The following is a 65,280-nucleotide window of genomic DNA, read 5'->3' as shown; positions in this document are numbered from 1 at the left end:
ACTTACTGAATTGTGGTCACTGTTACCAAAATGCTCCCCTACTGAAACATCTGGTTGCGATACTTTCTCCAGGACCCTCACGTAGTGGCTCCCCAGGACATCACAGAACGCCCTGAAGAACTCCATGGTCAGCCTGTCCAACCCTGGGGTTTTGTACCTGAACAGGCTGTCGAGGGCACTGGTCAGCTCCTCCAGACTTATAGGGACGTCAAGCCTCCGGGCCGACCTGTGAGAGATCCTCCCACAAAACTCTATAAGCATCCTCGCTGAACTGATCCAGGGAGAAAAGGGTGCTATTGAAGCTTTGGATTTGGGCCCTGACCTCCTCCGGACGAGTGACCTGTCATCAGCAGGCAGCGTAAGGAGCTGCTGACGGACCCCATGCCTTTTTTCCAGAGTTGAAGAAGGGGGAGCCATGGTCCATGTCCGTGAGGATCTGGATCCGCGACATGTACGTGCCGCGGGACCCGACAAGTTGCAGGTCCAGCAGCCCGCCTTTCTCTCTGTACACCAGCCGCATGGCCGGGCCCTCATCGAGCTGACCGAGGTGTGACTCTAGGTCGAGCACCTCCTACAATTCCTCGACCCTAGATTTCTGCCTCTTTGTCGACCTCTTGCATACACCTGACAGAAGGTACGCACATCAGTCTTGTCCAGATTCGACTATAGCCTGAAGGAGGTGAAGCCTCCCTGCTTCCTTCTCCAGCCGATCCAGAAGTGACAAAACAAGCCCAGGAACCGCTCGTCCTCCAGCAGCAGGTTGATAAAGTGCCAGTACAGGGCAGCACTGTGGCGCAGTGGTTAGTACTGCTGCCTCATTGCGCCGAGGTCCCAGGTTCGATCCCGGCTCTGGGTCACTGTGTGGAGTTGGCACATTCTCTCCGTGTCTGCGTGGGTTACGCCCCCACAACCCAAAGATGTGTAGGGTAGGTGGATTGGCCACGCTAAATTGCCCCTGAATTGGAAAAAATGAATTGGGTACTCTAAATTTATTTTTTGTAAAGTGCCAGTACGAGGATCACGACTGAGCACAAGACAGGGCAAGCCTCACCCACACCAGACGGTGGTCCGAGCACGGAGGCCGTCAGGACGCGGGGCAGGTATGCCCTGGAAATGTAGAGGCAGTCAATTCTGGACACTCCGGCCCCAGGCCTCACAAAGGTGAAGACACTGAGTCAGGATGGTGAGTCCGCCAGACATCCAGCAAATCAAAGAACCCGACCAGGTTCCTTAATTTCACCACTGGTTTTTGGTTTAAATTTTAGAGTACCCAATTAATTTTTTACAATTAAGGGGCAATTTAGCGTGGCCAATCTACCTAGCCTGCACATTTTTGGGTTGTGGGGGCGAAATCCACGCAAACACGGGGAGAATGTGCAAACTCCACACGGACAGTGACCCAGAGCCGTGATCGAACCTGGGACCTTGGCGCCGTGAGGCAGCAGGGCTAACCCACTGCACCACCGTGCTCCAACTGCACCTCAGTTTTAAAGAATCGTCCCTTTAGACTGAGATAGTGTCCTCTGGTTCTAGTTTTTCCTACAATCCTTTCCACATCCACTCTATCCAGGCCTCGCAGTATCCTGTAAGTTTCAATAAGATCCCCCCTCATCCTTCTAAATTCCGAGTACAGACTCAGAGTCCTCAAACGTTCCTCATACGACAAGTTCTTCATTCCAGGGATCATTCTTGTGAACCTCCTCTGGACCCTTTCCAAGGCCAGCACATCCTTCCTTCGATACGGGGCCCAAAACTGCTCACAATACTCCAAATGGGGTCTGACCAGAGCCTTATACAGCCTCAGAAGTATCACAATATGCACTCATGTTCATAATAAGATACAGACAGGCAGTGATGGACACACACAGGAACCAATCACCACACAGAATACAGAACAACCAATCACCAGGCAGGACACTACAGGGTACATTACCAGTATAAAACACACGAGGCAGGAAGGCTCGGCCTCTTTGTACTGGTGATAGCTGTAGCAGCAGTCAGAGTGCAATGTACAGTCAGCACCTACTACAGATGGCACAGGGCAAGTCTGGGCAAGCCAGATCAAGGTTAGCAAGCTTAGATTGATAGAGTGTCGACTCACAGCGAACTATGTGCATTACTCAGCAAGTTCAATAAAACAGTGTTGAACCATCAACAGCGTTGGAAGCCTGTTTTCAAGTGATACTGCATCGAGTTGCAGTCTGTGTTAATCCAACACAGATAACACATCATGGTACCAGGAAACTATCAACTCTAACGGACCTACCTCGAGTAAATCTGAAACGACCGGAAAAGCAAGCAGCAACCAGCCAGCGGTACGGAAAAGATCCAGGCCCCCCCGGATCTCCGGCAACCTCGGCGCCAACTGGAAAGTCTTCATAGAGAAGTTCCTCCTACACCTCGCAGCATCCGACCTTGAAGAAGCATCAGATGCCAGGAAAATCGCGCTGCTCCTGGCGACGGCGATGGATCACGCCATCCACATCTTTAACTCGCTCATGTTTGCCCAAGGAGAAGATAAAGCAAAGTTCCAGATCATTCTGTAAAAATTCAACAGCCACTGTGAAGTCGAGGTGAATGAGAGCTTTGAACGGTACATCTTCCAACAGAGGCTTCAGGGTAAGGACAAACCTTTTCACTCCTTTTTGACCCATCTCCGCATCTTAGCGCAGTCATGTAACTATGACTCGACCTTTGACTCCATGATACGGGATCAGATGGTTTTCGGGGTTCATTCCGACTCCCTGTGGGAGCAGCTCCTTAAAATCAAACGTATGACCCTCCCAATCGCCATCGAAACGTGCGTTGCCCATGAACATGCCAGAAATCGATACTCCCACATCAAGGCGACAGAAACAGCAAAACTAACCTCCCACGAGGCAGAAACTGTACAGGCCATCGCTAGGCTGCAGGGCCTGAACATTGAAGAGAGTGGCCGTTTCGCAGGCTTCAGTCACCGTTTTGTGGGCTTTCCACGGGGCCCCGCGCAGGCGCACCGCGACTGGGAGGACAATGCGGCCGAAAACCCTACTGCGCATGTGCGAACGTCGGCTGACCGCACTGCGAATGCGTGAAGGCGCATGGAATGCACTGACGTCAGCGTCATGATGTGCTGAAATTGTGGCTCCGCCCACTTAAAGCGGCAATGCCCAGCCAAAGGAAGGCGATGTCTCCAGTGTGGAAAGCCTGGCCATTATGCGGCCTTATGCAGGTCCGCTTCACCGGTCAAAACCCAGCGATCCCAGCAGCAACGCAGACCTGTCCACTGCATACAGCAAGGCATACAGGACTTCGATCCCGAAAGCCCAACGGACCCAAATGATGACTGCCTCGAGTCTCCATATCAGGTGGGCATTATCACCACACATGAGAATGTCACCTCCACTAATGCAAAGTGCCTCTCAATCCAAAGTGTGGATTCTGATGACAAATGGCGCGCTGTCGTTAAAGTGAATCAGTGCAGAATCCAATTCAAGCTGGACACTGGCACGTCTGCAAACCTCACATCCCGGGCAGACCTCGACAGCATCTGAGACCAACCCAAAATTCTTCCACCAGCCTGCCAGCTCTTTGATTACAATGGCAATGCCATAGCTGCTCGTGGATCAAGTCATCTAGTTGTATCCCACAAGGCAATCACGGCGACAAGATTCGAGATTGTCAGGCCTGACAAGGCATCCCTGCTCGGTGCCCGTGCATGTAAACTCCTTAATCTGGTACAGCGAATCCATGCCATGTCCTCTGCACCTGCGACTGCCTCATCTCATGTTAATCTACAAGCTGACATAGACGACATCCTCACGCAATATCCCGATGTGTTCGATGGGATGGGCACGCTCCCGTATCGCTACGAAATACTACTCAAGCCAGATGCCACCCCAGTCATTCACGCACCACGCCGGGTGCTGGCTCCTCTAAAGGATCACTTAAAAGCGCTGCTACAAGAGCTCCAAAGCCAGGGCATCATCTCAAGGGTCACAGAACCAACAGACTGGGTCAGCTCCATGGTCTGCGTGAAGAAGCCCTCAGGCGAAATATGAATCTGTTTCAATCCCAAAGATCTCAATCGCAACATCATGAGGGAGCTCTACCCGATCCCGAAGCGGGAAGAATTAACCTCTGAGATGGCACACTCCAAATTCTTTACCAAGCTGGACGCCTCACGTGGATTCTGGCAAATACAACTGGATGACTCCAGCAGGAAGCTCTGCACGTTTAACACTCTGTTCGGCAGATACTGTTACAACCGCATGCCTTTCAGTATCATTTCAGCCTCCGAGGTCTTTCACCGCGTAATGGAGCAAATGATGGAGGGCATTGAGGGTGTGCGAGTCTATGTGGATGACGTGATAATCTGGTCCACGGCCCCCGAGGAGCACATAGATCGGCTCAAACAGGTCTTTAAAAGGGTCCACGAGAATGGCTTCAAGCTAAACAGGGCCAAGTGTTCATTTGGTCTGTCTTCAATCAAATTCTTGGGCGACCAAATATCCCAGCAGGGTGTGCAACCTGATTCCGACAAAGTTAAGGCAATCAGTGCCATGAAGACCCCAGAGGACAAAAAGGCAGTACTACGCTTCCTGGGGATGGGCACACAGCAGCCCTCCGGCATCTAGTAAAAAAGACAACAGTATTCCAGTGGACACCAACACATCAAGCGGAGTGGATGGAGCTCGGGGCAAAGCTCACCACGGCCCCAGTCCTGACGTCCTTTGACCCGACCAAGGAAATGAAAATATCCACGGACGCAAGCCAGGACGGCATTGGAGTGGTGCTCCTCCAGAAAGATGACTCCTCGTCCTGGGCTCCAGTGGCATACGCATCTAGGGCCATGACTCCGATCGAGCAAAGGTACCCACAGATTGAGAAGTCTCCTAACAGGAATCGTTAAATTCCACGATTATGTATACGGGCTGCCAAAGTTGACGGTGGAAACAGACCACAGACTCTTAGTCCACATCATCCAGAAGGACTTAAACGACATGACGCCCCGGCTACAGCGCATTCTCCTGCGACTCCGCCTATATGATTTCGACCTCGTCTACACACCGGGCAAGGAGCTGATAATCGCGAATGCCCTATCCAGATCCATCACCACGCCCTGCGAACATGTAGACTTCATTCGCCAAATCGAGACACAGGTGCAGATGTGCGCCAGCAACTTCCCGGCCACTGATGAACGTGTCGTCCAGATACAAGCAGAAACTGCCAAAGACCCTCTGCTGCAAAGGGTAATGCACCACCTCGCAAATGGGTGGCGCAAGGGGCAATGCCCCCAGTTTTTTAATGTCAAGGACGATTTGACGGTTGTTGAAGGGATCATTCTGAAACTGGATCGAATTGTTATCCCCCACAGCATGCAGGGCATGGTGCTCAAGCAGATCCATGAGGGTCACCTTGGAGTTGAGAAATGCCAACGCAGAGCTCGACAGGCAGTTTACTGGTCTGGGATCAGCCAGGACATCTCCAATATGGTCCTCAATTGCACCACGTGCCAGAGATTCCAATCATCTCAGCCCAAGGAGACGCTCCAACAACATGAGCTCGAGACCTCTCCGTGGTCCAAGGTGGGAATAGACCTCTTTCACGCAAATGGGCGTGACTATGTACTTCTGATCGATTACTTTTTGAACTACCCAGACGGTGTGAAGCTGTCGGACCTCACGTCAAAATCAGTCATCAAAGGCCTGCAAGGAGACTTTTGCCAGGCACAGTATACCACTCACAGTGACAACGGTCCATGTTTCCACAGCCAAGAATGGTCCAACTTTGCACAATCCTACCACTTCAAACATGTCACATCCATTCCCCACTACCCGCAGTCAAACGGGAAGGTGGAAAAAGGGGTCCACATTGTCAAGCAGCTGCTCCGCAAGGTTGCAGACTCTGCATCTGATTTCAACCTTGCACTGTTGGCATACAGGGCAACCCCCCTGTCGACTGGTCTGTCTCCGGCTCAACTACTCATGAATCGCAACCTGCGGACAACCATTCCAGCCATCCACTTCCAGACCTTGATCACCTCCCGGTGCTAAGAAAAGTGCAGCGACTCAGGGACCAGCAGAAGATCACATATGATGCTCATGCCACTGATTTGCCTGTGTTGGCTCCAGAAGATGTTGTTCGCATCAAACTGCCTGAGGGAGGTTGATCAGCCCCAGCTGTTGTTCTACAACAGGCACACACATTTATACGCCATCCTCAGCAGGCAGGGATTTACCCATGTACCTCTAGTACAGAAGTCTTACTGGACTACATCTAATATACATCTAATACAGTTAGTGGCGACTACCATACATTTCAAACTAGGAGCCCGCCTATCTGGCAGCAATCCCGCCTGTCGAGACGCCGGCGGCCACCTCTGAGGCGGTCGACACAAATCCGCCGCCCACCACAAAGACTGGACTTATCGACTTTAACTGTGTAAATTTTGTTCGCCTTGTTCTGTATATGCACGATAGACACCTTCCCATGTATATATGTTCACTCACTCACCATTTTGCACATAAGTCACACATGTAAATACAAGCACACAGCCACAAGCATCCAAAATTTATTTAAAAAGGGGAGATGTCATAATATGCACCCATGTTCATAATGAGATACAGACAGGCAGTGATGGACACACACAGGAACCAATCACCACACAGAATACAGAACAACCAATCACCAGGCAGGACACTACAGGGTACATTACCAGTATAAAACACACGGGGCAGGAAGGCTCGGCCTCTTCGTACTGGTGATAGCTGTAGCAGCAGTCAGGGTGCAATGTACAGTCAGCACCGACTACAGGTGGCACAGGGCAAGTCTGGGCAAGCCAGACCAAGCTTAGATTGATAGAGTGTCGACTCACAGCGAACTATGTGCATTACTCAGCAAGTTCAATAAAACAGTGTTGAACCATCTACAGCGTTGGAAGCCTGTTTTCAAGTGATACTGCATCGAGTTGCAGTCTGTGTTAATCCAATTAAGATAATATATCAAGAAGTACATCCCTGGCCTTGTATTCTAGCCCTCTCGACATGAATGCTAACATTGCATTTGCCTTCCTAACTGCGACTGAACCTGCACGTTAACCTTAAGAGAATCTTGAAAAAGCACTCCCAAGCCCCTTTGTGCTTCTGATTTCCTAAGCATTTCCCCATTTAGAAAATAGTCTATGCCTAAATTCCTCCTTCCAAAGTGCATAACCTCACACTTTTCCTCATTGTATTCAATCTACCACTTCTTTGCCCACTCTCTTAGCCTGTCCAACTCCTTCTGCAGCCCCACTGCTTCCTCAAAGCTACCTGTCCCTCTACAGATCTTTGTACCATCTGAAAACTGAGCAACAGTGCCTTCAGTTCCTTCTCCCAGATCATTATTGTATATTGTGAAGAGTTGTGATCCCAGCACAGACCCCTGAGGCACACCACTAGTCACCAGCTGCCATCCTGAAAAAGACCCCTTTATCCCCACTCTCGGCCTTCTGCCAGTCAGCCAATCCTCTATCCATGCCAGGATCTTATCCTTAACACCATGGGCTCTTATCTTATTTAACAGTCTCCTATGCGGCACCTTGTCAGAGGCCTTCTGGAAATCTAAATAAATCACGTCCACTGGTTCTCCTTTGTCTAACCTCCTTGTTACCTCCTCAAAGAACTCTTAACGGATTTGTCAGACTTAAAAAAAAAAAATTTAGAGTACCCAATTCATTTTCTTTCAATTAAGGGGCAATTTAGTGTGGCCAATCAACCTACCCTGCACATCTTTGGGTTGTGGGGTCGAAACCCATGCAGACACGGGGAGAATGTGCAAACTCCACACGGACAGTGACCCAGGGCCGGGATCGAACCTGGGACCTCGGTGCCGTGAGGCAGCAGTGCTACCACTGTGCCACCGTGCTGCCCCAGATTTGTCAGACAGGATCTCCCCTTGACGAAGCCGTGCTGACTCAGTCCTATTTTATCATGCACTTCCAAGTACTCCGCATTCTCATCTTTAATACTGGACTCTAAAACCATTGACCGAAGTCAGGCTAACCAGCCTATAATTTCCCGTCTTCTGCCTCCTTCCCTTCTGAAAGAGCGGTGTTACATTAGCCACTTTCCAGTCCTCTGGGACCCTCCCTGCCTCCAGTGATTCCTGAAAGATCACCACTAATGCCTCCACAATCTCCTCAGCTTTTAGAACCCTGGGGTGTAGTCCATCCGGCCCAGGTGATTTATCCACCTTCAGATCTTTCAGTTTCCCCAGAACCTTTTCCTTAGTGATGGCCACTACACTTACCTGTGCCCCCTGATACTCTTAGAGCTCTGGCATCCCACTGGTGTCTTCCATTGTGAATACTGATGCAAGGTAACTATTCAGTTCCTCTGCCATTTCTTTGTTTCCTATTATAACTCTCCAGTCACATTTTCCAGTGGCCCAATGTCTATTTTTGCCTCTCTCTTACCTTTTATGTATTGAAAAAAACACTTCCTATCTTCTTTTATATTACTAGCCAGCTTGCAGTCATATTTTATCTTCTCCTCCCTCATTGCCTTTTTAATTGTCCTCTGCTCGCTTTTAAAGGCTTCCCAATCCTCTGGTTTCCCATTAATCCATTAATTCCACTTTGAATTATTTTTCTTTTGCTTTAATGCTATTCTTGACTTCCCTCGTCAGCCATGGGTGCCTTGACCTCCCCTTCGCATGTTTCCTCCTTGGGATGATGCACTCAGCCGCGGCGGCGGTGTCAAGATGAGTGAACACTTGCTCGAAGAAAGCCGTCTGCTCCTGGCCAGCCTGGGGAGCGTAGACATTCACAAAGTGAAGTACCTCGCCGCCCTCGTGGACCGTCAGGTGCAGCAACCGGTCTGGCACTGGCTCCTTGACCCCCAAGGTCTCCGGCTGAAAATGTGGGGCCAATAAGATAGCCAACCCGCCTAAACGTCAGGTTAGGTGACTCATGTAGACACCCCTCCTCGCCCCTCCAGGAGCCACGTGGCTTCGTCTCCCGGAGCGGTGTGGGTTTCTTGCAGGAAGCACGCCGCATACTTTCCGTTCCGGAGGACCGAGAAGTTCTGGAATCTGTCGAGCGTGTCCCTACTGCTGTTGATGTTGAGGCTTGCTATGGTCACCTCCATGTCAGCAGTAAAGTGCCACCTTCACAGTCATCTTTTTAGTGCTCGGAGGGAGCAGAGGAGTGCGTGCCCCTCCTCTCCCACTGGAGTCCGGCGAGGAAAGATTTCAGCCAGCACTGCTCAGTCGCTTCAGCCTCTTTAACGTAGGTGCGGGAAGACAATGAGCAGCGCCATGTCACCACAGGTCGAGGGCTACTCGGTAGTCTAGCACAATTGTGTCCACTGCCTCACTACAGGTGGACTGAAAATCAACCCCGTGCCCCCCACTGAGCAGCTGTCCTCCAGGCAGCTTTCTGGGACCGAGTCCCTTGCCACATTGAGTGTGGCGGACGGCACGGACCCACCAACCATCCCTGGGTCTGGCTTGACCCCAACCCCCCGGATCATTGGCAGACGGGCTCTTCGCAGGCTCCTCTCGGGGAGCTGGGTCAGAGGGAGGTGGTGGCTCAGACCCCCGCTCCTCTTGTGACGCCCGGTCACTAGCCAGATCCAGGAATAATTCTGGAAAAGCTCTGCAATGCTGATGGAAGCACGGCTTCGGAGGCTGGGGCCTGAGGTCAGGGCGCTACTGCAGACCTCTGGCGTCGTGAAAATGAACGCCTCCTAGGTGCAAAATTGCACCCGGTGGAACGAGCCCGAGGCGTCCTGCTCGGTGGGACTGCGATAGCTCTTTCCATCTTCTTGCAGGGGCAAGGTGTGACATTGAGGAGCAGAGGTCGGGGCACCACCCTCTCCGCACCTGGGGGGTGGGGGGAGTCATGATGTTCTTATCCCCTCCCACCTCCAAGGAGTGGTGCCGCTTACAGGTGGACGGCTTGTGCTGAGGAAACCTTCATCCTCAAATCGACCCCCCCTTCCCTCGACAGCTTAGCACTTAACCCTCAGTTTCCGGGTTAGCAACCTGAAAGGTGGCGGGATTGTGGGAGCATTGGAGCTGAAGAGGACCCGCATAGGTGACTCTGGACTGCCAAGGGAAGAGCGAGGTGGAACAATATACCACCAGAAAGATATGCGAAGGAACAAGGGAAGGAAGGGAAGAGAAGAGACAGCAAGGAACACGGCGGGAGGAGGATTGCAGCACAGGAGAGTTGGGCTCCGTGGTTGGATTGGAGCCTGAGGTGGGAGACTCCTGTGAAGCTGGAGGATGGGAGGATAGTTGACCATAAGCAGATCTTCAGCCCGCAAGGGGGCTCAGCAAAAACACAGCCTGTGCTCCAACCCTAGGACGACCACACTGATGTAAGTAGGTGTAGGTTTGCGAGGTCTTCAGCCCAAGTAGGGCTCAGCAAAAACAAATGACCGTGCTCCGACCCTGGAACGGCCACACCGATGGAATCCGACTTCCTCCCTGCCAAAAGATGCTGCTGGTGTCTGGTGTCTTCAGCCCGAGAGGGGCTCAGCAAACACACTGTCCACTGGATCCCCAGTCCTGGAACAAGCACATCTGATGGAAGAAGGAAGGCTTCGTCCTTGCTGAAGGCTGATGTTAATTGGGAGAACCGGGTTGGGCAGGGCCCTCAGCTCGGGAGGGGCCCAGTAAACAAGCAGCCCAAAGAGCTCTGCTCCCACCTTGGTGTTGGAGTCGCCTTCTTGTCTTCCTCTCCTTCCTTCCTCACCTCCTTCCAGTCAGCTCAGCAGCAACAAACCCTGGGATCAGGCAGCAAACTGAGCAGCAGCAACACAGAGCGAGAGAGAGAGCAGCAACAGCAGCAGCCATTCTCCAACACAACAACTCTAAAGTCTGTACTGGGAGTGCCTGCTTCGGATTGGCCACGCTAAATTGTCCCTTGATGTCAAAAGTGATTGTGTGGGATTACGGGGATAAGGTCGGGGTGTGGACCGAGGTAGGATACTCTTTCCGAGGATCGGTGCAGACTCGATGGGGTGAATGGCCTTCCTCAGCACTGTAGAGATTCTACAATGCTATAATTTGGGTGAAGGGACTGATGGTATGGTTGCTAAATTTGCTGAAGATACAAAGATAGGTAGGAAAGCAAATTGTGAACAGGATGTAAGGAGGCTAAAAGGGACAGATAGGTTAAGAACATAGAACATAGAACATACAGCACAGAACAGGCCCTTCGGCCCACGATGTTGTGCCGAACCTTTGTCCTAGATTAATCATAGATTATCATCGAATTTGCAGTGCAGAAGGAGGCCATTCGGCCCTTTGAGTCTGCACCGGCTCCTGGAAAGAGCACCCTACCCAAACTCAACACCTCCACCCAACACCAAGGGCAATTTTGGACATTAAGGGCAATTTATCATTGGCCAATTCACCTAACCTGCACATCTTTGGACTGTGGGAGGAAACCGGAGCACCCGGAGGAAACCCACGCAGACACGGGGAGGACGTGCAGACTCCGCACAGACAGTGACCCAAGCCGGAATCGAACCTGGGACCCTGGAGCTGTGAAGCAATGGTGCTATCCACAATGCTACCGTGCTGCCCACGGTTAAGGCTCTAACTGAAAACTGGCATGTAGCCCTCCAGTTGCATGGCCCAGTTTTCACTCCAGATCTTGAGTCTTAATCAGTGGGTGGGGCTATGATATAAGTCTGGCAGGCCAGAGATTGCTTGCCGGATCCACAGATTCTGTTAGGAACCAAAGATCAACTCCCCCCACCATTGAGCATCCACACAATCATCGGGGCTCTCCTCACCCCCGCCCCCCACTGCAGAGGTTTTGCCGCTGTTCCCCCTCCATTAGTTTCCGCTCCCCCCACAGTGCCTTCAAGTTCCGTACTCACTGGCGGCTCCCCCATCCTGTGCCTGCAGCTTCCCTCCTTAATGACCTTGGCACTCACCACACATAACAGTACCCCCCCCCCCCCCCCCCCGACCCCATGTGGCTCCCAAGAGGGACTGTCCCTGGCACTGCCCTATAGTGCTGCCCCTTTGGCACAGGTTGGCACTACCAGCATGTGCTAAGGGGCACTGCCCAGTCATATCCCTCTCCCTGGGGGGCTATACTTAACTTTGTGACCCCGGGGAGGGATCCTCTCGACTGAATCTTGTTTATCAAAACCTTTGTAAATCTCGCCAACCAGATATCACATCGGAATGGTATGAATACTCAGTGAGGGGGGTCATTTGGCAGGGGGCTGGGTAATTACAATCAAATATATTCATAAACATTAAAATTAGGTTCTTGCCCTTTGTGGGTGTGAACATTGTGACATCACCGGCGAGGTGTGTGGAAAATCGGGAAACGCATCTCTTCCGAGAGAATCACATTTCCTGATTCTCTAATGAAGGCTCAAACCGGCCGTCGTAATGTGGGCAAATGTGAAATTGTCTGTTTTGGCAGGAAAATAAAAAATCATCTTAATGAACCGGTCAGTGATTGCCGAGCTCTGAGGTGCAGAGGGATCTGAGTGCCCGAGTGCATGAATCACAAAGGGTACAGCGAGAGGAAAGTTAATATAATGTTATCATTTGCTGTGAGGGGAAAGTTTGGAGAGGTTAGGTTTGTATCCATTAGAGTTTAGAAGAGTAAGAGACGACTTGATCAAAACCTTTAAGACCCCTTGTCGGAGAATCTTGAACTAGAGGGCACTTTTTAAAAATAAGGGGTCCCACATTTAAGATACAAATGAGGAAAAATCCTTTCTCTGAGGGTCATGAGTCTCTGGAATTCTTTTCCTCAAAATGCAGTGGAAGCAGCGTCTTTGAATATTCTTAAGGCCAAGCTAGAAAGGTTATCAGGGGCTGGCAGGAACGTTGGGTAAGGTTACAATAAGATCAGCCATCTTATTGAATGACGGAGCAAGTTCAAGGGGCTGAGTGGCCTACTCCTAATTCGTATGTTTGTAAGTAGTTTTGAAGCATAGTTACTATTGTAATACAGAAATTGTGGCAGCTCATTTGGACACAGCAAGCTCGCAGAAACAGCAGTGTGATCATGACCAGATCACCTGTTTTAGTTATATCGGTTGAGGGAATCCATATTGGCCAGGACATCAGGAGGAACCCCTTTGCTCTTCTTCAAAATAATGTCATGAGATAATTTACAAAAGCAGATGGGGCGAATTCATCATCCAGGTTCAACCCACAGGTGAGAGAACCGGCGGGAGAGCCATGCTATCTCTAAGAGAACCCCAACCCTATTTAGGTCTAAGCAGATAATGTGGGGAGTGACGGGTCTCCCACAGAATTTATTCCTCAGTTGATCAGAAATCCCACCCCTGAGAGCTGCTGGCCAATCAGAGGCCAGTAACTCTACATTACAGATAGCGCCTTTGGTTCAGTGGCTGTTGCCAATAATTCAACTGAGGCCTTTGCTGAGGATCATCAGTGGATCCTTGAGAACAGTGTTGGGCGGGTTGAGGTCGTGGGGAGGGTCTCATCAGAGAAATTGGCGGGGGGGGGGCGCGGTGGACTGGATGAAAGAGCAGGAGGTGTCTCTTAGCAGGTGTTCCCCTCTCGATGCCAGGTCCCTCGATCAGGCATTAACTGCCTTCGAAAGAGCGACCCCTGGGAGGCTACTGACAGAATGGCCTTCAGGAGAGCATGGGAAATTTGCATGAGTTTGGGAGAATCCCTCAGCCACAGTTAAATCTGGTGTGCTCAGGGATAATGACCTTTAAGTGGCTCGATAATGAGACTAATTAGCTAGCGGGTGGGTTCCCCACATTGGTCCATTCCCCGTTGCTGACCAAATGGAGGTCAGTTTCCTTTCTGGCGGGAATGGGACTCACGCCATCCCCGAACGGGTCCACCTGCCACTTTGTCCATCCTGGCAGACTCCATTAAATCCAGTCTCGACTTTTAACATCTCATCTGAAAGATAGTCCACCTGATGGTGCCACACTCCCTCAGTAGTGCACGATTGTCAGCCTAGATTTGTGTTCAAGCCTATGGAATTGGATGTACTTTTCATCAGACTGAAACGGCATGTCCATTTCTCTCCACAGATGCTGCCATGGACTGGCTAGGATATTTCCAAAGGACAGTTAGCACAGATATAATGGGTAACTTGATTCTCCATTGCACTTTCTGAACTACTACTTGGATCCCACAATATATTAAGTCTCAATTATTGCTTAAATAAAATCACAACTGTTACCAGTATGGAGTACTGAATCATTGATCATGCAATTAGGGATTTGAAATTTTTCTTACATACCTGATGTCGAACAAACAATCGTGCAGGGCTACCTGATTACAGAGATTGAAACCGGGTTTGAGCTGTGTAAGATGTAGGTAAAGACATCCCTGCCAATGTCTGCAATCCTGTAGCCATTTAATGCTCTTTGGATGGTTGGAGGTGGGACTTAATTATCCCCTCACTCATGAGGGTGTTCCACCTCCACCTAATTGTCTGGCAATCTCCAGGTTCTAAGTGCCGTAAGCCCAGGATTTGTGGGGGCGTCATGGTGGGGACAGGAGGGTTGGCTCCCAGGTGGGAGAAGGTGGTCTAGAGGACCTGATTGGTTAGGCCAGATGGCCTGCCGTTTTGCCTGCTTGTACATCTGGTTCAGTTTCTTCATCTGCATTTGAGTTGCCAACTGTGGAATTGAGGGTCATTATTTCTTCCTGGTACCTTTGTGTTGTCTCTGAAATTCATTTGATCAGATCTCGCACAGCTTGGTTCACTGAAGACTCCAGTTTATCACTTTCCAGGTACAGGATCCACCTTGCCAGGCACTACCTGTCCTCTCCTTACTCCCAGAGGCCAACTTACTCTGATCTGACACACTGTCTGTCCTTCTAACAGTAAGTATCCAAGGCCTTGATGGTCTGAGGAGTATTAGCCCGTCAGACAACTCATGCTAACTGATATGGGCCCATAGAGTATAAAGGTTCACTGGTGTAAAGTTTATTGTCTACCTAAGCATTTCAATAGTGGTGTCTTTTAGCTGGTTTAGCTCAGCTGGCTAGTCAGCTGGTTCGTGACGCAGAGCGAAGCCATCAGCGCGAGTTCAATTCCCGTACTGGCTGACGTCATTCATGAAGGCCCGCCTTCTCAAACTTGCCCCTTGCCTGAGGTGTGGTAGGCCTCAAGTTAAACCACCACCAGTCAGCTCCCCCACTCAAAGGGGAAAGCAATCTTTTGTCATCTGGAACTGTGGCGACTTCACCTTATCTTAAGTCTGGAATAGTTATAATCCCTTTTAATCAATTGTATTTCATTTCCCCTAATAAAACAGACAGTTGTTAATGCATGAGAACATTGGGTGTGTAATTGGTAACTCATAGTCACACAGGATTGTGCATGCAAATGTGTCTTCTGTTCGCTAGGAAAAGGGGGTGTTTGGATCTTTTGTTCGATATGAAAAGGGGGATGATTGGGTTTTGAAATGTAATCAGTCTGATGTGACATCTGGCTTTCTGTAGTCATGTCACTGGGCCAGGAGGCTGTCTCTCTGGAAGCCGTTACGCTGAGCAGTTCAATAAAGACCTCTCACTGAGAAGCACTGAAGAAGCATAGCTGTCCTTAAACTCAAAACAAATTATACAACATTATAATGGCCATGGGAGTCTATTGAAACCATTCTCTTTGTGGCGGGTCATGCATGGAAGTATGTGTGTAATGGAAATGAATGAATGAACAAACAAACACATAGTTGAATCACTGGTGTGGGAGCAGCGCCCAGTTCTGAGAAAAATGCCAGGTTTACATACAATTCCAGTTTTCCAACAGCCGGATTTTGGATAATGCACTTGTGCTTGTCTATCTATCCAAAGGTATTGTTGCTTCAGATGTCACACTTCAAAGTGTCAAAAGAATGGAAAAGGGAAGGTACATCATGCTGAGTTCCTGTTTGGAATCATTTGTAACCTGCAAACATCCCTTTCCACAGCAATCTTTCCCAAGCATTTCCAGTAATTGGATTTTGTTGTTATAAAGGCTCAGTTAGCTCAGAGGAAGGGCGGCAGCACTTTAATAGCAGTATTGTACATGATGCGATATGGCATTCCAAAACAACATTCCCACCTGAATTTCCACGAGCCATGTGAGATCTGCTCATGCATGCAACATTATACTGACTGAGCTGAATTAATGTAGTTTGGAGCACTACATATTAGCCGTTAGTAGAGGTGGAAGATGACTGATAAGTCAATATGAATTTGGAAATTTCCAGAGAAAAAAAGAGAGCAAGGAACATCTTAAAATGGTCAAGTAACAATGCAGCTTTTGAAAAAGAAGCCAAGGATTCTAGTCTCTCAGCACAGTTACCAATGTCAGACAAATCCAATGAGATAGATTGCAAATGAATAAGAGTGTTTTCTTTCAGTCCCTTAGAAATGGGTTAGATGAAAGTAAGCGAGACTTGGCAGGTGAGTGGAATATTTAACTTTAACTATGACTGGATGCAGATGAATGTTTGGCACACTTGTATATCTGTACATTTTTGTGATTCAGTAAAAGAAGTCCTTTGATTACTTTACATCAAGGAGTAAGACATATTGAAGACAAAAGGGTCCTTGAAACGAATACCAAGCACAAATTTTAGCAATGCGGCAGGCCAAACTGGAATGGTCTCAGTCAGAATGTTCGTACCTTTAACTGCATCTAATTTACCAGTCAAAAGATCCAGGCATCATCTCAGCTTCTTCAAAGATTATATCTAGCACTGAGGAACGTCACATCCTTTTCAACTACAGGTACTATCTTAAAGCCTTACTTTCATGATCAAGTCGGAATGCATCGGTAGATGAGAAAGATCAAGTATCAAAAAGACAATTGAAGCCTCCTTCCATTTCATGTCCCAAAATGTAAAAATATCCTCTCATCAACTTACCAGAGTTAATTGAGTGATTCTTGATCAGGCTACAAAGAGTGGCAGTGGACAATAAAATCTTTATTCAGTATTTTTTTTTAAAAATTTAAAAAATTTTTATTAAAGGTTTTCATAATATATCAATAACAAAATGAGAAAGAAAAAAGAACCCAACAGAGTTAAGTACAAAACACAATCTAAAAAAGCAACCCCCCAAACCCCTCCCCCCGTACATAAATAATAAATTCACATTAACACTCCGACTTAACACAAGTATATACACCCCCTCAGACCCTCCAGTGTAAATAACATAAACAAAAATAAAGTAAACCACCCCCCCCCCCACCCCCGCGAGCTGCTGCTGCCATTGACCAATGTCTATTGTTCTGCCTGAAAGTCTAAGAGCAGTTGCCACCGCCTAAAGAACCCTTGTACCGACACTCTCAAGGCGAATTTCACCCTCTCCAATTTAATGAACCCTACCATATCGCTGATCCAGGATTCCACGCTTGGGAGCCTCGCATCTTTCCACTGAAGGAGAATCCTTCGCCGGGCTACCAGGGACGCAAAGGCCAGAATTCCGGCCTCTTTCGCCTCCTGCACTCCCGGCTCCTCTGCCACCCCAAATATTGCGAGCCCCCAGCCCGGTCTGACCCTGGAGCCTACCACCCTCGACACCGTCCTCGCTACGCCCTTCCAAAATTCCTCCAGCGCTGGGCATGTCCACAACATATGGGTGTGATTTGCTGGGCTCCCTGAGCACCTAACACACCTGTCCTCACCCCCAAAGAACCGGCTCATCCTTGTCCTGGTCATGTGTGCCCTGTGCAGCACCTTAAACTGTATGAGGCTGAGCCTCGCGCACGAAGAGGAAGAATTCACCCTCCCTAGGGCATCTGCCCACGCCCCCTCTTCGATCTCCTCTCCCAACTCCTCCTCCCTCTTACCTTTCAACTCCACCACCGAGGCCTCCTCCTCCTGCATCACCTGGTAAGTTTCCGAGATCTTCCCCACTCCCACCCACCCCCCCGAGAGCACCCTGTCCTGTGTGTGGCAGTAGCTGCGGGAATTCCACCACCTGCCGTCTGGCAAACGCCCTTACCTGTAAGTACCTGAAGGTGTTCCCCAGGGGAGCCCGTATTTCTCCTCCAGCTCACCCAAGCTCGCGAACTTCCCGTCCACAAACAGGTCCCCCAACTTTCGTATCCCTACCCTGTGCCACCCCGAAAACCCTCCACCTGTTCTTCCTGGGGCGAACCGGTGGTTCCCCCGTAATGGGGTCCAAGCCGAGGCCCAACTTCCCCCCTATGCCGCCTCCACTGCCCCCAAATTTTGAGGGCCGCCACCACCACTGGGCACGTGGTATACCTCCTTGGAGGGAGCGGCGGCGGCGCCGTTGCCAGCGCCCCCAGACTCGTACCCACACAGGACGCCGTCTCCAGCCTCTTCCATGCAGCCCCCTCCCCCTCCATCACCCACTTGCGCACCATCGTCGCATTGGCGGCCCAGTAGTACCCACAGAGGTTGGGCAGCGCCAGCCCCCCTATCTCTACTCCGCTCCAGGAACACCCTCGGAGTCCCTCGCGCCCACACAAACCCCATTATACTCCTGTTAACCCGCCTGAAAAAAGCCTTCGGGATAAACACGGGGAGGCACTGGAACAGGAACAAAAACCTTGGGAGCACCGTCATTTTGATTGACTGCACCATACCCGCCAAGGACAGCGGCAGCGCGTCCCACCTCTTGAACTCCTCCTCCATTTGCTCCACCAGCCTTGTAAAGTTAAGCCGATGCAGGGCCCCCCAGCTCCTGGCCACCTGGACCCCCAAATATCTGAAGCTCCTCTCGCCCTTTTTAGTGGGAACTCGCCAATCCCCCTCTCCTGGTCCCCGAGCTGAACTATGAACAGCTCGCTCTTCCCCATATTGAGCTTGTACCCCGAAAAGTCCCCGAATTCCCTAAGGATCCTCATTACCTCTGGCATTCCTCCCACCGGGTCCGCCACATACAGCAACAGGTCGTCCGCATAAAGCGACACGCTATGCTTCTCCTCACCCCGCACCAACCCCCTCCAGTTCCTCGACTCTCAGTGCCATAGCCAGGGGTTCAATCGCCAGTGCGAAGAGTAGGGGGGACAGGGGACACCCCTGTCCCGTCCCATGGTGCAACCAAAAGTACTCGGACCTCCTCCTATTTGTGGCCACACTCGCCATCGGGACCTCATACAACAGCCTAACCCACCTGACAAACCCCTCCCCAAACCCGAACCTCTTCAGCACCTCCCACAGGTACCCCCACTCTACCCTATCGAAGGCTTTCTCAGCGTCCATCGCCACCACTATCTCCGCCTCCCCCTCCCTCGCCGGCATCATGATAACGTTCAAAAGCCTCCGCACATTCGCGTTCAACTGTCTCCCCTTCACAAACCCCGTCAGGTCTTCATGGATGATCTGCGGCACACAATCCTCAATCCTCGTGGCTAAGACCTTCGCCAGCACCTTGGCATCTACATTTAGCAAGGAAATCGGTCTGTAAGACCCACATTGCAGGGGATCCTTGTACCGCTTCAGGATCAAAGAGATCAGTGCCCGGGACATCGTTGGGGGTAAAGCCCCCCCCTCCCTTGCCTCATTAAAGGTCCTAACTAACCGGGCCCAACAGGTCCATATATTTTCTATAGAACTCGACCGGGAAACCGTCCGGCCTCGGTGCCTTCCCCGCCTGCACGCTTCCTATCCCTTTGATCAGCTCCTCTAGCCCAATCGGGGCCCCCAGTCCCGCCACCAGTCCCTCTTCCACCTTTGGAAACCTCAATTGGTCCAGGAAACAGCCCATCCCTCCCTCCTCCCGTGGGGGCTCGGATCGGTACAATTCCTCGTAGAAGTCCCTGAAGATCCCATTGATGCCAACCCCACTCCGCACCCGCTCCCTCCCCTGTCCTTAACTCCTCCGATCTCCCTAACTGCGTCCCGCTTCCGAAGCTGATGCGCCAGCATCCGGCTTGCCTTTTCCCCATACTCGTAGACCGTCCCCGGGGCCTTCCTCCACTGCACCTCCGCCTTCCTGGTAGTCACCAGGTCAAATTCGGCCTGGAGGCTGTGCCTCTTCCTCAACAATCCTTCCTCAGGCTCTTCTGCATACCTCCTGTCTACCCTCACCATCTCCCCCACCAGCCTCTCCCTCTCCCCCCGCTCCCTCCGTTCCTTGTGGGCCCTAATGGAGATCAGCTCTCCCCTCACCACCGCCTTCAGTGCCTCCCATACCATCCCCACTCGGACCTCCCCGTTGGTCTCCAAGTACCTCTCTATACTTCCTCGGACCTGCTTGCTCACCTCCTCGTCCGCCAACAGCCCCACCTCCAAGCGCCACAGCGGGCGCTGGTCCCTCTCCTCCCCCATCTCCAAGTCCACCCAATGTGGGGCATGGTCCGAAATGGCTATTGCCGAATACTCGGTATCTACTCTCGCTATCAGCGCCCTACTCAAAATGAAAAAATCGATTCGAGAATAAGCCTTATGGACATGTGAGAAGAATGAAAATTCCCTAGACCCCGGCCTTGCAAATCACCAAGGGTCCACCCCTCCCATTTGGTCCATAAATCCCCTCAACACTCTAGCCGCCGCCGGCTTCCTACCCGTACTAGACCTGGAGCGATCCAGTGCCGGATCCAACACCGTGTTAAAGTCTCCCCCCATTATCAGGCCCCCCACTTCCAAGACTGGGATCCGACCCAACATACGCCGCATAAAACCCGCATCGTCCCAGTTTGGAGCATACACATTGACCAGTACCACCCTCTCTCCCTGCAACTTACCACTTACCATTATGTACCTACCGCCATTATCTGCCACAATGCTCGACGCCTCGAATGACACCTTCTTTCCCACCAAGATCGCCACCCCTCGACTTTTGGCATCTAGCCCTGAGTGAAACACCTGACCTACCCACCCTTTCCTCAGTCTTACCTGGTCTGCCACCTTCAGGTGTGTCTCCTGGAGCATAACTATATCTGCCTTGAGCCCCTTCAGGTGCGCGAACATGCGGGCCCGCTTAACCGGCCCATTCAGTCCCCTTACATTCCAGGTTATCAGCTGGATCAGGGGGTTACCCACCCCCCTCCCCTGCCGACTAGCCATGACCCCTCCTCGGCCAGCCATGCACCAGCACCCCACACCCGGCCCGTTCCCCACAGTGGCATACCCCCGTCTCGACCCCCCCCCCACTCGCTCCAGCTCCTCCTTGACCTTAGCAGCAGCAACTCGATTCCACCCCCCCACCCCTCCCTGGCTAGGACCCATCCTAGCTGGTTTACTCCCCCCACTGCACTTCCGCAAGCCAGCTGACTCCTGCTGACCCCGGCCACTCCCGCCTCCCCTTCGACTCCTCCCATTGTGTGGCACACCCTCCTCTCCCGCTCCCCATCCACAGGCTCTCCCCCTCCCCCCTCCGTTCTAAGCGCGGGAAACAATCCTCGCTTCCCCGCCCCCCCCCCCAGTCTTCGGCGTGGGAAAAAAGCCCGCGCTATCCACCTACCAGGCCCCGCCACCAACCAAAACAGTGCCCAACCCGCCCCATCCACCCTCCCCAACCCGAAAGAGAAAAACACAGAGAAAAAGAAACCAAAAACAATGCAAAGGCCACCCCCCCCCCCCGAACCAAAAATAGGCATAACATATCCACCGCAGTCCCCAATCGCCCATCCCGACCCTCAGTCTGTGTCCAGCTTCTCGGCCTGAACAAAGGCCCACGCCTCCTCCGGAGACTCAAAATAATGGTGCCGGTCCTTGTAGGTAACCCACAGTCGCGCCGGCTGCAACATGCCAAACTTCACCCCCTTCCTGTGCAGCACCGCCTTTGCTCGATTGTACCCGACCCTCCTCTTTGCCACCTCCGCACTCCAGTCCTGATATATCCGAACCTCCGCGTTCTCCCACCTGCTGCTCCTCGGCCCACCTGAGCACACACTTCCGATCGACGAACCGATGGAACCGCACCAGCACCGCCCGCGGAGGCTCGTTAGCCTTAGGCCTCCTCGCCATCACTCTATGGGCCCCTTCCAGCTCCAGGGGCCCCTGGAAGGACCCCACTCCCATCAGCGAGTTCAACATGGTGACCACATAGGCCCCCACGCCCGGCCCCTCCGGGAGGCCCCGAATCCACAGATTCTTCCGCCTCGACCGATTCTCCATCTCCTCGAACCGCTCCTGCCATTTCTTGTGGAGTGCCTCGTGCGCCTCCACCTTTACTGCCAGGCCTAAGATCTCATCCACATTGTCAGAGATCTTTTGTCGAGCCTCTCGGATCGTCACCCCTGGGCCGTCTGTGTCTCCAGCAGCTTATCAATAGAAGCCTTCATCGGCTCTAGCAGGTCTGTTTTAATCTCTCTGAGGCAGCGCTGGATACCCTCCTGTTGCACCTCCGCCCACTGCCTCCACGCTGCCTGGTCTCTGCCCGCCACCATTTTGTCCTTCTTCCCTCCCTTCTTCTGGTCCACCACCACCTTTTTTGTCCCCCCGCTCCTAGTCAAAGCCATATACTGACGGGGAGCTATTATTAACTCCTTCCCACACCGGGAAACAACGAAAAAGTGCCCTTGGGGGCCCTGAAAAGAGCCCAAAAGTCAGTTTTTGTGGGAGCCGCCGAATGTGCGACTTAGCTCCGCATAACCGCAACCGGAAGTCTCGAGAGGGAATCCTTTTGGCAGTGTTCGGTTCACCAATCTGCCCCAAAAAGTCTGTGGAAACTCCTGAAAAAGGTCTGAGAGTCCGTTCCAGACGGGAGCTGCCGGATGCACGACCTACTCCATGGCCGCCACCGAAAGCCTCGTCCCCGCTTCTTCAATGGCCTTGGTAGATCTTTTCACAGTTGTTCTCTCTGCTGCTAGAATTCACCTTTAATAAAGGCCCTCAAGTCAGCTTGCAGCTTTAAGCTTGCCCTTCCCCCGCCTGCATGCTGGAAGAGGCTTTGTTTATCCTGCAGTTAAAGCCAAATCTTTTACTGTTTCTGCAGGGTCTGGTAACCAAGAGACATACCATTCCTGGGGGACACTGTCGGGGGAATGTTGCTGTCTTCTTCCCACACCGGGAAATGTCAAACAAATGCCGTGGGGGCCCTGTGAAGAGCCCAAAAGTCCCTTCCAAGCGGGAGCTACCGAACATGCGACCTAGCTCTGCATAGCCGCACCCGGAAGTCCTTTATTCAGTATTAAGCGCAACTCCAATATTATTAACGTGAGAAGAATTGAGGTATATGTCATACCCCCTGTAAACTTGATAAATATTTGGAATCATGCTTTCAGAAATGTTGTTGAATCAAGCCTAAATAATAAAGGTTCCATCTATTGTGGCAACTGTTGCTAACTTTTGCCTTAGTTTAATTGCTCTGTTTTATCACCTTTGCTCTTGAGTCGCCAGATATCTTTATGATACCGCCACGTGGTTCAAGTCCGAGTAATGATCAATAATCCAATACACCGCTTAGTAAGATTTAAATCAAAGCACATTTATTATACACAGTAATCACTACTCATGTATAAATTCTACGTCTAAGCTAGTTCTACGACTAACAGGCCAATACTTAACTTGGAACTGGCCCACCAGGTCAGGGAAACAAATGGCCTTTCGTTCGGGTTCTGAGCCTGCGGGATTCGAAGCTGGTACAGATTGGTAGCTAGGAACGCCTATCTCATAGCGAGCATTGAAGTAAGACTTACTGGATATCAGCGGCGGCTGGACCGGTCACTGTCAAGGGTTGGTTCGCGTTGCTGAGTGACCCGGTCAAGAAGAACGATTTAAACTTAGGCTTAATTCTTATAGTCCCCAGGGGCTTCCCACCTTTCGGGGCGGACCCTGTACCTGGTTCCAAGTGATTGGACTTTGTCCCAATCACTTGGTTCAATTTTCTCCAATGCTGTAGCGGTTCCCTGATCGATGGGCGGTCCTGAGGTGGTCGTTCACCTCCCATTGTGTAGGCTTCTGCTGGCGCCAAAGAGTCTGGTTTGGCTTTATGTGTCTAAATGTTGCTCATTGTTCCCGGGGATTGCTCATTAATATGCAGATGGCTGGTGTTTTGTTATGCTGATGGTTGCTGGTATCAATCTTGTCTGGCCTTTCCAGAGGTAAATACACACTCAGCCTGCAGCTGCTCGTTTGTGTCCTGTTGGCTGACTTTCCCATCAGCCTTTGCCGTTTGCCATTTTAAATCGGGAGTTAGCTACATTCCCTCCTTGTGATCCTAAGGCGAAGCGTGAAGGATCACATAACTAGGTTGCTTTCCATTCCCTGACCTGGGGGGGACACTTCCTTCATGGCCTCTGCACTGACCATAGCTATGCAAAAATTTTTTAACTAACAATTCTAAGGGCGCTATGTCAAACAGGGACATGCATTACAAAACAATAAACTGGGAACCTCTAACTGTTCTTAATACACTATACTCACTTAAACATTTCATTATCCTAACTTCCTCAACCATACAAACAAAATCATAGCATTTTATACATCAGCCTTGCTGGCTTGGCAGTCAAGCTCAGGATCGTACAATTTACTCATGAACAGTCCTTTACATTTCTTTATTTACAATAAACACAAGTGAATGCACTTTATTATAGATCGCGGGGGTCGGGGGTCTGGTCGTATCCGAGCATAGGGGATCTGATCCTATATACCGGGGTTCGAGCGCGATAGGCTCGCCTTCTCCATTTACGTAGACGCATAGTCTGCTCTAAGCAGCAGAGTATCGCTAATACCAGTAATGTTTCTATTACATAGGACAGAGAGTACCAGGTTATAAACCTGGCACACCAAGATGATGTGGTGTCGCTGGTGACTGGGCTCTGGGTACTGCGGGGAAGTGAAACATTAACGGCTGGGGGGGCTTGAAGTCATGGGGTTCGCATTCACGCGCAACCAAAAGTCCAATAACATGATGCTGATCCATACGCAGGAAGTCCTCATGGCTCGTCTCTCCTTTTCTTCTCTTCTCCGGTCCTGGAGCTTCTGGAGTTCTGTGGAAACAAGCATAGTGTCTGTAACTATCTTTGTTTAATATCACGTACGATAGTATGTCTTTCCTGTAGTGCCAATTACTCCGTTTATAAAATGGTCACTATGTGTGACTCCCTCATTTTTTTTCCAAAAATCGAATTTTAGGATAAGACACACTTCCTAATAATGAACCAGTGCGAGCCGTCTCGCAGACTGTGCAATTTACCATCCAAATGTTTCAGGATGTAAATAGCATGTGGTTGGCAACCTAAAGGTTACCTAAAACAAAACAAAACTTTCTTGAACTGAAAGTGCCAAAATGAGGTGCGTATGGGCCGCGACGGGTAAGAGTTGGATGGAGTCCCCGGGTAGGACGGCTACCAATGCCGTATCTCTCCTACCCGAACGTAGTTGACCAGAGTGGGGGTTCCCAGGCAGGGCGGGTCCTAAGCCGTTTCTTCACTGCCTGAGCAACCGACAAGAACGGGCAAAAAATGTAGTCATCGTGGTGGGGCTGCCGTAGTGGTTCTACCTTTGAACCAGAAGGGCAGTTACGAACAGGCATCTGGTTCCTTAACCAGTCTCTGCAGACAAGTCCTCAGAGGTTTCTGCTGAACTAGTGTCTGGCAATGGTGAGTCTCTGTAGGCAAGTCCTCAGAGGTTTCAGCTAAATAGGCGTGGGGCAGTGAGAAAAAATTCTCCTGTCGGACATACAACATTTAACAAACGTACAAACAACATAAACCATTCTGCAGGTTCCATCAGAAAGCACAACACTTCTCCCAGGCGGTTCCTTTAAAACATCATCTGGACACCCCAGTTCTTGGTTGCGAACAGGGTCGCAAAGGGGTTCTCGGTTTGGGAGTCAGACCCAAGGTCGTCCTCTTCTCCCGGGTGCCACACTCTTGAGTGTATCAGGGCTGAAAGGGCTGCATGGTGTGAGGTAGGGTTGCTCTCATCGTTGCGAACGAGTCGGAACGAGTTATCTTGGTGCCAGTAATTGGTGTCTAGCTGTGTGGGGACAAAATCGGGGTCGCCAGTGTGGTTCGGTGGTCGGTGGTGGGGTTTATTTAGGAAATTGATCATGAAGGGGTCACTTGGATCGTAGTCGGAATCACTGGGTGTGGGTCCTGTTGCATGGGGATAGTAGGGAGGCGTGCTGTGGCTATCGTCCGAGTCACAGTCGCTGTCTCTGCTGCTGCAGTCTGTGGGCGTTTCGGGGCGGTGTGTATATTTCGGGGGTGGAGTCGAGGTCGAGTCCGTGGCTGGGCTGGACGTGTTGGGGGATGGTAGGGTTACGTTGGCTGTGGGCGGGGTGTGGTGTGCTGCGTGGTTCGACTGTGTTCCATATGCCTTGAGCTGGCTTATATGAAACCACGCAGTCTTACCGTTGGGGTACTTTATTTTATAAACGGAAGGGCTTACTTTGTCCGCAATGGAATACGGACCCGAGTATTTTGGTGACAGGAATGTGCTGGAGTTATATACAGAGAGCATAACTTGCTGTCCTATACTGTACTCAGTTGCATGCACTGTCTTGTCGAAACAAGCCTTGCTCTGTTTCTTTCTGGTGCCCAATTTTACTGCGGCTGCTAGCTGAGCCGTTTTAACATTTTCCACTAATTGTTCTACTGCTTTCTCGTGTGTGAGGGCCGTCACTTCGGGGCTGGTCAAGTCCAAACCTAATAAATATTCTGTGTCTTTCATGGGGCGTCTGGTCATGAGGGTGTGTGGGGTGTAACCTGTGGAAGTAGAAATTGTGTTACGCAAAAACATCAGTGCAAAAGGGAGGACTGAATCCCACGTGGTGTTGTTCTGCTTGACCATTTTTCTGAGGGTGGATTTTAGGGTCTGATTCATGCGCTCCATGATACCACTCGACTGTGGGTGGTATGCTATGTGGAATTTTTGGGTGATGCCAAATATCGTGAGGACGTTCTGCATGACACGTCCCGTAAAATGGGAGCATTGGTCGGATTCAATGCTGCGGGAGAGTCCCCACCTTGTAAAGATGTGGTGGGTCAAAATCTTGGCTGTGGTTTTTGCAGATTTTGTGCGGGCTGGGAATGCTTCCACCCATTTTGTAAATGTGTCAATTACCACAAGTACATATTTATAGCCATTCCTGCAAGGGGGCAATGGTCCTATAAAATCAATCTGGAGGTTAGTCCAGGGGCCATTAGCGGGTCGGGTGTGGCTGAGTTGAGCCTTTTTGGCATATCTGCCTGGATTATTCTGGGCACAGATAAGACAATTCTCGATGTAATGGTTTACATCATCCTTTAAATTCGGCCATCAACAAAGCTGCTTGAGATGGGCTGTAGTGGGATTGATTCCCTGATGTCCATGACCGTCATGGAACAAACAAATCAGTTGATCCCTGTCCTGTTCAGGAACCACATAAAGGGTGTCTTTTAACACCACACCGTCATGTGTGGTCAGTGCATTTCTAAATCTCTCATAGGGTTCTGGATATTTTCCCTTTACAATCTCCTTGAGATTGGTGTCCTGCTTCTGGGCCTCTACTAGATCCTCGATCTTTGTTTGTGAGACCTGAACTGTGCTCACTTGTGCGCGTTCGGGGGGGGGGTCCAAAGGTATCCATGCCTGGAAACTGCTTTAGCCAGTACGTCGGCTTTCACATTTCCAGGGGGGGAGGAACAATGGTGACTGCGGACTTTGATTATCCCATACGTCCTGTTCTGGGCTCTCTGTAAAATATGACGGAGCAATGGGGCTGAGGGGAGGGGTTTTCCGTCTGCGGAAACAAATCCTCTTGCTTTCCACAGGGGCAGAAATTCCGTGAGGCTGTTGCAGACATAGAGGCTGTCCGAGTATATGTCTGCTGGGCTGGGGAAGGAATCTGGGTGTTCAACTATATACGCGATGGCCGCAAGCTCTGCTGCCTGCGCGCCTAAGTGTCCGGGTAGTTATAACGATATTTCCCCAAGGGCGCGTCCCTGCGCGTCCTCGACGTATATAACGCAACCTGTTATGCGCTTCCCATCCAAGACTGTGGAAGATCCATCCACATAGATCTTTATGGGCTCACACGTGTCCATGTGCTGGGGCCACTGGGTTGAACTACCTATCTGTCTGGGGGGTGTTTTAGCGATAAAGGGGCCTGTGTTGTGTGGAGAGATAATTTCACATTCATGGGGGGATCCGGGATACTGTAAGTTGTCGGCTAAATAGGTGTGCGTCTTTGTCCTTTTAACAGTGATGTCCCGTCCCTGCAGGAGAAGGGTCCATCTAGCTGCTCTAATCTGGCTTACTGTGCCGTCCTTGAGTCGTCCGTCCAGTAAAAGTTGGGTGGGGGTGTGTTCGGTGAGAATTGTGATGGGGTTCAGTCCGGTAATGTACGAAAAATACTGGACTGCCCAGAATGCTGCGAGCAGGTGCCTCTCACAGGCTGAAAATCCCTGCTCCACAGCATCTAAAAGTCTGGAGGCGTAAGCTACGGGCCTTAACTGGTCGTGCCGTTCCTGGAGGAGCACGGCTGAAAGGGTGCGGTCTGTGGTCGCTACCTCTATGGCGTAAGGGGAAAGCGGGTCTGGAACTTGTAGTGCGGGGGCTGCTATGAGTGCCTGTTTTAAAGAGTCCACAGCATCCGTATGCTGCGGAAGCCATTCCCAGGGGGCTCCCTTCTTTAGGAGGTTTGAGAGGGGCGCTGCCTTGCTGGCGGAACCGTCAATGTGGTTTCGGCAGTTGCCAACTTTTGTAAGGGCCCCGAAGAATCCAGCACGAGTTTTAAGGATACAAAATAATAACGTTTATTTACTATAACAATATATACATAACAGTAGCAGTAACTTCCCTTGCTACCTTCTCCTTCCTCCTGGTTCCTGGACTGGCCAGCTTATTTATAGTAGGAGTTTCTCCGCCCCCCTCATTGGGGAAGTTCATACTCCCATAGGATTGTGGGATAGTCATTAGTCCCCAGCCAATCGTCAGTAGGCAGGTTATAGGCGGCGTATAACGAGACGGAGACCGGCGCTTCCGTGATGAACGACGCGGTTGTATATCCACGGCCTGTGGACCCGAGGATTCCCCCTCTGATTCATCCTGTGGCTCCTGTACTCCTCACTCTGCGCTCTCTCGGGACAAGACTATTTGTATTGCCTGTTGAAAAGTCAATGTTGGCTCCGCTAACAACTTTCTCTGCATTGTTAATACCACAAACCAAACGGTCGCGTAACATTTCTGACAAGGTCTCACCGTAGTCACAGTATTCCGCAATCCCGCATAGCCTGGATAAAAAATCGGCAAGGGATTCTCCAGGGGTCCTCTCAGCGGTATTAAACCGGTAACGCTGGACTATCGTGGACGGGGTTGGGTTAAAGTGTTGCCCCACTATATTCACAAGTTCGTCAAACGTTTTGGAGTCCGGCGCAACTGGGTACGTAAGGCTCCTAATCACCCCAAACGTATGCGGCCCGCAGGCGGTGAGCAATATGACCACCTGGCGCTCGTTTTCAGTGATATTGTTTGCCCGGAAATAGTAACGCATCCGTTGCGTGTACTGGTTCCAGCTTTCCAGCGCAGCATCAAAAACATCCAAACGTCCATACAGAGGCATGGTATAATAGAAAACAACTTCCAACCTGTATCCAACAAAAATCCAGGGAGGTGGCTTCAGCAGTGTAGACAGCTATTCACTTTTACCTTCGTCGCCAGTTTTGTAAGGGCCCCGAAGAATCCAGCACGAGTTTTAAGGATACAAAATAATAACGTTTATTTACTATAACAATATATACATAACAGTAGCAGTAACTTCCCTTGCTACCTTCTCCTTCCTCCTGGTTCCTGGACTGGCCAGCTTATTTATAGTAGGAGTTTCTCCGCCCCCCTCATTGGGGAAGTTCATACTCCCATAGGATTGTGGGATAGTCATTAGTCCCCAGCCAATCGTCAGTAGGCAGGTTATAACACCAACCAGTCCTAAAAACGACCGGAGGGCTGAAACGTTCTGGGGAAGGGGCAATTTAGCAATCGAGTCAATCCTTTTATGCTCGATCTCGCATTTACACCGTGTGTGATAATTGTTCCCAAATATATCACCTTTTCTTCCAAAATCTGGGCCTTTTTGGGGTTGACTTTACAACCGATTGAGTGTAATAGTTCCAGGAGTTCGGACAGAAGCTCAATGTGCTCTTCCTTGGTGTCTGTCTGCAGTAGTAGGTCGTCTACATACTGTACCAGACATTCGGGGCGAGAAAATTTGGCTAAACTATTTGCCAGCTGTCGGTGGAAAATCGAGGGGGAGTTGTGGAAGCCTTGTGGCAGGCATGTCCACGTGTACTGCTGTGTTTTAAAGGTGAAGGCAAATTTGTACTGGCACGCCTTTGCCAATGGAATGGACCAGAATCCATTACTGATGTCCAAAACCGTAAAGAATCGGGAATTGAGTCCCTGCTTGAGCATGGTCTTGGGACTTGTGGCTACTGTGGGGGCTGCTGCGGGGGTGACTTTGTTGAGTTCCCGGTAATCGATGGTCAGTCGCCATGATCCATCGGGCTTTCTCACTGGCCAAATCGGGGCATTATTAGTGGAGGCTACTGATCTAAGTACGCCATGCTCTAATAAGCTTTCTATTACCTTGGAGATTTCTCTGCCTCTTGGGGAAATCCATATTGTTTTTGGGGTCTAGGGTCAGGTCCTGTTATCTGTACGGAGCCAGTCATCCATCCACAGTCGTGCTTGTGGGTCGCGAATGCTGCCCTGTTCTTTTGCAGAACTGCCCTAACCTGCTTGTCCGTACTAAGCGTGGTCGGGTTGAACCAAAATTCGCCTACTGCGCTAATTTTGTTCATGTACTCTCCTATGTTGAGCGTTGCGGGGGCTCTTGCGGATTTTGCCATCTTCCAGACACACTGGTTGACTGGATCGAATGAAAGGTGGTGTGAGTTCATGAAATCAATTCCCAGAATGTGTTCTGCTGTGTGGGGCAGGTCAACTAAAACCACGGGGTGCTTGGTGGTGATGATTCCGATTTGAATGGGTACAGGGGCTGTGATGTGTCCCTGCTGTGAGTGGCCTGTAAAGCCGCTGAGGGTGATAGTGGCTGTAGTGGGCCACGTGTCTTTTTGAAACAGGGTGGAGGAATTTATTGTGGTGCGGGACCCTCCTGTGTCCCAGAGAAATTCGATGGGCTGTCCCCGAATTTTTGCTGCAACTACCGGTCGTCCGGACCTATCCCAAAGGGTGTCACAGACCCAACTGGGGGAGCCCGTACACCATCAGTCCGTTCCGGTCAAGTCCGTCTGATCTGAACGGGCACTAATGCTATGAATGGGCTCTGTCTTTTTCTTACTCAGAGTGCCCGTCTGCTGGGCTCTCTGTGGCTTTTTAGGGGCATTGCACTCTCTTGCGAAGTGTCCCAACTGTCCGCAGTTGTAACACTCCTGTGACTTGGGTGGGGGGCTGTTCTTTCCCTCATTCACCCATGCGGGGTCGTGGTGTGTTGTCTTTACTGCCTGCATATCTGCGCCGGCCTGCTTTTCCTCGGTATTCTTAACTGCGGGTTTGCTCTGTATAGATTGCTCCCAAGCGCGGGACAGTCTTTTCACTACCCACTTCTCGTTATGGGCCTCCTCTGAGGGATCATAACTCGCGCAGGCTTTCTGTCCTGTTTCTGTGGCATGGGAGATAAGGGTGCGGGTCCATTTGGCCATGTTATCTGGGGACAAATGGGCACGGTCTAAGTCGCCAAAGACTGCTGCAAAGTGGATCCACAGGCGTCCAGCAAACGCTGTGGGGTGCTCGGATTTCTTTTGCCTACATTTGTTGAGGCCATCTACGGGGTCACCCCGGTTATACCCGATCGCATCCAGGATCGCAGTATGCATTTCTGCAAGGGTGCCTCCTCCTAATTTCTGTGGGTCGGGAAGGGCTGCTGCTACTGACGAGTCTAAACTTAAAACTGTGAGCTTTACATGCTCTCGCTCATCCAGGCCGTACATGGTTGCCTGATGTTTAACTGTGGCAAAGAAATGGTGGGGGTCTGAGGTGGGGAGGAACGGTGTGATCTTATCGCACGCGTCCCGTAATTGGATCACTGTTAAGGGGGTGGAATATAGAAATTCCGCATCGTCCGATGTGGCCGTGCAGTGGGTGGTTACTGGGTTCATTGGAGCTTGAACTATCTGCTGTGTGGGGGGTTGGGGCGCTTTTCTCTTTTGTGGCTTTCCCTGCGCACATGTTCCCTGAACATATCTCTGCGCTGTTTCATTCAACTCTTCCCAATCAGGGCCGTCTTCCTGATCTAATCTTTCTCCAAAGGTTTCCCCGAAAACCTTTTTGAACAGAAAGCAGTGATTGCAGCTCTGCAATCTGCTTCCGGCATTTGCGTGGTCTAATGTGCTTTGTCTTTGTTCTGTGGTGGCAGCATGGAGTGCTCTTAATGCTGCCTTGAGGTCACTACACTGTTTTTGTAATGCCTCTACCTGCTTTTCCGTTTCCTCACGTACCAGGACTGCACGTTGCGTGTCCTGATAGGCCTTTTCGTATTGAGACTGGAAGCTGCTTAAGTGTGCCAGACAAGACTGGTGAGCCCTTTTGGCGTCATCCACCTCTCCATCTTTTGCTGCCAATTTCCTTCTCAATTCCAAATTCTCCTTTTCTACCTCGCTTACATCAACCTTACTCATTCGATGTATGCCCTCAACATCTTTCCAGAGAGTCCTGACGACCTCCTCTGTGCCTCGCAATTGTGCCAAGCAGGACACGATTGCCACCGGCTTGCGAGCTTTCCCTAAGCTCTTTTTGTGGATCTCGCTCAGGTTCTCCCACCAAGTATGTCCTATACTCCCGGGACCTGATTCCTTATTATCACAGAAATCATTCCAAAGGGGCCATCCTTTCCCTTTGAGATATTTCCTGATCTCTTCCTCCCAAATGGGACATTGTCCTACTCTACTGCTGCTGGTCGCTGCGACCGCAAATTCCTTGGGGTTCATTAGGCGCTGCATTGCCTGCATTGCCATCTTTCCTATCCGAATGCTTCTTTTAAATTTGGAACAGGGTAGCTAAGGCGGTGCTGTAAATACGGGTACGGCTTTCGCTACTTTCCGATATACAAACTTCCGACAGTTTTGACGCAACAAAAATCTATCAGTTTTACCTTATCGCCCTGTTAGTTACGCATGCATACACACACTTCTGAATTATGACTATTGATCAGAACTGCTTGAACACTTGTGGTTTTCTGTTTCCAATTGGGTCTCTAATTCAAATTCTGGGTTCTCCCGGAGTGGTTTTCCACTTCTAGATCGGGTCCCGTCAGGATGTCGGCAAATAATGTTGTTAACTTTTGCCTTAGTTTAATTGCTCTGTTTTATCACCTTTGCTCTTGAGTCGCCAGGTATCTTTATGATACCGCCACGTGGTTCCAGTCCGAGTAATGATCAATAATCCAATACACCGCTTAGTAAGATTTAAATCAAAGCACATTTATTATACACAGTAATCACTACTCATGTATAAATTCTACGTCTAAGCTACTTCTACGACTAACAGGCCAATACTTAACTTGGAACTGGCCCACCAGGTCAGGGAAACGAATGGCCTTTCGTTCGGGTTCTGAGCCTGCGGGATTCGAAGTTGGTACAGATTGATAGCGAGGAGCGCCTATCTCGTAGCGAGCGTTGAAGTAAGACTTACTGGATATCAGCGGCGGCTGGACCGGCCACTGTCAAGGGTTGGTTCGCGTTGCTGAGTGACCCGGTCAAGAAGAACGATTTGACCTTGGGCTTAATTCTTATAGTCCCCAGGGGCTTCCCGCCTTTCGGGGCGGACCCTGTACCTCGTTCCAAGTGATTGGACTTTGTCCCAATCACTTGGTTCGATTTTCTCCAATGCTGGAGTGGTTCCCTGATCGATGGGCGGTCCTGAGTCGTTCACCTCCCATTGTGTAGGCGTCTCCTGGCGCCGAAGAGTCTGGTTTGGCTTTATGTGTCTAAATGTTGCTCATTGTTCCCAGGGATTGCTCATTAATATGCAGATGGCTGGTGTTTTGTTATGCCGATGGTTGCTGGTATCGATCTTGTCTGGCCTTTCCAGAGGTAAATACACACTCAACCTGCAGCTGCTCATTAGTGCCCTGTTGGCTGACTTTCCCATCAGCCTTTGCTGTTCGCCATTTTAAATCGGGAGTTAGCCATTTTAACTGGCTACACAACCCTGTTAGCCAAATCAATATGAGTATGAAATGCTTGATCAAAAGGATAACTTGAATATTGTTGAAAAGAGAGACGTAGATAAATCTTTTTGCCTTGCACTTATCAGGACAACAGCCAAATTTCAAGCCACGTGCCTTTTTTGAATTCCCCAGGTTCTGGGTGAGCCTACAGTTCCCTGTTGCTTTCCCCATGGAAAACAAGGACTCCTACATCAGTCTCCTATTTATTGACTACAGCTCTGCCTTCAGCACCATAATCCCAGCGAATCTCATATCAAAGCTCCAAAACCTAGGACTTGGCTCCCCACTCTGCAACTGGATCCTCGATTTTCTGACCAACAGACCACAATCAATAAGAATGAACAACACCACCTCCTCCACAATAGTCCTCAACACCTGGGCCCCGCAAGGCTGCGTACTTAGCCCCCTACTCTACTCCCTGTACACACACGACTGCATGGCAAAATTTGGTTCCAATTCCATCTACAAGTTTGCTGACGATACGACCATGGTGGGCCGGATCTCGAATAACGACGAGTCCGAATACAGGTGGGAGATAGAGAACCTAGTGGAGTGGTGTAGCGACAACAATCTCTCCCTCAATGCCAGCAAAACTAAAGAACTGGTCATTGACTTCAGGAAGCAAAGTGTACACACCCCTGTCAGCATCAACAGGGCCGAGGTGGAGATGGTTAGCAGTTTCAAATTCCTAAGGGTGCACATCTCCAAAGATCTGTCCTGGTCCACCCACGTCGACGCTACCACCAAGAAAGCACAACAGCGCCTATACTTCCTCAGGAAACTAAGGAAATTTGGCATGTCCACATTAACCCTTACCAACTTTTACAGATGCACCATAGAAAGCATCCGATCGGGCTGCATCACTGCCTGGTATGGCAACTGCTCGGCCCAGGATGGCAAGAAACTTCAGAGAGTCGTGAACACCGCCCAGTCCATCACACGAACTTGCCTCCCATCCATTGACTCCATCTACACCTCCCGCTGCCTGGGGAAAGCGGGCAGCATAATCAAAGATCCCTCCCACCCGGCTTACTCACTCTTCCAACTTCTTCCATCGGGCAGGAGATACAGAAGTCTGAGAACACGCACGAACAGCTTCTTCCCCACTGTCACCAGACTCCTAAATGATCCTCTTATGGACTGACCTCATTAACAAACAAAGAACAAAGAACAAAGAAATGTACAGCACAGGAACAGGCCCTTCGGCCCTCCAAGCCCGTGCCGACCATACTGCCCGACTAAACTACAATCTTCTACACTTCCTGGGTCCGTATCCTTCTATTCCCATCCTATTCATATATTTGTCAAGATGCCCCTTAAATGTCCCTATCGTCCCTGCTTCCACTACCTCCTCCGGTAGTGAGTTCCAGGCACCCACTACCCTCTGCGTAAAAAACTTGCCTCGTACATCTACTCTAAACCTTGCCCCTCTCACCTTAAACCTATGCCCCCTAGTAATTGACCCCTCTACCCTGGGGAAAAGCCTCTGACTATCCACTCTGTCTATGCCCCTCATAATTTTGTATACCTCTATCAGGTCTCCCCTCAACCTCCTTCGTTCCAGTGAGAACAAACCGAGTTTATTCAATCGCTCCTCATAGCTTATGCCCTCCATACCAGGCAACATTCTGGTAAATCTCTTCTGCACCCTCTCTAAAGTCTCCACATCCTTCTGGTAGTGTGGCGACCAGAATTGAACACTATACTCCAAGTGTGGCCTAACTAAGGTTCTATACAGCTGCAACATGACTTGCCAATTCTTATACTCAATGCCCCGGCCAATGAAGGCAAGCATGCCGTATGCCTTCTTGACTACCTTCTCCACCTGTGTTGCCCCTTTCAATGACCTGTGGACCTGTACTCCTAGATCTCTTTGACTTTCAATACTCTTGAGGGTTCTACCATTCACTGTATATTCCCTACCTGCATTAGCCCTTCCAAAATGCATTACCTCACATTTGTCCGGATTAAACTCCATCTGCCATCTCTCCGCCCAAGTCTCCAGACAATCTAAATCCTGCTGTATCCTCAGACAGTCCTCATCGCTATCCGCAATTCCACCAACCTTTGTGTCGTCTGCAAACTTACTAATCAGACCAGTTACATTTTCCTCCAAATCATTTATATATACTACAAAGAGCAAAGGTCCCAGCACTGATCCCTGTGGAACACCACTGGTCACAGCCCTCCAATTAGAAAAGCATCCCTCCATTGCTACCCTCTGCCTTCTATGGCCTAGCCAGTTCTGTATCCACCTTGCCAGTTCACCCCTGATCCTGTGTGACTTCACCTTTTGTACTAGTCTACCATGAGGGACCTTGTCAAAGGCCTTACTGAAGTCCATATAGACAACATCTACTGCCCTACCTGCATCAATCATCTTAGTATAAGAGATACACTACACCCTGTATTCTTCATCCGATGCCAGTGCTTATGTAGTTACATTGTATATGTTGTGTTGCCCTATTATGTATTTTCTTTTCCCTTTTCTTCCCATGTACTTAATGATCTGTTGAGCTGCTCGCAGAAAAATACTTTTCACTGCACCTCGGTACACGTGACAATAAACAAATCCAATCCAATCCCTCACACAGGCAATTGGAGTCGACTTGCCAACCAATCAGCAGCAATTTCTCCTGTTGTATAAATTGTCATTATTTGAAATTTGGCACTCTTTTACTTGTCCTGATGAGTGCAAGAAAACTTTGACAACATGTCTCAGCAATATACAAGTTCTGTACTAGCAAGTGACTGGATTAAAAAAAAAAACCGCCACACTTGGGGGGGAAGCGGTGGTGTAGTGGTATTACTTTTTCTGAGTTACCAAGCCAGGGCTCAGAGTGTGGGTCAGGGGCAAACCCCTAATCCAGCTCCTCGCCTGCTCCAAAAAACTAATTCAAATTGAATCCAATTCATGGTCCCCACAAGAGAGACATACCAGATCTGAGCCAAAGGCTCAGTGCAGTATTTGTGTGTAGTCAAGTGTACCCCCAGCTCCGTTGGAGTGAAGGAGGACATGCCCCTTTACGGCACTAGCCGCCACAAACCAGGTAAGATAAAAGTCCTTGACAGGCCGGGGAGAAGGTAAGCCTCTGAGATAAATTTGTAGGATTTGATTAAAAATGAACAAGATACGTCCCTCAGCATTGACAATACTGCTTGTAGTTTGGCTGCAGAAGATCCTCAAAATTTGGATAAACATTCAGTGGACAGTCAGAAAAGACTGGCTGCATTATCTGAGAGACAGAAAGTGACATAAATGCTCATTCAGGATATCTCTCTAATTTGACAAAGGGAAGCACGTTGTCTTTGATTTTGAAGAAGAGAGTGAAAACAAGGCACTGTTTGAAGATATCAGAGGGATCTCCAAAACCCAAGATGCAAACCTATCAGCAGAAGAAGAACAAAAGAAACATCAGGGTGCACTCCATTAACTAGTTATTATGAAGACATAGGAAACGAACCAATGAAGCCACATCCGTCTCGACTAAAACCACAGAGAATGGCTCAGAGACTGAAATACATTGCATGGGAAACAAGTGAAAATGGTGTCCACAGAACACCAAGTAGAGTTTGAGAGATTGAAAGCCATGTTAGTAGGCGAATCGGTGCTGGCCGCCCCAGACCTTTTCGACCATTTAAAACAGCCACAGATGCCGGTGACCCGGGGATAGTGTTACGACACCCTGGGAGGGTGCACGGTCAGTTCTAAACCCACAGACCCGGAGTCCCAACATAAGTGAATGATGCACGATCAATCAAACTCAAAGACGAGGTTGTAACATAACTGAAGGCTTTAATAGACTAGATCTGTTCTCCAGCAGCTTCGGTACAGAATGAGGGCTGCTGGGATGGCACCGGTTCTTATACCCCGCCTGTCAGGGCGGAGCTACATACCAAACAGCCAATGGTAAACTCCTAGGTTTACCCAATGGTCTACAGCCTCTCGGGTACTGTAAAGCTGATAATACCACATTCACCCCCTGTTAAAAAAGAGTCCGGTGGGGTGGTGGCCAGTGGTTACAATTGCATTTAACATGGTATGATCAGATATGGAGGTACCGTGATACCTCCTTACAAAGTTCTCGAGAATATTTACAAGCGTGGAAGATATATATAGTCAGTGTTCATTTACAGTTACAATGAAGCAATCAGTTGGTCGGGTGGCCTGGTCGTCCTCCTGGATCGCCTGAGCCACGGTGGTGATTCTGGTGGTGGTCCAGGCGTCTGCGACTCCGGGAGCATGGCTTCGTCCTCCATGGCAGCTTCGTCACCCCTAGATGGCGCTGGTGGGGCAAACGGTTGACACGAGAGGGGGGCGCTTGTAGGGGGCGTCGGTGGGTGGGATGGCCTAAGTAGGAGCGGCCGGAGGACTGACCCTCCAGTGAGGTGCTGTGGGGGGGGGGAGGGGGTGGGGGCAATGGTTCGGGTGCGCGTGGGGTTCCGGTGGGCGGCAGGTCCCGGAGGGAGACTGTATCTTGCTGGCCGTCAGGGAACGCCACGTAGGCGTACTGGGGGTTAGCGTGCAGCAGGTGGACACTCTCGACCAACAGGCCCGACTTGTGCACCCGCACGTGCTTCCGAAGCAGGATGGGTCCGGGTGTCGCTAGCCAGGTTGGGAGCAAGGTCCCGGAGGAGGACTTCCTGGGGAAGACAAGGAGTCGTTCATGAGGTGTCTGATTGGTAGTTGTACAGAGCAGCGACCGGATGGTGTGGAGGGCCTCCGGGAGGACTTCCTGCCAGCGGGAGATGGGGAGAGTCCTGGACCGTAGGGCCAGTAGAACGGTCTTCCAGACCGTTCCGTTCTCCCTCTCTACCTGCCCGTTTCCCCGGGGGTTGTAACTGGTCGTCCTGCTTGAGGCGATGCCCTTGCTGAGCAGGAATTGACGCAGTTCGTCGCTCATAAAGGAGGACCCCCTATCACTGTGTATGTACGCGGGGATCCCGAACAGTGTAAAGATACCCTGGAGGGCCTTGATGACGGTGGTTGCGGTCATGTCGGGGCAGGGGATAGCGAATGGGAACCGGGAGTACTCGTCAATCACGTTCAGGAAATACGTGTTGCGGTTGGTGGAGGGGAGGGGGCCTTTGAAGTCCGTACTGAGGCGTTCAAAGGGACGGGAAGCCTTTATCAGGTGCGCCCTCTCTGGCCGGTAGAAGTGCGGTTTGCACTCTGTGCAGATTTGGCAGCCCCTGGTGACTGTCCTGACCTCTTCGATGGAGTAGGGCAAGTTGCGGGTATTAATGAAGTGGAAGAAACGAGTGACCCCCGGGTGGCAGAGGTCCTCGTGGAGGGCTCGGAGGCGGTCCACATATGCGGTGGCACACGTGCCGCGGGACAGGGCATCGGAAGGCTCGTTTAGCTTCCCAGGACGGTACAAGATCTCGTAGTTGTAGGTGGAGAGTTCTATCCTCCACCGTAAGATCTTGTCGTTCTTTATCTTGCCCCGCTGTGCATTATCAAACATGAACGCCACCGACTGTTGGTCAGTGAAGAGAGTGAATCTCCTGCCGGCCAGGTAATGCCGCCAATGTCGCACAGCTTCTACTATGGCTTGAAGGTCCGGTCCTGGGCACTGTACCATCTGCTCCTGGTGGCGATGGGTTTGCAATCCGGGGTGAGGTTCGCAAACAGGGAAGGCGGGTCGACCTTAAGGGTCGCGAGGCCGCAGACAGTAAGGGGGGGTATAGGGCCGCCGAATTTAAAGGGCAGGCTTTGCAAGTTCCATTGGAAGTCCAACCCCAGGAGTGTAGCCGCGCAGAGGTGCGACAGGACATAAAGTCGGAAATTGTTGAATTTCCTGCCTTGGACAGTGAGGTCTGCTAGGCAGAACCCCTTTATCTCCACTGAGTGTGACCCGGAGGCAAGGGAGATTCTTTGGTATACAGGGTGGGTAACAAGTGAACAGCGCCTTACCGTGTCGGGGTGTATAAAGATCTCCGTGCTCCTAGAGTCGATCAGGCAAAACGTCTCATGGCTGTTGATGAACACCGTTGTCGTTGCAGTCGCGAGTGTCCGAGGTCGATTTTGGTCCAGCGTCACCGAGGCCAGATGGAGCAGTTGCGGGTTGTGATCGGGCAGCGTGTAGTCGGCCGTGCTGGGGGCTTGGGGCCCCATCCAAGATGGCGTCTCCCATGGATCGCACATGGTGGTCAGGGATGGACAAAATGGCGGCGGGATGGACAAAATGGCGGCGCCCATCCATCCAGCGTGGTGTCCGAGGGGCAAGATGGCCGCACCCGTGGGTCGGACGTGGCCCGAGGATAGGGGGGTGGCGGTGAGTGCTGGCCGCCTGGGGCCCGAGGGGAAGATTGCCGCGGCGGTCATGAGTCACTGGAGACCGTGTCCACAGCTCGTGCTTGGCAGACCCTCACAAAATGGCCCTTCTTGCCGCACCCTTTGCAGGTGGAGGTGCGGGCCGGGCAGCGCGTGCGGGGATGATGCTTCGCCTGCCCGCAGAAGAAACAGCGGGGCCCTATGGAGTTAGCGGGCCGTCTTACAGCGCAGGCCTGCGGGGACACGGGGAAGGTCAATGGGGCTGCCGCTGCGGGATGCCACGCAGCCCAGGGGGCCGCCGCACGGTCGGGCGCATAGGACTGCGCGTTTCTGGAGGCAACATCCATGGACCCTGCCAGGGCCCGTGCCTCTCTCAGTCCCAGGGTTTCCTTTTCTAAGAGTCTTTGGCAGATCTCTGAGGAGCTCATACCTGCTACGAAGGCATCCCGGATTAGAAGTTCCGTGTGCTCGCTGCCCGAAACTTGCAGGCAGCCACAGTTTCTGCCCAGCACCAGTAGCGCACGGTAGAAGTCCTCCAGCGATTCCCCGGGGCTTTGCCGTCTAGTTGCAAGCAGGTGACGTGCGTAGACCTGGTTTACAGGGCATATATAATGTCCCTTTAACAGTTCGATCGCAGCATCATAGTCCTCCGCCTCCTCGATGAGGGTGAAGATTCCAGGGCTTACTCTCGAGTGCAGGAGATGCAGTTTCTGTTCTCCTGAGGGGGTGCCTCCGGCCGTCTCGAGGTAGCCTTTAAAACACGCCAGCCAGTGCTTAAATATCGCCGCCGAGTTCTCCGCGTGGGGGCTGAGTTGTAGACACTCCGGTTTGATTCGGAGATACATTCTTTCAGCTTAAGAGTAGTCTATTAAATTGATGCACGATCAATTAAACTCAAAGACGAGGTTGTAAAATAACTGAAGGCGTTAATAGACTAGATCTGTTCTCCAGCAGCTTCGGTACAGAATGAGGGCTGCTGGGACGGCACCGGTTCTTATACCCCGCCTGTCAGGGCGGAGCTACATACCAAACAGCCAATGGTAAACTCCTAGGTTTACCCAATGGTCTACAGCCTCTCGGGTACTGCAATACCTGATAATACCACAGTGAATTAACCAATAATTTGTGTATTTTCTTGAGATCTTTAACCTGTGACTGCTCCAATGAGTTATAGGCACCAGATTTATAAGTAAAACATTAACAAACTGTTTATTTATAACTAGAGTAAAAGATGAACAAATAATGGAACAATGGTCTACTAGTCTACCTATTCCCAAAACCCTGTCCCACCCAGACACACACAAGGCAAACATACGGTAGAGGTAGGGAAAGGATTAAAAGTAACAGGGATTAAAAGGGTATGAGAAAATTGACGGATCTTTGCTGCCGAGGTTGGGGTACTTGTAAGCGGTGAACTCTTCAGAATGCGAGGTGTTCCAATCCATCGGTGAATTTGGATCTTTTAAGGATTACCATCCGTTAGAATCCCCAGACTGTAGTTCTTCTGGGGAATTGCTTTTCAACAGGAGATTCAGGTCTGTGCAATTCTATCATGTGACCACCAGATGGACTCAGTCACCCTGAGATATTACTGGAGTTTTCGACCTGAGAGTTTACAGCGGATTTTACATCCACTCTGCTGTTCAACTGCTTTCCTGGTAGCTGTTCAGAGATTCTGGCTGTAATAATAGTTCTAGGGATGTAGAGGAAAGGATGGCGAAGATGATTCTGGATAAGAGCGAAAGTAACAGGGTAGTTATTATAGGAGACTTTAACTTTCCAAATATTGACTGGAAAAGATATAGTTCGAGTACATTAGATGGGTCGTTTTTTTGTACAGTGTGTGCAGGAGGGTTTCCTGACACAATATGTTGACAGGCCAACAAGAGGCGAGGCCACATTGGATTTGGTTTTGGGTAATGAACCAGGCCAGGTGTTAGATTTGGAGGTAGGTGAGCACTTTGGGGACAGTGACCACAATTCGGTGACGTTTACGTTAGTGATGGAAAGGGATAAGTATACCCCGCAGGGCAAGAGTTATAGCTGGGGGAAGGGCAATTATGATGCCATTAGACATGACTTGGGAGGGATAGGTTGGAGAAGTAGGCTGCAAGTGTTGGGCACACTGGATATGTGGAGCTTGTTCAAGGAACAGCTACTGCGTGTTCTTGATAAGAACGTACCGGTCAGGCAGGGAGGAAGGCGTCGAGCGAGGGAACCGTGGTTTACCAAAGAAGTGGAATCTCTTGTTAAGAGGAAGAAGGAGGCCTATGTGAAGATGAGGTGTGAAGTTTCAGTTGGGGCGCTTGATAAAGTTACAAGGTAGCGAGGAAGGATCTAAAGAGAGAGCTAAGATGAGCAAGGAGGGGACATGAGAAGCATTTGGCACGTAGGATCAGGGAAAACCCAAAAGCTTTCTATAGGTATGTCAGGAATAAAAGAATGACTAGGGTAAGAGTAGGGCCAGTCAAGGACAGGGATGGGAAGTTGTGTGTGGAGTCTGAAGAGATAGGCGAGATACTAAATGAATATTTTTCGTCAGTATTCACTCAGGAAAAAGAGAATGTTGTGGAGGAGAATGCTGAGACCCAGGCTATTAGAATAGATGGCATTGAGGTACGGAGGGAAGAGGTGTTGGCAATTCTGGACAGGCTGAAAATAGATAAGTCCCCGGGGCCTGATGGGATTTATCCTAGGATTCTCTGGGAAGCCAGGGAACAGATTGCTGAGCCTTTGGCTTTGATTTTTATGTCATCATTGGCTACAGGAATAGTGCCAGAGGACTGGAGGATAGCAAATGTGGTCCTTCTGTTCAAGAAGTGAAGTAGAGACAACCCCGGCAACTATAGACCGGTGAGCCTCACGTCTGTTGTGGGTAAAGTCTTGGAGGGGATTATAAGAGATAAGATTTATAATCATCTAGATAGGAATAATATGATTAGGGATAGTCAGCATGGCTTTGTGAAGGGTAGGCCATGCCTCACAAACCTTATCGAGTTCTTTGAGAAGGTGACTGAACAGGTAGACGAGGGTAGAGCAGTTGATGTGGTGTATATGGATTTCAGTAAAGCGTTTGATAAGGTTCCCCACGGTAGGCTATTGCAGAAAATACGGAGGCTGGGGATTGAGGGTGATTTAGAGATGTGGATCAGAAATTGGCTAGCTGAAAGAAGACAGAGGGTGGTGGTTGATGGGAAATGTTCAGAATGGAGTTCAGTTACAAGTGGCGTAAGGATCTGTTCTGGGGCCGTTGCTGTTTGTCATTTTTATAAATGACCTAGTGGAGGGCGCAGAAGGGTGGGCGAGTAAATTTGCAGACGACACTAAAGTCGGTGGTGTTGTCGACAGTGCGGAAGGATGTTGCAGGTTACAGAGGGACATAGATAAGCTGCAGAGCTGGTCTGAGAGGTGGAAAATGGAGTTTAATGTAGAGAAGTGTGAGGTGATTCACTTTGGAAGGAATAACAGGAATGCGGAATATTTGGCTAATGGTAAAATTCTTGGAAGTGTGGATGAGCAGAGGGATCTAGGTGTCCATTTACATAGATCCCTGAAAGTTGCCACCCAGGTTGATAGGGTTGTGAAGAAGGCCTATGGAGTATTGGCCTTTATTGGTAGAGGGATTGAGTTCCGGAGTCATGAGATCATGTTGCAGCTGTACAAAACTCTGGTACGGCCGCATTTGGAATATTGCGTACAGTTCTGGTCACCTCATTATAGGAAGGACGTGGAAGCTTTGGAACGGGTGCAGAGGAGATTTACCAGGATGTTGCCTGGTATGGAGGGAAAATCTTATGAGGAAAGGCTAATGGACTTGAGGTTGTTTTCGTTAGAGAGAAGAAGGTTAATAGGAGACTTAATAGAGGCATACAAAATGATCAGGGGGTCAGATAGGGTGGACAGTGAGAGCCTTCTCCCGCGGATGAAAATGGCTAGCACGAGGGGACATAGCCTTAAACTGAGGGGTAATAGATATAGGACAGAGGTCAGAGGTAGGTTCTTTACGCAAAGAGTGGTGAGGCCGTGGAATGCCCTACCTCCAACAGTAGTGAACCCGCCAACATGGAGGGCATTTAAAAGTTTATTGGATAAGCATATGGATGATAATGGCATAGTGTAGGTTAGATGGCTTTTGTTTTTTTGACTTTCCATGTCGGTGCAACATCGTGGGCCGAAGGGCCTGTACTGAACTGTGTTATGTTCTATGTTCTAATATGAAGAAAATTTTCAGACTGAGCTTTTCCCAGCCATTCAGACAGAGAATGAAACTGTTACAGACCAGGTGGGAGAACAACATCGCAGCCTTTCAAACCAGTAGTTCTCTTCACAGGTCTGGCTACTGCCTGAAGTCTTTTAAATAAGAGTGCCTTCCACAGGTCTGGCTGGAAGCCGCTCAAATCGCCTGGCAGAGAGAAGGCTGAGAGAGAGTGCCCTAAAGCTGCTTCAGGCCTGGATCTTTCGCAGAACTGACAAAATGGGGCTTGCTTCTCCTGTTCCAGAAGTTTCTGAAAAGCTTCACCAATCCCAAACGAGAATCGGTCCAAGGCCCGGATTGCAAATAGGCTGATTGGCTGCTTGCCAAGTCCATCAGCATGACATCAGAGTCCTCCATCAGCATGGCATCACGGGCTATGCCGCAGAGCATACTGAATCAGAGGAGATCTGCCTGATCAGTCCACATAACGGGCTGGGGGTGGGGGTGGGGGTGGGGGGGAGGGGGGAGGTTTCAGTTCAAAACCATAAGTATGTGATTTCAAAACCAGCCAGCAGGGCAGGCATTAAATGAGGAACACGAAACAGTCAAGGATTTCAGCAAGTTCCTTACAATACGAACAGTATATTTAAGTCAAGCAGCAGAGAAAGTGACAAATTCAAAAAGTTGCAACATGGAGCAGCAGAACTCAGAATTTGTGGCACCCAAGAGATGGGTGGGACTCCGTCCGATTGGTTGGTTGGTGGCCAATGAATTGGCCAAAAGGCTGTATTCTGCCTGGTACCCGCTGGTGATTGAATCCTGCCTGAATGGGATGGTTTCCAGAGACCTGAGGAAAGCAGTGTTGGGTCCTGGACGCTCAAGGAAGAACGAGCTGTGAGTTCCTGCTCCCTCCCTTCTCTCTCCAGAAATGCTGTGAGCTGCTGTATTTCTGAACCTACAGAGAACCTGAATGAATGAGTTTACGGTAAAAAACCTCAAACTGAAAACCTGGATTTAAGGAAGATGCACTATAATATAACCATCTGAAACAAAGACATTTATCACCTTTAATTATTATTGTTACACTCTTCTTGTCCCCTCTGTGTTTGTCTGTCTGGTGTGTGTATGTAGAGGGTGGGAACAAGTTAAAGTGGGGGATTAGGAGTTGGATAATAGTTAACCAACTGTATTTGCTGCCTTTTTCATTATAGTTCTTGTCAATAAAAAGCAATTGTGTTTACATTTACAAACCTGGTGACTGTAATTATTGGGCAGCCAAGGGCCAAAGACTTTGGGTATTTTTCTTAAAATTATTGGTTAATTCAATTGTGTGGTGACTCTGGGTTAAGTGGGGCTGGAATTGCCTGAACCCTAGCCCAGGGTGTTGCAACAGGTGGAGGCTGGAGTGGCATCATGAGCCTCCTTTTCAGAGGTTAGCCCTGGTCACCGAGGAGTGACAAACAGCCTGCGCTCCTGTGAGTGTCGCAGAATGTTAACATCAACAGACTTGCAGGATGTGTATCTAGTGGTTGCATATGATCCGCTCATTTTCTGGTGCCTTGATGGCCACATGAATGTAGTCGATGGCACCTTGGATGCGAGGAAGGCCTGCAATCATCACAAAGCCTCTGGCTCTCTCAGACTGGCTGACCTCATCCGCCTTACATTGGATGCATGTCACAACCCATCTGAAGAGAGCATCAGTAATGAGCCTGAAACAACTATGGCAGCAGAGTGTAACACACCACACAGATCCCCACTGACCCCTGGAAAGAACCAGAATCGTAGAGGTTGTGACCTTCAGAGCCACTGGCATAGGGTGGATACCCACACAGTTGGAGGTGGCGTCTGACCCAATCTTCTGGCATATGGTCGTGACAGTGTCGCAAGAGAGACAGAGCCTCCTTTGGCACTGGACCAGGACATGTTGAGATAACTGGATCATTGCCTGTGCACTTTGGCTGCAAGCTAGCTGAGTCTCCAGTGGACATCTCAACCTCAGAGTCATATAGCACAGAAAGAGACCCTTCGGTCCATTGTATCTGCACCAGCCATCAAGCACCTATTAATTTGTTATATCTCTGCCTGCCGCAAAGAGAAAAGGTCTGGAGGTGTCACACATTTCGATTCTTACAAACACAATGAGAGGATATATTAGGAGGACATGTTGCTCATAAAATCGAAGGTGGAGAACTGAAGTCCACACAAACACTCTGCTGACGACGTCACTACAGATCACGTGACATTCCACCAGCAGGGATATATTCTCTGATACATAACACAATTCTAATCCCATTTTCCTTCGCTTGGTCCGTAGCCTCACGCTCCTTGCTGGCCCTGCACCTCCTGTGCCTGCACCTCTCCTCCCACAGGTCGTTCCCTGGGACTCTGCCTGTGGTCACCTGGCCTCCTCACTCTCCTGGCCCACTCCTCCTCAGAAGAGGTTCTACCAGCTGCAGATACAATGCCCATGACCAAAAATACACAAGGCATTGTCTCATGCACGGAGGGTGCACTCTGCTGAAAACCTCATAGATGACAAGAAAATGTATTTCAGAACAAAGCTAGCCTTGCATGGAATGCACCAGGAATGACGGTGGAACCTCTCTAATCGACTGAACTTCGCAGCAATAAACTCTAACCTAAAGAGACAGGGCCTTTGCTCCAGTGGCCTTTTATTCCAGACCTGGATGAAAACCCGAGGAAAACGTCCTCATGTTGCAATGTCTACAAAATTGCACCAGCACCGTAAAACCGCTTTCATTGGTAAATTTATGATCTTAGTAATTAGCCCTTTTAAGTACTGTCGGGCGAGCTTCTGACTTCTGTGCGCGTCTGCTGACCGGAATATCACTCGCGTGCTCGACGACGTCAGGCCGTTCAGGTCGGCAGCACGAAATGAAATGAAATGAAAATCGCTTATTGTCACAGGTAGGCTCCAAATGAAGTTACTGTGAAAAGCCCCTAGTCGCCACATTCCGGCGCCTGTTCGGGGAGGCTGGTACGGGAATTGAACCGTGCTGCTGGCCTACCTTGGTCTGCTTTCAAAGCCAGCGATTTAGCCCTGTGCTAAACAGCCCCTAATGCCAGCTTTAATTGTGTAAAATTCTGGTACTTGCATTGATCCTTCACATAATCTTAAACCTATTGGGTAGGTCACTCCTCAACTTTTGCTTTTCTGGAGAAAAGAGCTCCAACTTATTCAATCACTCGATCATTCAACGGGCATCCTGTAGTGATAGCCTTCTCGTGCTAACCAAAACTTTTCTTTATTTCCTCGATTACTTTCCTGAGGTAAGGCTTCCTAGGTATCTCTGTGTTGAATGTTTCTCACAATAAACTGGCAGAGCCAGGTTAACTTTGAGTGCTTTTGCATTCCATCGGCCAAGTACACATTAAAAAAGTGTGCACTTAATGGTAAATAACAGGTTAAAAATGCAAATGGCAAGGAACAGGATAAATTTAAGGCTGAAATTGTTATTATAACATCACGCATTAAGAACTTTAACCAAAATATTAGTAAGATTGCATGAATGATAGGGAATGATTTTCTACACTGTCCTCTGGTGGCCAGAATGTGAACAACTACCACAATTACCAGAAGAACAGAAAATGCTGTAAAAACTCAGCTGGTCAGGCAGCACCTGTGGAGAGTAACATTTAACAGCTAGAATTTTTTGTTCTAGAGGTTTGGTGGTGGGTACGGAAGTGAGAGTGATTTCAGCTGGGGGTGTGGGGGGAGGAATGGCTGACCACATGCGATCTTGCTGCGGGGCAGGGGGTTCCCGTTGGTACCTCATGCGGTTGATGGTTGGATTCTAATTTTTAAGGGGCACTCAGGCGGCCATTCACTTACTGTAGGCCAGGAGCATCAGTCTGGCTGCCATTCAAGATTCTGCCAAGACCAGGATATCACTGGCCAGGCAATGAACCCTATGGTGGCCTGGGTGGAGGTTGCAGCAGACATTAACACCCAGGGGCCCAGCAGCGCAGAAAAACACAAATGAAAAAAATAAACTATTTGCTGCGCTTCGCCCAAGAATAATGTCAACCTTTTAAGTGGCATAATCTTCTCACTGCAACGTGGCACTCGTGAGGGCATCTGAAAAGTTTGCTCCTATGTTCCTACCTTCTATCTCCAGGCAGGTAGTGTAAATGTGCGAATGCACAGGGGTTTGGGTTGCGGGATTCAGCAGCAGATGGGACATAGGCACTGAATGTGTGCCAGTCACCTCATGCTCTCAATGTTCTATCAATTGCAGGACATCCTGCTTGTGAATCACTCTGGAGCTTCTTTAGGCCCACATGCTCCTAAACCGCTCTTGCACCCATTGGGTGACATTGAAATCCATCTGCTTTTCTGCTGGACAAGAATACGCACAACAGGAAGGAGCAGGTCAAGACCGGTGGCAGTATTGCGGTCATCCAAGCCCTCTCCACTTTCGAAGAGTAGACACCGAGCTAGCCAGAGCTAGCAGGACTGTTCCTGTGCTGAAGACGAGATCGGACTCCCCCCAGGAAGCCAGTGTGGATGCCTCTCGTCTGCAGTTGTCAGCTGTGCCCATTGAGTAACACATTGCTTTAATTAAGGAGCTCAGACGTTCACTAAATCTTTCTTTTCTCCATTCCAGGTACTGCAATGAAAGCGGGAGTCCCAAAACAGAGAGCAGCAACAACTCCATCTCCAACCCCACCTTTGAGGATGATGAATCTTCAGAGGATGCACTGTTACAGCATTCACCTACACTTTCCATTAACTCAGATACACTCAGCTTTGTGGGTCCACGGTCTAGACTAGCCTCGGGGTCACAATCTGGTGAGCACATCACAGACACAGGTTCACAGCTGGAGGAGGACGTGATAGCCAAGGTTTCTTACACTCAGAGGATTGCTGGGGCTGAAGCCTCTGCTCAGCTCCATGCAGCCGATGAGCCTCTGGATTCAGGCCTAAGAGACATTGAAGACACAAAGACAGGCAGGGGAACATCAGACATAAATTCCAGAGGCCCAGCACGACTACTGGAGGCTAGATGAGTCCGTCCACTTCTATCTGATCTCGTTGCTCCGGCATGTGAGCACTTAGCTGCCTCCATGGAGAGCGTGGCAGCCATCTTGGAGATCCAGTTCCAGAAGAACACATGGTGGCTGCTGGATATGCACTCGGACCTGCCCTCCTTCACTCTAGCCATGAGTGCAGCACAGCAGTGGCTAGACAAGTTGGAGATGGGACACCATGACCTCCCTCCAAATGCCCCTTTTCCTCAAGGAGTCAGGGAGGTGCCAATGGTCACTTACAGGGCGGAAGAAGAGCGCCAGCAAGGTACTTCAGGGGCTTCAGCCCAGGGCACTCCATGGGTCCCTGCCACATGCCAGTGACCCTTTAGCTTCCAGCAGGTCAGGCAGATGAGAATGAACTTGTACTGAGCAGGAGACCCTTAACAGACTGGGGTCCTCTAGGCCTGGGCCACAAGAGGACACCTGCAAAGTCTCATCGCAGGCAACAGGGAGTAGTGATCAGCAGGCAGTGGATGCACCTAGACGTAATAGGAGAAGAGCGATAAAGAAGTTTGAAGGCACACAGGTGTACAACCATTAAATATACCTATTCACTTGCATTGTTTGGAGGTTTCCTGGATTCCATCTTGCAACTAGTTGCTTCAATGATTGTGAGCATTTAAGTGTGTGGAATGTGGGCCCCCATCCGAATCTGATCATGAACTCTGATAGCTTTACTTCTCTCCCATTATCGTCATAGTGATTACTCAAGGGCCTGCTGTCTTTTACACTCAGACCATTGCTCCTCTTGCTCCTGTACCAGCCTATGTCGATCCCTCCTCATTTGGACGAGAGCCAGTAGTAAAACAGGGCTGCCTGAAGCCTGCATCATCCAGGTCTCAGTGGATCTGGGAATGAATTGCAGTAGTCAACCTAGTGAGCATATTCTTTTCAGATTTTCTTCCATCTCTGAGCCATGAAGCCAGAACTAAGCCCTGTGCCTGCCTTCTGTCTAGACATGGCATCCCCACCCACCCCTTCCAGGTGAAGGACTTTCGGGACGAACATAGGTGAGTGTTTCTCTTGTGCATACATCACTGTGCATGAAGACATTGTCATTTCATCAGAATGATAACTGTCATTTGTGAGAACCGTCCCTCAGATTTTATTCAGCTTGTTTCCATTATCCTTGAGACGCTATAGAGAGACTTTGGTAACATAGAAAGACTTACCACATGAGCTCTTGTCAGTCTTGACCATTCCCCTGGGAGGATGGAGGTTTGGAGTTGGGAGTTTGCTGTCATCCATTATGTGTGCCTCTTGGAGGAATGCACCTCCCTCCATCCCTATCTTAACTTCTGCTTCTGACTCCAGCAGCTGGTAAATGACACAGATTGCATGGCAGCTCCACACCTGGCTGGGATATGAATGTTGAGAGACCCATGAGTCAGGGAGCAAACCTACTGCTGTGTGGGATTCACCGTAGAAAGGAGGATACCACGTGAGGATGGTTCTCATCCAGTTGCCTCTGGGTCATTAGGGTGTCCCTTTAGTTGGTCAATTGCGCTAACCTTGAAAAAGACTCTCCTCCCACTTTGCGGGATTGCATTATCAGAACGACTGTTGTGTGGCAGAGAATACGACAATGGTGCGCATCACATCCCAGACTCGCTCTACTACCTCCCCCTTTCACCTACTAACTTTCCCTATTACCCACCCAACATAACCATTCCTCTCCCCTCTGTCATCGTTCAAACTCGCCTTGTTACGCTTACACCTAGAGCCATCACCCTCCACATGCCATATCTCCCCACTGAGACTACACACATTATGGGCGGCACGGTAGCACATTAGTTAGCACAGTTGCTTCACAGCTCCAGGGTCCCAGGTTCGATTCCCCACTGGGTCACTGTCTGTGCGGAGTCTGCACATTCTCCCCGTGTGTGCGTGGGTTTCCTCCGGGTGCCCCGGTTTCCTCCCACATTTCAAAGACGTGCGGGTTAGGTGATTAGCCATGCTAAATTGCCCTTAGTGTCCAAAAAGGTTAGGTGGGGTTACTGGGTTACGGGGATATTGTGGAGGTGTGGCTTCGGTAGGATGCTCTTTCCAAGGGCCGGTGCAGACTTAATGGGCCGAATGGCCTCCTTCCTCACTGTAAATTCTATGATTCTATCATCCCTATGCCCACTCTGATCTCTTCCCTTATCTGTGCCACCTGTTTTGTCTATTTCCATGATCCCCTGTGAAACATCCACGCAGCCAACTGCCACCCTGTTCCTGCCCCCCTGCCATATCCCACCCCCTCCTCTCACTGTGACTGTTCACTCACCTGCCATGAAGCCTCACTTCAACATCCAGGACCCCATCATAGACGGCACTGACCCCACTCTGTAGGACCCTCTCTCTCCCACCATTCGTGCCTGGAAAATCCCCTCCTCAACCCAGCCACAGGACCTCCTGACCCAAGAAATGGCCTCCCTCCATGCCATGTCTGCTGTCTATCATTCCCTCGCTGTCTTCCCTCCTTGCTGTGGACAGTCTGTTTTCCTTTCCCAGACTTGTTGCACCCTTAGCCTGCCTCCCGTGAACAGCTTCTGCTCCCCGCTTCGACCCGTTACCTGCTTTCTGCATTCACCTTCCACTCCTCCTTCGAGCCTTCTCTACTGGTCTTAATAATAATAATCTTTATTGTCACATGTAGGCTTACATTAACACTGCAATGAAGTTACTGTGAAAAGCCCCTAGTCGCCACACTCCGGCGCCTGTTCGAGTATACAGGGGGAGAATTCAGAATGTCCAAATGACCTAATAGCATGTCTTTCAGGACTTGTGGGAGGAAACCGGAGCACCCGGAGAAAACCCAAGCGGACACGGGGAGAACATGCAGACTCTGCACAGATAGTGACCCAAGCCGGGAATCGAACCTGGGACCCTGGCGCGTTAAGCCATAGTGCTAACCACTGCGCAACTATGCTGCCCACCTCACATCCAGTCTTTGCACATCCTTCATGGCCTGCTGGCACCCTGATCACAATCAAGAGGCTGACATTTGTGAATGGCCCTGCCCCTAAAGAAGGCAAAGAAGCGGCTACTCCCATCAAAATGGTGGAAGAAGACGTCCGGTGACGGCGGGCAGGAGGCGGCTGCACAATGGAGGGCTCCTGTTCGGGAACAGCACTTTCGGCGCTTTAAGCCCGGTCCCAGGGTCCACAGAGGCAGCAAAAGCAGGAAGAAACAGTGAAGATACATGGAGACAATGAGGAAGGAGATGAGAGAGGTTTTTAGTGCGCTGGTGGAGGAGGCGATTTCCCCGGTGATGACGGCGGTGGCGAGCGCAGTGGTGGAGGTGCGAGAGCAAGGGGAGGCGCTGAAGGAAGTGGAGGAGACATTGCAGCACGGTGATCAACTTGCCTCGATGGGGAAGGAGATGCGGAAGGTGATGGACATTAACAAGGATCTGCAAGGAAAAATGGAAGACCTGGAAAACAGATCCAGGTGACAGAATTTGAGGATTGTGGGGCTGCCCGAAGGAAACTATTGGGGGAGGGGGAGGATCCCTCCCGATATGAACTGGATTGGGCTCATCGGTCGTGGAGGCCTGTACCAATGGCGAGTGAGCCACCAAGGGCAGTGACTCTGCTTCCGTAGGTACAGTGTGAAGGAGAAGGCCCTGAGCTGGGCCAAGCAGAAGCGGGTGGTGCAGTGGACTGGAGCTGGTATACGTGTATACCAGGACTTTACGGTGGAGCTGACGAGGAGGCGGGCTGCCTTCAACCGGGTGAAGAGGGCACTGTACATTAGCAAGGTGCAGTACGGCATTGTATATCCAGCGAAGCTGAGGGTGACTTACAAGCTCAGGGACTTTTATTTTGGAACGGCGGAAGCAGCGGAGGAGTTTGCGAAGGCAGAAGGACTGTGGCAGAACTGAGAAATTGAGAAATGGCCATGTGCCGATGTAACGTCATGACTGACTGTACTTTCTTCTTTTTTTGTTTCACTGCGTGTGGGTGTATGGGCTAAAGGAGCCAATGTTGTATATATTTGGACAAGGGAAGTGATGGGACTTTCACTCGAAATTAGGGCTCTTTGGGGTGTAGGTGGATATGCGGGTTTTGTGTGCGATAAGGGGAATTCTGGGCTTTCCTCGGGCCGGGCAAGGGGGAAAGGGACCCGGGCGGGGGCCTCCACGCTGGCCGGTTTAAGCCGGCCAGTGAACGGGAGTGAGGTGGGGGGAGGGGCTGCGGCCATCGGAGCCTGGCAGAACAGGGTCCGAGTGGTCTAGCCGGGGTGGAAAGTTGGGGGGGGGGAAGGAACCGAGGTTGGGAGGAGGAGTTTTACAAGAGGCAGTGGACGGGAGGAGTTGGAGGCTGGGGTGGCGAGGGGGGGGGCGGGGTGTACAACTCTTGGATACCATGTACGGTACTCTTTCAGAGGTTGGATGGCGTTGAGTTAAGGGGGGGGGAGGGGGAGTGGACTCTATAGGTCAATGGTGACCATGGGCGGTCCCGGCTTTTTCTTTTTCTCCTTTGTTTTTTGTTTCCACCGTGGGAGGGTTTGTTTTATTGGATGCATATATTGACAGGTGGGCCGTTGTTTGGGGTGGTGGGAGGATGGGATCGTTGGTATTGTTAAGGGGATTGATTTTGTATTTGTTACTGTTTACTGTTTGTGGGTGGGGTGTAAACTTTGAAGGAAAATGTGAAAATGGAGAATAAAAACATTAAAAAAAAAGCGGTGGAAGAAGTTCACCCTGCCAGGTGCTTGCTACTTATACGCAGTCATAAATGTGAATGTTATCAGAGCACCTTTAAGACCTTGAGAACATGATTACAAATGATCCGCCCATTGTCGGGGAAACTGAATTTTGGCCTCACGCCAAATTAATTCCCACGCCCGCTATGCTTGCTGCAACTTGTGGGACTGAAAGATTCCACCCAATGTTTCAGACTGATCATCGTTCATACCAACCGCAGTATTTTGCGTTGAAACTGCACAAACTTATTGGGAACTCTAATATGCATTTAAGACATTGACAGAGTAAGTGAACCTTAGGAATTATCCTAATCGTAAATTGAAATTATTTTCAGCAAATGAAAGCTTCTGAATTCCCCTTAGTAAACACGATCTGATGAAGTACGTCATATTTGCAGACAGACTAGTCTTGTTGCTCTGTTTCGATCCCAACAGCATCGCCAATACTGTGGGTATTTCTGTTTATCTCAGTGAACCACAAGCCTTTCCTTATAGCGATCAAATGACCACACACCCAGTTAGTTAGTTCAAAAGATGGTTTATTTACATACACAAGAATTATCTCAACATGCAAACACAATATCTACTACATGTTAAACTACACCTATCACCTACAATAACCTATACTTAACTTCAGGGCGACCGACACTGTGCAAATGGATAAGGCCTTTATCTGGATTTTACTTGGCTGGTTCGAAGAAAATGGATCTGTCTCTGCTGGGCTAATCCGGCAGGTAGCGATCGTTGGTCTTGAACTTAGCTGGCTGTTCCTGCTGCAATTGGGCTGTCACAGGCCGGATCCAAAAGAGACAGAACACGTGGCTGTGTTCTCTTTTTTCCCTCTGGGATTTTGCGCTCTTTGGGGCGGTCCTTAACCTTGGACCCAATAGTTCGACAGGGCTCTGATCACTCTCTTCGATTTCAGCCAATAAAGGGGCGGGTGCCTTGGTAGCTGGGCGGGTCCTTAGCGGTCATTGTCCTTGGCAGTTGTGCTTTCTGAGTAAGGGGAGTGGTGCCGATCAGTCTGTGGCTGTACCGGTTGCTTGATTGGAGTTCTATTGTCCTGGGAAAATAGGCCATTGAAATGCAAACGAGTGGGGGTTTCGATCAGGTCTGGTTACCTGTGTTTCAGATACACATAGGCTGTGTATCTGTCTGAGTCCTGGGTTGGCCATAATTCCCATGGTCCTTTGTAGGTGGCCATCTTAGATGGCTACAGTCTAAAGGCACGAGCAAAGCAATTTATATTCTCCCAGATGCACTGAGGAAGATTCTATTGCTGTTCTTATAACAAGGAGTGGTCCAGTATTTTGTGCACAATTCCTTGACTTAGAGAACATTAAAAGCTGAAAATCTGCCCTATGTTGATGCTTTAAAGAATAGTTTAAGATCCAACTATGAATAATTTTGGTATCCGGTATCAGAGAATTAGGCCAAATTTTCCAATTGTGTGTGAATCTGGCTGGAAAAATAGAAAACCTAAATCTTGATTCCTCAACTTCACAACCATCAACTGGGTGAGGGTTTCAACAGTAGATGAGCTGAGGGAGGAGGCAGAATTAGGTGATGTTACATAGCTGGAAATGAGTCTTAGTGACCTCGCAGATATGTGTTTGGAAGCTCATCACGGAGTCAAATATCTCATTAAAATAGTATAGGGGAGCTCCAGGTTGTAGGAACATTTCTCATTAGAGACTGGATGCACTGAGGCAGGCGTTAAAGGCTGACCGTAGCTTTGATCGAAGCTGTCAAGTAAATTATTTCCCAAGAAAACGGCGTGCGATGTGTTACAGACAGGGACAACCTTACTTCCCAGATGCAGCAGTCGAAGTATAGAATTAGGTGGGCAGGCAGAGGAAAGTGGCTCTGTTGGAAAAGTGCAATAGAAGAGAGCTCAGGAAAGCGGGAACCAGGATATACAGTGCCAACTGCAACCGCCCACTCAATATCAGAACAATTAAGTGCTTTGTCATGTTCGGTGAGGTGAGCTCCATTTTCTAAGAGTGTATTGTGTTAAATAGCTGTGCCACCTACAAAGACTTGTTGCTTACTCTGTATTAAAGTGATTGAATCACACAATATCCGTGCATGGTTCACTCTGCTTTATACGCCCTCAGCCTTCACTCATGTCCTTACTTGCTTCCCACTCCTCCCATTAAAAGTATTGTATGTCCTATTATTGCTTCTTGCAAGCCCCTATCATTATAGTTATTATGGTCTGCCTGCTACCATTTAGGTTTTACTGCGGCCCATGGTAATAAAGAGTAATGAGCACTTTGCTTTCATTTTCAAGGACAAGACAGCCGAGAGAAATCTGCAATGGGGTATCGTTCTGAACCTTTGAAGAGGAACGACTCAATGGCCTGGAGAGAAAAACCATTGAGGATGTAGTATCTTGGGAGGAGTGTTGACCACCAAGCAGAGTAACTACAGAACAATTTAATAACAGAATAACTATGTACAGAGAATGAGAATGGTGCTACCGATGACTTCAGGCATTCAGCCTCTGATCTTCAGGTAAGCATTCTCCAAGGAGGCCTTCAGGACGCACGACAACGCTGAATCGCCGAGCAGAAACCGATAGCCAAGTTCCGCACCCATGAGTACGGCCTCAACCGGCATCTTGGATTCATGTTTCACTACATTTAACCCCCCCCCACCATCTGGTCTGGGCTTGCGAAATCCTATCAATTGTCCTGGCTTGGGACAATTCACACCTCTTTAACCTGTGATTATCCCTCTCTCCAGTCACACCGTCTGGACCTGTAAAGACTTAATTCCCTGCAAAGACCTTCATTCAAAGTATCATCTTGCATCATTGGTTTTGTCTATATATGCTGTGTTTGTGTAACCTACCTCTTCACTCACCTGATGAAGGAGCTATGCTCCAAAAGCTCGTGATTCCAAATAAACCTGTTGGACTTTAACCTGGTGTTGTAAGACTTCTTACTTTTGGAATCATGCAGCTCAACGGCAGGGGCAGATTCGGTTTCACTTCCATGTTGTAAAGGTGCATCAGTGCAGGCCCCTTCTCCAGTTCCCACAGGAACGCTACTCCAACCTTCCTCAGGCTGACTGCTTTCCAAACTGCTTTCAACAACAACAACACCACAGTGGGATTACTCGGAGCAGACTGCCCCATTGGTTCTCTAGGTGACCCCCTTCTTCTCAAGTGATCTAGAAGCTTGTCCAGTCTTTTACCTTCAACTTTGACTTAATACAATACCGGGCCCGTCCTGGCCACCACAACATCTGGGATCCAACTTTGACCCACCCCAAAAGTAGACCATTCACTTTGAATGTTCTCTCACGTTTTGTGGAGTCATGGGGCCGGATTCTCTGTCAGCCGATGCTTAAATCAGGAAAGGCGATGTTGTGTTCTGTGATATAACTGTTGGAATGATGTACACAGAACATATAGTCGTTTAACTATAAAGACGATTTGTAAATAAACATATGTAAAAATAACTAAGGAACTACAATACAGACGATGGCTACTAAATTAATTCACTGAATTTTCCTGGAGCTACTCTTAAGTGCGACCTTACTCTTGTATGTCTTACTACCAACTGGTGGGTGTATTGAGTCACGTAATAGATCTCTGTCACCTTCACGAAGGAATAAGATTTGCACCATTTTGAAAATGCCTCTCTTTGGCAGACTCTGTTTTCAATGATGTGGAGACACATCTTGTACAACACATCTTGTTGTAAAACTTCTTACTGTGCTCACCCCAGTCCAACGCCGGCATCTCCACATCTATCTCTGGATCTGTAAAGATTTAATCACCTGCTAATGCTCGCATTCCAAGCATTGTCTGGCATCTTTGAATCTGTCCAAATATATGTTTCTGGAACATACCTCTTCATTCACCTGAGGAAGGAGCAGCGCTCCGAAAGCTAGTGACATCGAAACAAACCTGTTGGACTTTAACCTGGTGTTGTAAAACTTCTTACTGTCTGTTTTCAATGCGAGTGTAGAGGACTCAAGGCTAAGGCTATCATTGGGGATAATCGCCAGACAGTAATTCCTATGAACATCTGTGGGACCCCCATTTTCAGCACCCTAAAGAGCTTAACATATCTAGCGGTCCCAGACTCCAAGACAGTCGAAGAGCTATTGGTGCTCGTGGCAAACAACTACGACCCCAAGCCATCAGTTATCGTAGCTAGGTACTGATTTAATAAAGCGGAGAGGACCCCAGGGGAGTCCGTTACCATGTTTTCGGCACGATTACGCTTATTGGCAGAGTTTTACGATTTTGAGCCACCACTACCCAAAATGCTATGGGACCGCATTGTATGTAGAGTAAATGTTATGGTGACCCAGCGGAAATTGCTGGCTGAGCTGTTGCTGGACCTAATAAAGGCCGTTGAGATCTCCCTCACGCGGGCGAACGCAGAGAAGGGGGTCCAGGAACTCTAGGGGATGTCAAGGATGGAGGTGAACAGCATAGGACGCCCTCCACATTCTGGCGCTTGGCACCCCCTAGGGCGAGGACCCCATGAACCTCGACCTGGCCCGATAACTGCCAGGACCAGGCTGGTGGTCAAGGGCCGCTACAGCCAGGTGGGACACTTCCCTGGAGTCAATGCGGCACGGGACTTGTGGCTGGCACCATCCTACCCGAGGGAGACGCCAGCCCAGTGTCTGGACCCTCCACTTAGAACAACCTGATGATGAAGAATGCTTGCAGTTGAATTGCGTTGTTGTCCCCATTAAGATAACGTCCAGGTGAACAGCCAGCCATTAGAGATGGAGTTAGATATGGGGGCTGCAGTTTCTGTAATTGGGAGGTAGAATTTTGAGAGAATCAGGACTGGAGTTTAACAGTTGGGTTTGTGGGACACCAAGGCACGGCTAGCAACCTATAGGGGGGAACAACTAGCCATAGCGGGCACGACAATGACCCCGGTGACTTACGGGCAACAGTTCATTAGACTTCCATTATAATAATCTTTATTATTGTCACAAGGAGGCTTACATTAACACTGCAATGAAGTTACTGTGAAAATCCCCCAGTCGCCACCCTTCGGCGTCTGTTCGGGTACACTGAGGGAGAATTCAGAATGTTCTATTCACCTAACAAGCATGTCTTTCGGGACTTGTGGGAGGAAACCGGAGCACCCGGAGGAAACCCTCGCAGATACAGGGAGAACGTGCAGACTCCGCACAGACAGTGACTCAAGTGGGAATTGAACCTGGGATCCTGGTGCTGTGAAGCAACAGTGCCAACCACTGTGCTACCGTGCCGCCCAGTTAATAATAGTGCGAGGCCTCGGACTGAGTCTGCAGGGCCATGACTGGCTAGAACGCCTCTGGCTGGACTGGCAACAGATCTTCTGGATGGGCACCGAAGGACTAAACGAAGTATTGGGGAAGTATGCAGAAGTCTTTCAGGAAGGCCCAGGCAAAACTAAGGACCTGTGGCCAAAATATATGTGGGCCTTGAGGCCCAACCTAAGTACTTCCGGGCATGCTTGGTCCCCTATGCACGACTGGTGAAAGTTGAGAACAAACCCAGCCGACTGGAAAGCTTTGGGATCATCCGACCGGGTTTGCCAATTGGGCCGTGGTGGTGATCCCAGTACTAAAACCTGACAAACTGTACGCCTGTCCAGAGATTATAAATTGACCGTCAACAAGGCCTCTCATCTGGACAGGTACCCAATTCCGCAGATAGAGGACCTATATGCAAAGTTGGCTGGCGGTCATTCCTTTTCCACATGAGCCAAGCCTATCTCCAGCTGGAGCGGGACGCAGATTCCAGGCATTGAGTAACCATCCCACAGGGGCCTCTACGAATGCGCGAGACTTCCGTTTGGCGTGTCATTGGCTTGTGCAATTTTCCAGTGCGTAATGGAAAATATCCTGAGCGGGCTACCCGCGTGTGGCGGTCTACTTGAACAACGTCCTGGTCACCGGAGCCATGGCAAGGGAGCACCTGAGCAACCCGGGGGCTGATTATGGGGCGGTTCGAATATGCCGAATGCTGTTTCACTTCATAAACGCGGCAAATTCTTCACTAGTGAACAACGTCCCATTATCCGTCACCAGGACCTCAGGGATCCCATGGGTGCTAAACAAGCCCTGGAGCTTTTATATCGGGGTCCTGGACATTGTTGAGGCCATCACGTACACCTCCAGCCTCTTCAAGTTGGCATCCACGATAACGTGGAACATGGACCTCATGAAAGGCCCCGCAGAATCTGCACGTAGTCGCATCCATGGGAGTCCTGGCTACTCCAGGGATGAAGGGAGGCTGCTGGTGGGAGCTTCTGATGCTCCTGGCATGTCGAGCAGCAGCGCAAGACCTTCTCGATGCCAGGCCACCAAACATAACTACGGGCCAACATCTTTATCTTAGAGGCATCCAGGTGGCCACTGTGGAGGCCCTGTAGCAAGGATTCCCCACCCTGCGATGGGATGACGACATGAGCTCCCCACAATATGAACCTGTCTTCTACACTGAGTGCCGAGATCCTCTGGACAAAAGTCTGGAGAGTGAGAGGAAGGACCCCTTTTTCTCTGTCATTCAACAGCATGAGGCAAAGCTTCGCCTACCCTGGATCTCGTTGTGTCCATGCTGAGTATCTGTCACTGGCAAGGTGTCCGTAAAGTTGAGAGATGCAACCACCTGGTCCACCTCTGTCTGGCTTGGGATGCCCACGGACAACGGTAGATGGATGAGTGTGTGGGCATGAACAATCTGCGTACCCGGGCGGCGTCAGAACGAATATTCATACGCGGCGAGCAGAAGCGCCCAACGCTGAATTCTAGCCGATACGATGGGTGGGATTCTCTGATCCTCCCTAAAAAGGCCGAGAAATGGCTTGTGGTCTGTCACAGTGGTAAGTACTACCCATAAATGTACTGGTGGAACATCTTGACACCAAAAATTACTGCCAAGACCTCTTTCTCGATTTGAGTGGAACGTCACTCTGCACCCACCAGGGTCCTTGAAATGAACGCAATGGGCTGGATTCTCCGTCCCGCCACGCCAGATTTCTGGTTCAGCACGCCGGTGGGATGTTCCGTTTCGCCGGCTGGTCAATGGGGTTTCCCATTGTGGGGCAGCCCCACGCCGTCAGGAAATCCCCGGGCTGCCGGCAAAACGGAGAATCCTGACGGCGGAGAATCCAGTTCAGTGTCTCCCTATTTTCCTCCCCAAGTCCTTTTTTGTCAAAATTAACAAGTTAATGTCCTCCTTTAGACTCCAAGCATCCGGGGGCTTTTGCTCCAAAGAAATAGACAATCAGGGGGCTTGGCTCCACCCAATTTATTGTTTTACTATTGGGCAGCCAATATTCAGAAGATATTGTTGGTCAGCAATCCTGGTTCCATATGGGGACAACTGGAAGCGAGCTGCTGCACTGTTTCTAGCCATAAGACCATAAGACATGTGAGCAGAATTAGGCCATTCGACCCATCGAGTCTGCTCCGCCTTTCGATCATGGCTGATATGTTTCTCATCCCCATTCTCCTGCCTTCTCCCCATAACCCAGATCCCCTTATTAATCAAGAACCTACCTATCTCTGTCTTAAAGACACTCAGTGACTTGACCTCCACAGCCTTCTGCAGCAAAGAGTTCCACAGATTCATCACCCTCTGGCTCAAAAATTCCACCTCTTTTTTAAAGCCTTGTGAGGCACGATCAATTTGGCTGGAGACGAAGTTGAATTCAAACTGAGGCTTTATTAGTATCTGAAGTGTGGCCTCCTACAGCAGCTGACAAAATGGCTGCTAGCTGAAGGCCACGTATTTTTATAACCCGGCTCCTGGGCGGAGCTAGCATGCAGGGGCCCAGGTGAACCTGTAGTGCAGGTTCTACCGTACAACCCTTAATATAGGAACACAGTGGTTTACCACATTCACCCCCTGTTAAAATTGAGTCCGGCGGGGATGGTGGCTAACTATAAACAATTCTCAATCTTTAATATTTACAGAACAGTGAAAAGAAAATGTCTCTGGTCATCCGGTGGGCCGGTCAGAGGTTCAGCCGGTCCAGCGCCTTGATCGTCCTCTGGGATCGACGAAGTGGAGCTGGCGATGTTGGTGCTGTCGTGATCGAAGTTGACTCTGGGAGCGTGCCAAAATCCTCTTCATCAACGGGGGTGGGCAGGGGGAGGACGGATGGTCCTAGGGTGGGTGATGGGGGCGGCAGGGGAGGGGAGGGGGGCGCCGGGGGCGACGGGGGTGGTGTGGGGGCGGAACCTGCTGGTGCCAGGTCCCTGAAGGAGACGGTATCCTGGCGGCCGTTGGGGAACGCCACGTAGGCGTACTGTGGGTTTGCGTGGAGCAGGTGCACCCTTTCCACCAACGGGTCCGCCTTGTGGAGCCGCACATGTTTACAGAGAAGCACGGTTTACGGAGAAGCACGGTTCCCAGAGCTGTGAGCCAAGTTGGGAGTGATACCCCGGATGTGGACTTCCTGGGCAAGGCAAAAAGGCGTACATGCGGTGTACTGTTAGTAGCAGTGCAAAGTAATGAGCAAATTGAATGCAGTACCTGTTGCCAGCGGGAGGCCGGGAGATTTCTGGACCGTAGGGCCAGCTGGACGGCCCTCCATACTGTCCCATTCTCCCTTTCTACCTGTTCGTTTCCCCGGGGGTTGTAGCTCGTCGTTCTGCTGGAGGCGATACCCCTGCTGAGCAGGAACTAGCGTAGCTCATCACTCATGAATGAGGATCCCCTGTCACTGTGGATGTAGGCGGGGAAGCCGAACAGAGTGAAGATCGAATTGAGTGCTTTAATGATGGTGGCAGACGTCATGTCGGGGCATGGGATGGCGAAGGGAAAACGGGAGTATTCATCGATCACACTGAGGAAATATGTGTGTCGGCAGGAGTAGGGGAGGGGGCCTTTGAAATCCACGCTGAGGCGTTCAAAGGGGCGGGAGACCTTCACCAGGTGCGCGCGGTCCAGCCAGTAGAAGTGCGGTTTGCACTCCACACAGACCTGGCAGTCCCTGGTGATCGTCCTTACTTCCTCGACGGAGTAGGGCAAATTTTGTGCCTCAATGAAGTGGTACAACCGAGTGACCCCTGGGGGACAAAGGCTGTCGTGCAGGGCCTGGAGTCGGTCTACCTGTGCGCTGGCACATGTACTTCGGGATAGGGCGTCTGGGGGCCCGTTAAGTTTGCCAGGGCGATACTTAATCTCGTAGTTATAGATGGAGAGCTTGATTCTCCACCGCAAGATTTTGTCATTTTTGATCTTGCCCCGCTGCGTGTTGTTGAACATGAAGGCTACCGACCGTTGGTCAGTGAGGAGAGTGAATCTCCTGCCAGCCAGGTAATGCCTCCAATGTTGCACAGCCTCAACGATAGCCTGGGCCTCCTTTTCGACGGATGAGTGCCGAATTACGGAGGCATGGAGGGTGCGGGAAAAGAATGCCACGGGCCTGCCTGCCTGGTTGAGGGTGGCGGCAAGGGCGACGTCCGATGCATCGCTTTCTACTTGGAAAGGAAGTGTTTCGTCTACAGCGTGCACTGTGGCCTTGGCAATATCAGCTCTGATCTGGGCAAAGGCCTGTTGGGCCTCTGCCGTCAGATGGAAATGAGTGGACTGTATGAGTGGGCGGGCCTTGTCCGCAGCATTTGAGGGCCTTGGGGCAGTGGGGGAGGGGAAGCTCCATGAGGGGACGCATGCGGTCGCGATCGGGCCCCAGAACTCAGTTCTGGACCACATAGCCGAGGATGGCTAAGCGGTTTGTACGGAACACACACTTCTTGTTGTACGTGAGGTTGAGGAGAGTGGCGGTGCGGAGAAATTTAGCGAGGTTGGCGTCGTGGCCCTGCTGATCATGGCCGCAGATGGTCACATTGTCTAGGTACGGAAACGTGGCCCACAAGCCGTACCGGTCGACCATTCGGTCCATCTCCCTTTGGAAGACCGAAACTCCATTGGTGATGCCGAAGGGGACCCTAAGGAAGTGATACAGCCGGCCGTCTGCCTCGAAGGCGGTGTATGGCCGGTCCGATTTACGGATGGGGAGCTGGTGGTAAGTGGATTTCAGGTCCACCGTTGAGAAGACCCGGTACTGTGCAATCTGGTTAACCATGTCAGATATGCGTGTGAGGGGGTACGCGTCGAGCTGCGTGTACCTGTTGATGGTCTGGCTGTAGTCCACGACCATTCGATTTTTCTCCCCAGACTTAACCACTACCACTTGAGCTCTCCAGGGGCTGTTGCTGGCCTCGATGACTCCTTCCTGAAGCAACCGCTGGACCTCGGACCTGATGAAGGCCTTATCCTGGGTGCTGTACCGTCCGCTCCTGGTGGCGACGGGTTTGCAATCTGGAGTTAGATTGGCAAAGAGGGAAGGAGGATCGACCTTTAGGGTCGTGAAGCCGCACACAGTGAGGGGTGGTAAGGGTCCGCCGAATTTAAGGGTCAGGCTCTGAAGGTTGCACTGAAAATCCAGGCCAAGGATAAGTGCAGCGCAGAGGTTAGGGAGGACGTAGAAGCGAAAACCGTGGAACTCTACGCCTTGGACTGTGAGCGTGACCGTGCACCCCCGGATCGCTACGCGATACTTTGATTGGTAGGGTGTACCTTAAGGGAGCAGCGCCTTACCGTATTTAGATGTACAAAGCTCTCGGTGCTCCCGGAGTCCAGTAGGCAGGAGGTCACGTGGCCGTTGACTTTCACGCTGGTGGATGCGTTGGTCAGAGTGTGTGGTCTGGACTGGTCGATTGCCATGGATGCGAGTCGTGGTTGACCGTCGGGTAGTGAGGCGGCCGCTGCGTCAGGTACCTGAAATGCCGTTGGTCTCCGTGTGCTGCGGGGTGGACAAGATGGCGGCGCCCGGAGGTCCTGGGGGTCACAAAATGACGGCACCCATGGAACGCACGTTGCGGGGGTGGAGCAAGATAGCGGCACCCATGAAACGCACGTGTTGTACGGGGGAGAAGATAGCGGCGCCCATTGCTCGCACATGGTCTGGGGAGGATAGCGGCTCCCATTGTCCGTGATCGGGGGGAGTGGGGACGACCGCTGCCGCTGAGCGGGCCTGGTGCGGGGGAGAAGATGGCGGCG

General features: G+C 50.3%; 2 long non-coding RNA genes across 2 annotated transcripts; both read left to right on the top strand.

Moving 5' to 3' along the window:
• Positions 1 to 14,049: 14,049 nt before the first annotated feature.
• LOC140394767 (uncharacterized) lies at positions 14,050 to 23,075 on the top strand. The gene is made up of 3 exons (XR_011935991.1): positions 14,050 to 14,081; positions 16,510 to 16,719; positions 22,846 to 23,075. It is a non-coding gene; the product is annotated as an uncharacterized lncRNA (long non-coding RNA).
• An 18,505-nt stretch (positions 23,076 to 41,580) lies between these two features.
• Positions 41,581 to 57,166, top strand: LOC140394766 (uncharacterized). Its single transcript, XR_011935990.1, has 2 exons — positions 41,581 to 41,619; positions 56,533 to 57,166. It is a non-coding gene; the product is annotated as an uncharacterized lncRNA (long non-coding RNA).
• Positions 57,167 to 65,280: the final 8,114 nt, after the last annotated feature.

The sequence above is a fragment of the Scyliorhinus torazame genome, chromosome 18, assembly GCF_047496885.1.
Source record: "Scyliorhinus torazame isolate Kashiwa2021f chromosome 18, sScyTor2.1, whole genome shotgun sequence".
Taxonomy (NCBI): domain Eukaryota; kingdom Metazoa; phylum Chordata; class Chondrichthyes; order Carcharhiniformes; family Scyliorhinidae; genus Scyliorhinus; species Scyliorhinus torazame.
Note: the sequence above shows the minus strand (reverse complement) of the source record. Positions and strands in the feature narration are given on the sequence as shown.